Here is a 69,964-nt window from a genome sequence, read left to right as displayed (position 1 = left end):
TATCAGGAAGGGTTGGTCTAGCGGGTCTCAGCTTCCTCCAGTGGACGATTCTTCTGTTACAGCAGAAGACACATTTCCTTCTTCGGCTGTATGTTTCCTAAGCTTTTATCTTTTATTCTCTTGACTATGTACTTCTGAATGAGTTGTGATACTGCACTATACCTCTATTAAGATGCCGTTGATGCTTATGGATCTAATAATAATTTTTCTGCTGATGAGGATTTTGATAGCTTTGTCTGGGAGGCAATATCAAATGTCTTGCATTGATTCATACTTGTCTGACAATTGGTCTCTAATTTTTAGTTCACGGTTATTCACTAATGCCATATTTTGCACAAGAAACTGCTGCTGTGTTTAATTTAGGCATATATTGGACAAAACAAGTGGCTTTTGTATAACTATTATGATGTTTTCCTTTTTTACTTGAATTTAGTTCACATCTTTGATGATCAATCTGAATTTCTGTTTTTTTACTAGTATAATTTGAAAGGGAATAGGACTTGTCAGTATCTCGCTAAATGGAATTAAAACTCTATTTATTCTTTCTGCAGCATGGCCATGTCTTTGTGGGTCAGATATCTGGTTTCCAAAATCAAATAAATCAGAGTCTGGGGTCCTGTCAACCTCGTGAAGCTTGGAAGATTTCTCATCATCCATCTAATTCTTCACAATACTTATTTAATATTAGAGGACAACCAAGGAGTCTTTTGATGCCCCCTACTGATAACGTTCCCAGTACAAATGAAATCCCATTTGGGATTCGACCTGCAGTGTCAAGGATTTCTGGTCTTGCCTCCAATATGGAGATTCGTCCACCAGTTTTACCGGCATCTTTTGACATAAGGCCTTCAGTAAATCTGCATGCCACTCGTCCTCCCACCTTAAATCCAATATTTCCATTGCCAAGCCATTTTAGGAGTCAATTTGAAGCTATGAATACAAGTAACCCCATTGTGAATCATGGTCCAAGTAAATCTCCAAATATGACTGAACAGTTTCTGGACAGTGCTGAGAACAAGGATACAGGTAAAGCAAATATACATCAGTTGCCTAATCATTTTGCTGGACTAATTTCACCCAACCAGCAAAACCATGGACAAGTATCACAACTGCAGTTTTTTCCACCTCGGGATCCATCTGTCCCACCATATAGTCATGGAAGCTCTTTCAGAGGACGTGGTGCTCCTCTAAGTACAGCCATGTCAAATCCAATGTCTGTTTTACAATTCCCTTTACCAGCCCAAGGTGTTGCAAATAACTCCTTACATTTTCAACCGGGATCCCATCCTCCTCTACCTCCAGGTCGTCCTTGTGCTCCATCACAAATGATGCTTCATCCAAATGCTAGTCCATTTATGCCAAATCAACAGCCAACTGCTGCATATTCTAATTTAATTAATTCACTAATGTCTCAAGGCATGATCTCATTGGGTAACCAGCTCCCTCCACAGGTATCTAATATCTAATACCAGTTCATTTATTTATTCCTTTTACCTTGTTTGCTGATTTGATTATGCAACTCAAAATTGTAACTAACATTATTTCGTTTTAGGATTCTGTTGGAACTGAGTTTAATCCAGATATTCTGAAGCTTCGTCACGAATCTGCTATCAATGCTTTATATGGTGATCTCCCTAGACAATGCACCACTTGTGGGCTACGATTCAAATGCCAAGAGGAGCACAGTAGTCATATGGACTGGCATGTGACCAAGAACCGGATGTCTAAAAACCGTAAGCAGAAGCCATCTCGTAAGTGGTTTGTGAGTGACAGGATGTGGCTTAGTGGTGCGGAGGCTTTGGGAGCAGAATCAGTTCCCGGTTTTTTGCCAACTGAGGTAGTAGATGAAAAGAAAGATGATGATGAGTTGGCAGTACCAGCTGAAGAGGACCAAAATACATGTGCATTATGTGGAGAGCCTTTCGATGAGTTTTACAGTGATGAAATGGAGGAATGGATGTATAGAGGAGCTGTATACCTCAATGCACCCACAGGAACAACACCTGGCATGGACAGGTCACAGTTAGGGCCCATTATTCATGCTAAATGCAGATCAGAATCTACTGTGTCCCCCTCTGAAGATTTTGCACTGGATGCAGGGGTATGTGTTTCTCAATATATTATATGCAGTTCATTTGCTTAAATTTTATTATCAGGAGATTGTTCTATTCCATTTTAGTTTCTTTGTTCCATTTTAATACTTCTATCAGCAACATTTTTCCATGGTGATTATGCATATGCTTAAGCCATCTTCAGTAATTAATGTTCCTTTCTATGTAGGGTGCCAATGAAGAGGGTAGTCAAAGAAAACGCATGCGGAGTTGACTAAACTTGATCAGTTTTGTGTACTGTAACGTATAATTTTCCAGTAGCGTACTCTTACATATTTTTTATAGAGTTGAATTTGCAATACCATGGCCTTGTGCCAAAATCTTATACATGTATAGTTGGACCGGTTACATGCATATTTCTCGCAGCCAATGGTTACATTTTAACCTGCCATTACTGTCCCAAAATCAAAAACTATTTACAAGTACTGTATTATTTCTGGGATGAGGTGCAGGGTTTTCTATTTTAAAACAATTCAGCGAGATGCTATCTGTTGGATCAGTAAATTGACACAGTTGCTGTTATATAGCAGGTTATTCACTTAGCGTAGTATCCATAAGCACTTATACTAGTATTTATCAAATTCATGCATAGATGAGACAGACTGAAAAGATATGATATCAATTTCTTGCTTTAAATAAATTAGTTGTGCTGGTTATTTCTGTGCATGCCCATATTGTGTTTTGTAATTGCTTTTTTTGTCTAGCCACAAGCATACTCTAGGAAAGGCTGGGGAAAATCCACAGTATAGTGGGACTCATTCTCCCAATGGGATTTTTTTGAATGAAAAGGACGACCACGAAGAGATGGATAATTGAATGCACAAAACTCATGCACTAACTGATTCATTTATGAAAATTTACTTCTACACCCACCTTATGTCCTTATCTCTAAAATTTCAATCCCACTCCTTCCGATTAAACTCGATCATATTCGGGCCTAATCATTATTGGGTCAAACCAGGTGAGCGGATAAGGTTAGGTCCTACTCAACCCTATTACCTCCCTACCCAACCTCTTTCCATTGTTGCTGCAAAACAACTGCACCCTACCTCCACCACCATGATATCTCCCACCTCTGATCACATTCTCAGCCCAATTAACTTAGCAATACATGTTTTATTCCTTCCACCAATCTTTTAATTAAACAAGTTTTATTTTGGTGGACATTTTATACCACTAAAATAAAAAGAAATAACAATGTGTGAGAATGAGAATCTATGTTGTCCAAGATAAATAATGAAAATTAGTTTTCTGTAAGATAATCATGGAGAATCACGTTATAATTTTGCATCATTGATTTGACATATTGTGCTGCCAAAATTAGATTAAGAGTTCAATTTAGTTTTCTTTATTATAACATTTCCTTGTTTTCTTAGAAAGTAAGTTCAAAATTATAAATTTTAATAATGATATAGTTCATAATACTATTTTTTTAAGATTTATCTTAGCGTGATTTTTTGTTTTAGATTAAACACGAAATACAGTAAATTATATTCTCTCCAAAATACCTACATTATTAGTTGATTTTCATGATTTTGTTAAAAACAAATCAAGAATTGTTAAAACAGTATTACACAACTTAGTAAATACAAGATTTGTAAAACAGTATGATACGCGTGAAACCGTGAACTGTGGGATCTCAAAGTGAGTTATTAATTTTTTTACTAATCACTACGGTTAGAAAGGGCTGTGTATTAATTTCAATCCCCATAAAAAAACACAAGTATATAGTATATAGTATATACTATATAGTACTGTGTTTAACCAACTACCCAGTTGAAATGCAGTGTGGTCCTATATTACTTTGTACAATCCAATTCTGCAGTAAAAAACGAAAGGTGTAAATGTCATTAAGGAGAAAAGCAGAAATATGATTGATGCATGAATCAGTAACATTAATTTGCAGCAAATATCTAATACCCTTTCCTTCATAATAAATACTTACCTATTTCCTCTCTATATGATATAACCAAACCATGCACTCAAAAACAAACAAAAAAACCCAGCTCTACAACATTAACCAACCCAATCAGTCTCATGTCCCTTTCAGTTATAAATTCAAGGAACAGACCAGACCCATGGCATTGTACCCAAACAACAACCAACCACACATTTGGTTAATTTCCTCTACATTTATTCCTTGTATCATTGTGGGCATCATGCATTGTGTAATCGTAGTTTTTTATTTTGTATGTTTTTTGGATAGACGCAATTTTATGTTCAAGCAATATATATACCATAATAGATAACTCAATGGCCGATTCACTATCCGGATGGAAGTTGTATTGAGTGGTACAAAATGTACTATAATTAGAATATGAGGAATAATATGGATATAGTTTTGAGAATAAAGTATTTTTTCATATCAGGAGATAATTTATTTCCTCCAGTCAGTACTATTTTGCTTAGTTTTAAAAATATTTTTGTAGAAATAATTAAATAGGACACATGTCATGATTTTATTGGTTGAAGGAGATAATTTATCTATTTATAGCATGAGATATATTATTCTCTATAATTTTATATAAGTAAGAGTGCAAAAAAAAATATTGATCATACGGGTAACATATACATGTTGAGATTACTAGTTTGTAATTTGAGGCTAATTATAACAACAGCAAACAACAAATTTGTAGAATTTCATTTTGATTTTTTTTGGGAAAAGAAATAATTAGCACAATTTTCCTTCTTGTTTTTTGATTTCATATTTCTCTCTTTACTTGTTGTCAAAACGAAAATATTCAGTGGTTGTTTACATATTATTTGGGTGTTTATTTTTCCATTTGATATAATTATTCTTGGTCTATTCGATAATTTATTTATGCTTTCAGAAACAATCTGAATTATTTTCTAAACAACTTATTCTTCATAAAATAAATTACTGTTCATTAAAAAGGTAAAAAACTAAAATTGACAAGAAGCTGTTAATTTTTTTATCATAATAACAATTATGAACTGGTACTTTTTTGTCGGTGCTTGTACAAATAGGAGTTAACTAGTTTTAAGTTTAATTATATATTTTTATTATACATTTGTGTAATAATAAATATATAAATAATTATTATATGAATAATAGTACATGTATATAATAAATTTTTATTATAATTCAACTACTAAAATTTCTTATAAAATAATAATAGAATAAATTATTTAAAATATTAAATTAATAAAAAAAATGTAACATATATAAAATATTTAGTTAAAAATAAGTTTATGAAGATATCAAAACATGTATATGGTGGTTATCATGATCTCTACGTAAGTTATAGTTGACGTAACCCTGTATTTTTAAACTGATGCAACTACTTTTGTCGAACATTATATTATTTTTTATTAGATATTAACGGCACCACACACGTAAATAGCTTTATTGTTTTTGTTGATCTCTTACAAAAAAATTATATTGAAGTATCCAAAATTATGTTTATATATACAACATGTTTTCACGTAAAAGAACAATGATCTAATTCATAAGAACAATACTTGTTGGAAGAATAATCACACATTTTAAAATAATTTATTTTCTTACACATAAGGTAAATGAATATCCTTAACTATAAAAAAAACACATATTTTTACAATATTACTTTGAATAGTTTGAACTCGAAATACTAGATTTAACATTTTAAAGAATTTAGATAATTAACACACATCTTACGTGAGTGTATCTTTTAAATTTAACCCAATCATTTCTATTCAAAAATATTCAAAATAATTATTAGTTCATTTACAAACATAGTATTGATTATAAATATTATAAAATTATTTACAATAACGATATTGTTGTTCGTACGGTGAGATTTAGGTAGGCGACGATTGACGGATAAAGAGTCTTCTAAATGTTATATGGGAGCGCCTAAGGTTGTACCTGAAAAGGTTGTCCAACTCTCAAATCAATATATAAAATATGCATGAGAATTGAGAGAATATAATCTAAAAGTAAATGAGAGAGTTAAGATTTTATTAGTTATGCGGACCTATTTACAGTGAAGTCCATGAACTATTTTATAGCAGATGTTGTTGGCACGATCGAATATCTTGCCATGTCAGGCCTATCCCAGTCATGTATGGTTTGCTTTACCCATGTTGGACAACTAGTGACATGTTCAGGTGGCATGGAAGTCATGTGCAGACGACATGACATACTAATGGCATAAACAATTCCTTTATTGTCATTTGGATCTTGTCGAGTCAATGACGTACTTCTCTGGATTATTCGATTGCCCGGTCATGATCCAAAGGTGTTTGAAATGATTTCAGCTTGTCCAGTACCTGACTGACACTTGATAGTTTAGCCCAACCGTGACATATCTTCTAGACCGGGATGGAACATATCCACATAATTAAATTGTATTATATATATATAGAGAGATAGAGATCTTGGGTGGAACTATAATGTAGCCTTCATTTGATAAAGTAGAAATTAGATGGAGAGAAAAAGTGAGATAAAAATGAAAGAGAAACAAATGTTTTCTCTTTGGCTGTCAAAAGAGAAAGAGATGAGAGAATAAAAAATGCATGAGATCCACAATAAATTCTTTTCAATAATTTGATAAGAAAGTAGAGAGAAAGAGTTCAACTCCTCTCCAGTACTGGAATATGAGGTTGAGAATTTTTTAAAAAGTTTTTATTTATTTTTAATAAAAAATAACATATAATCGTAGTCGTTAAAAAAAAATTTGGCCACATGTCATCATCCTATCCAGTACAGGAGAGGATCCATTTCCAGAGAGAAAATGATGATTTTACATTAAATATTAAAAATATTAATTATAGTCAACTGAAATTATAATAAAATTTAAAATTGTGACATTTATTTTTAATTAATATTAAAACAAAAAATTTCATATCTCTTCTTATTTAAGGATATTCATATTCTTCTCTTTTTAAGTATAATATAATCTTTCTCTTGTCACTTTCTATCAAATCAAATAAAAGATTAAGAGATAAAAATAATTATTTATCTTTCTATTATGATGATTTGGTATGAAATGTTAAAAATATTAATTAGAGTCGATTGAAATTATAATAAAATTTATAATTTAAAATTGTGATATTTATTTTTAATTAATATTAAAACAAAAAATTTCATACTCTTCTTATTTAAGGATATTCATATTCTTCTCTTTTTAAGTATAATATAATCTTTCTCTTGTCACTTTCTATCAAATCAAATAAAATGTTAAGAGATGAAAATAATTATTTATCTTTCCTTTATTTCTTTATTCTTTTCTGTCAAATATTATAAAAAATTATTATATTTCTTCTCTTTCTCTATGTTGATTTTCCCATCCATTTCTTTCTTCCTATTTTCTGCGGTGCATCCAAACAAAACAGGAAAAATTAAACATCAAAGATTCAATATCTAAGAACGATATTTTTTGGGATAACTACACTCACCATAAAATGTATCAGTTCATTAGGAAAAAACGTGAAGAATATGCTTGGGACCAAACAAATAAAGCAGTAAAGAGGGTGAGAGGGTCATTAATATTCCAAAGTCTCTGTCTTATCTGTATGCAGAAACATTTATTATTATTTTCAGAAGTGTTGTCAGTTCTTCCAATTTAATTTTGTTACCTTTTACGGTGTTGTAATTCAACTATTCAAATATAATTAGAAGCTTCTAAAATAGTATTGGTCTCTTTTATTGTCGGTTCTGAAGCATTGGTCCTTTTTACTGTCTTTGTTTTTAGAATAGTAAGCAGTGTATTGTTCCGTATACTAACGAAATTCTAAAACTTACCCCTCCTCTTATTTCTCGTGTCACACGTATAATGAAAGTAGTTAAAAGAAAGATAAAATAATATGGGTAAGTTTATTGCATGTTAATTTTTATTACTTTTATTTAAAAATTAATAATAATGGGATGAATAACTAACAATAAACACATATGTATTTTATTATTTACCTCGTTTGAGTTATCTTTTCTAAAAAGTCAACATAATTAAAAACTCAATAATAATGATAATGTATAAAATTCATATATTTTTTTCTCTAATACCACCACCTATGTGCTATGAGTATACAACAATTTAAAGAGGCATATTTACCCTTGATATTGAATCTTATGTGATGAATTTAATAATAAGCCAGCAACAACGGTCTCTGCTCTGCCATGAGCAGCAAGCAGCACTAGTAGCAGCACATTCATATTTCTGCGCCTCCGTAGTCCTATTGCAGCACAAGTATCAATAAAAAGGTGAAGAAGAAGAAGAATAGTTGCAAAAAACAAGAACCCACTCCCGAGAAGATGCTAGCTAGTGAAAACAGCAGCCATATTGATTTCTCCCTATACGATTTTTCTTACCCTTTCTTGCTAAACAATACTACTACTACTCAAAATCTTCATAGACTTTTCTTACCCTTTCTTGTTACCTACTACCTCTGCCTTATATTATTGTCATTGTTCATCACTGCATACAGAAGCAGGTACTATTTACCACGTTGTTGTTTTTTTACTTTTATTTCTCTTTTCCATTCTGGAACCAGCGCAGTAGTGCACGTTCGCCTCCAAATTAAGTTTCTTACACAAATTAATTATAACAGCTAACTTATAACTACCACGTCCCGTCACCAATTCAAGAAAAATTATTGATTTTGAGTTTAAAGGCTGTGCTACGTAGTACACTAATCTGTGCCTGATGATAGAGGAAACATCGATGCAGGGTACGGATTGCAGGCCATCATCAAATATAATATTAGAAAGTAAAACTCTATTGCTTTTAGTTATACACAGTACAGCTACTAAACTCAAGATCCAGGTATATCTATACTTATACATGTATTGTTCATTTATCTACTTTAACTCTTAAATAGAGTATAAAATACCTCATTATCTTATTTATAAAATATATTCATGTGGGTTTAAGATGTCTACTGTTCTAAATAGTGTTTCATTTTGTATCATTATCCTTCTAATATAATATAAGTAAGAAGGTTGATTATTCTAGAGAAACTTCTGTCGTTTGTCATTATCTATTTGGCCTCTAATTTGAATTAATTTCAATTTGTTGCTTAATTTAGCAAGTTTATGTTGTTTTACTCATGGGCAAAGTTTAACAACATATGGTGCATCTTCGTTAGTGCTTAATTATTTCCCATGCAATAATAAATTATTGTTTACTCCTCTACTTTGCATCCATCTGTATGCAGTGCAAGTTACATAGATATACAGTGCTCATCATACTTTTCAAGGTTGGACTGTATTCATCTCATGTAATTTTCTTGGGATACAACGATTGGTTTAACAGCTTTATCAGTCTCTAGACTTCAACTATAAATACGTGCATGTGTTATCTTAATAGTTTGGCATCTTCTAGTGTTCATCTTTTAATTCTTTGATACATACATCTTATCCCTACAACTGAGTGTATCACAATCTTTGGTCACGATGGTGGGGTGCACGTACAAGTTCTGAACAGCGGTGGTCAGGTTTGCCATGCCAACCTTGGATTACGGCGTTTAACGGCAGAGTGGCTTTCAGATCCGGCGATGTTGGGTACTAGCTAGTGACGACAGCATGACCTGGTAGTGATTGGGAAGATGGAGATTATAAGGATAAAAATGGAGTTGTTGGGACAAGTACTAATGATTCATTGAGACAAAAAACTACTTTTTCAAATCTATAGAAAATCTGTCTTTAATTACCAATTTATGTTATTTTATGTATTAAACTTGCTGACTAAATAATCAATCCTACATTGGTCTAGTTATTTAAGTTCTACTAAATTTTCATTTGTTGTGTTAAGCAAAAGATCAAATATTTTATTTCTAAGAGTATAGACTATGCTATGTTGGATTGAGGGTGTGTACACCCTCAATTTTTTTGGAAAAAAAATATGTATATTATTTATAAAGAAAAAATATGCATTAATATCGTATAAAGTTCTATATATTGTCACTCTATCGTACATCATTTGTATTTAATCATTATTTACTCTTTAAAAAGGTAATCCTAGTAAATATGAATGATGCAGTGACGTGTATAAATTTTTGCATTGAGAGTGCATAGATATTACAGTATCGGTTATAACTCTACAAACCCAAAATTTAATTTTTGTAAATGATATGTTTCCTAAGAAAAAATTATCATTGATGTGTTGAATTAGTTTATAATATTATGGATATGTCACTTAAGGAAATTCATGATTGTTTATCCGATTTATCTCATTTGTTTTTTTATATGTTTTGTTCGAGTTTAGTTGATTTCTTCTCTAATTTTGATATGATAAAACTGATTGAGTTTGCAATATTTTATTCAAGTGATTTTCATTCAACTGATTTGGTGATTTTAATAATCAACTTGAGATGATAATAGTGTTGAATTTGCTTCTTCGAAAAGAATAAATAATCATTAAGATAAGTTGATTAAAAATGGAAGACACATTACATTGTTTACCCATTAGTTTATCTTCTTTTAAAGTTAGTAATGTAACTTAGAAAGTTTTTTCAATTATGAAAATTGCAAAAAATTGGTTGCGTAATCGAATGAAAAATGCATGGACGAATGACTACCTAGTGACTTATTTTTAGCGAAAAGTCTTCAATAATATTGATAACAAATCAATAATTTCAAAATGAGAAATCACATAGAAATTAATTATGGAATATGTAATTTATTTGATTAAATATATTTAAATTTTGTAATTTTGACATTAATATTTTCATCTTTTTATTATTTTAATATTTTACATATATTGCACACCCTACCTCTAGTCCTAGATCCGTCACTGTTTAAGAGTGATGTTTGTTTGGAGGGACAGTCATGTATTATTAAAATGATTATTTTTTTACCTATAGAAAGAATAACTTATAAAACAAGAAATGGCTAAATAATTAAATCTGTTTGTGTTCTAAATATGGGCAAAGTTGGAATTATATTTTAAAATGCACATTCCTATCATGCAATAATAAGGGAGAACCAAGCTATCAGGCATGAATCCTTTTTTCCGATGAATTATTTAATGTTTTTACTTGAATTGTTGATATTTCATTTGATTTATTGGATGTTTGAAGAATTGCGGTTTCAATAAGATGCATGAAATGTAATTGTTGTGCATTTTTTTAAGATGTGCTAGTGGTTTGTTTACCGGAATACATTAAAATTATAATATCTATATGCCGATGTAAAGTTTATTTTATACAAATTAATATATTATTTATCATTTTAACTAATCAATATTAGTAATTGTTTGAATGATGAATGACGTGGTCACGATATTGAAACATGTTCATGTATTTATGGATGTGTTATTAACTCTTCAATCATAATGCTAGTACGTTGAAAGTGAGCTTTGGTTTCTCAAGCATCTTTTACGTCCATTCCAATAATGAGATAAACGATTCTGAGCCATGGGCGATGAGGTTGTGTCCTATCATTTTTTTTGCTCTCAGAAATCGAACTCTTAACATTGTGAATTCAGTGGGATCTAATCAATGCCTTGTTAATAAATTGTGTACTATATGGAATATATAAATTATTATAAATTTTTTGGTATAATCAAATGTATATTTACTTTGTGGGTAAAGAATTAATCTTTTTCAGAGTGTATGAATATTTCTTCTAATAATTGTCGCTCTTAGGAATTAATTTAATGTTTTACTCATTCTGGATATAATAACGTCTTATATCACTACATTAATGCCTTAGTGGTAAATTATTTTTAGAATGAATTTTAAGGAAAATTCAGTCCCTAATAGGAATTAATTTTGCTGATATTTAAAACTTTTCGGGGAATTGTGATATTTTGTTTTTTGGGATCAGATGTTTCTCTGTATATTTATCATTGAATCCTTTCTCTAAATATAAAGGATGGTATAGAGGACTTTTAAAAAATTAAGCATGATCCTTTGTTTGAGTCACTGATGATATTTATGTATTGGATGATACTGGAGTTGTTTTTTCCAATATAAGCTAGGGAGCCTTTTCAAGAGTTTTTCAACATTCTAATGGAGATAATTTGTTCTATTTTTGTGTTTCAATAATGTTTGAATCTAGCTAAAAAAATATTATATGATTAAAAAATTATAAAAATAGAAAAAAAATTATACTATTTAGTATAATATGATTGTCTAATTGACTTGAGATATGTGACTGAAATTTTTTGGGACTCCTTATGAAAGGGTTAGGATCTTCTCTAGTACTGGACAGTCCAATATTGGAATGTGAAGCCCAGAATAATTTATAACTTAAAAAAACTTTAATTTAAAATTATTTAAAATCTATATCATTGAATATTTTTAAAAGTCACATGTCACATTATCTTTCAGTACAGGAGAGGATTAGCTGATTCCTTTCTTTAATGTCCGCTAAGTTAAATTTATTGTTTTTGGAAAATAAATCTTGATAATACCAATTACCAAGGGTTACATAAGTAAGTGCGAGAGTAGAGAATAAGTGACGTTCTAAATTTGTAGTCTGCGTTTTATATACTTCAACTATACATTATAGCTATAATAAGTAGTTGTGTGCCTCAAGATGGGATTCAAAAATTAAATTAATCAAAGTAAATAAATAATTTGTGTCACTATGTGCTTAGTAATGATACTACCCTATCTTATAAAGGTAGGAAAAAAAACTAAAAAAAGTAATTTATATATTTATAGAAAAAATGTATGTACTTACATTGTATCAACTTTATAATTATCATTGTATCAACTTTATAATTATCATTGTATCATTTATATTTAATTATTGTTATCTTTTTAAAAAAGTAAACAAAAAAATGATGAACATAATAATTGTATATAAATTTTTATCATGACGGTACATAAATATTACACTCATATATACATTTTTTAGTTCTCAATTTATAACTCTCTGATTATGTTGAGAGAACGATGTATGATACATTTACATTTAATACATTTTTACATTATTATTTATCATTTATATTTTTAATTTTATTTTATAATTATTGATTTTTAATTATAAGTAATGTAAATAAATGACAATGATATAGTCAATGTATATAAATCATATAAATCTTTATACAAATTATAGATGAGTATTATCGTTTATAATCGTGTAAGTTTTCTCACAATCAGTAGCTAACCACACTTGAAATATGATAATGCTAAGTTTATGTGTTTTTTTCTTTCTCAATATTCAATCATATTTACGGTGTGTAATTTTCAGTTCTTATTAATATTATTCTAAATTTGATTTTGCCCAGCTTTTAAACAAAAAGTTTTCTTATGTTTGTTGTACTAAGGTAGAGTTCACAATGGATCAAGATAGGTTTAGAACTCAAATTTGTCTTATTTAAAGGTGGCAAAATTATTTATAATCTATAATAAATTCAAGAAAAATAAATTTGTATAAATTTATTCATAAAACGTAATGAATTTAAATGAATATTTTTATAATAGATGTATTTGAATTCATCCATCATATCAAATAGATATATGTGAATATATTTATTTGGATGGATATCCAATTTATCCAAACAAACATATTCATAATTTATTTATTTTTCAATCTCATTCATTATATTAACTCCCACGCTCTTTTGTTGTGCTTATTATTCTCACATTGATTTTTTATAAATTAAATTATGACATTGGCCTATATCTTTAACATCATTTGCTCAGGTGGTTAATATTAAAAATTTGTTCTTAAACATATATAAATATTTGTAAAAAATGTTACACATAGAACATTAAGTGATGCATCTTTATAGCATGTTGCAAGAAGTGGTTTTTCTAAAAAAATTAAAAAAACACTTTTTTTTAAAAAGTGTCTCTTAAAAAAATTAGAAAACTCAATTTTTTTTTTCAAAAATGAACTTTAAAGTATTCTAATTTTTTGTTTGTTAAAGTAACTATTTCCATAAAAAATAATTTTGGTTCGAATTCAAAAAAAATCTAACATATTGAATATTCATCCGTCCATTCCATTAAAATTAGTTCGTAGATGGATTGAATTTCCTTTTTTAAGTTTGGATAAGGATTGAATAATTTAAAATATCATTTAATAAATTTATATAGATTGGTAAATAATTTTCCATCTATTACGATCCAAATCCATCAATCCATAGTCTCGTTCATCTGTTTTTTGACCTGAACTTGCCTCTAACCCATATGGATACCCACGAGTCATCCTTGAGTAACTAAAATTTTAAAAATAATTGTGACCAACTTTTACAATTTGATGTCTATTTCCTATAATCATATATGTTGTTTAAGTAATCAGAATCATAAATGATATATAAATAATTTAAATACAATTTAAATTGGATAATTCCTTTTACTCAAACAAATATCAAAAAAGTTTATTACTTCAACATTATGTTATGGAAAATTTATTTAGTAAACATATTTAATTTGCATAACATTATATCAAATTTATGAATTAACAACATAATGTCACATTTATGAATTAAAATGATATCATAGTGATGTTATTATATGTGTATATATATATAAGATAATAAAGTATGACATGTTATAAGGAGATAAATTATCTCATCCGGTTTCTAAAATTTTGACATGTGTCATATTTAATCATTTTTTATAAAAATGTTTCTAAAACTAAACAAAAAGTACATATATCATACTTTTATTGGTTGAAGGAAATAAATTATCTTCTAGTATAAGAAGATACTTTATTTTCTATATATCAATGAATTTAGGAAGGAATTGCATGTCTTAATATCCTATCACCCACATGTAAACCTGTATTTTAAAATTTTCGGTCCAAATATTTACAAGTCATAAATATAAACCCATATCTCTCCAATTATGAATATTGCATGTCGATCCTAATACCCATTATCATCCCCACACAGAGGGGATTTACCTATTTAATGCTTACGAGGAAGTATTGATAATAAATTGTATACAGCTTGAAATTTTAGAGAAATAGTGGACATTATGGTCCTTGACTTTTTTTCGGGGGGATTCAAGATCATTTATTTTGGTATGTTGTACAACACAAACTTGTATCTTTTCATGTGGGTTTCAGTTTTTGACTTAGTCAACATATACTAAGCTACTATAGCCCTTCAAGAAAGGAAAAGTGATTAGAACTTGTAGCTTTTGATTAGAAGGATGGTAGCTAGGGATGGCAACAGAGGGGTGTTAGTGCAGGTAGTGTTCTCATTATCAATTCTCAAACTCATAATATTTGTGGATACCTATATGCATAACAGATATTTGAAGGTACCAAACGGATTTTTAATTTTAATTATATATTTATATATATTATAATAATTAATATATAAAAATAATAATTTCATGAATAATATATAAATTTATGATCATGGTAAAAGAAGTATAATTTATTATGAAATAATATTAAAATATATGATATATAATCTTAAAATAATTATAAAAAAACTATAATATATATATAAAATTTTAATTAAAAAGTAAACTTATAAATTTGGTGATACACATGGGGCATGTATCATAAAACTCATTCTCACCCATAAGTTAGTGTTACAGGTACCCATTGTGAGTATTTCCATTAGTACAGGTTGGTTTTTTTTTTTGCTACTGCTATTATAGCGTTTAAATGTATATTTTTTAAAATTATTTCAAGTAGATTTCTAAAAAGATAAAAACCTTTAATAATTCATTTGTAAGTTTTAGCTTTCTAAAATATCAAATTATATTAATTAGACCACACTACCATACATAATAATAATTATAAATAACTAAAGAAATAAATAATTATAAATAAATAATTATTGGAAATGATTATTATTAAATTTACCAATTATACAAGTAATTAAAAATAATTATAAAATTACTAATATTCTTATCAAATTAATATTGAATATTTATTTATTTAATTACTCCAATTAAGAATCACAATCAACTAACAAATGACTAACCAAGTAAATATTATAATCATTTCTTGTCATTTAACATATTTCATCTAGTTTTAGATATTGCATCCAAACGATTCTAATTTAATAAATTATATACACAAGAGTTAATTATACTCACACCTTGAGTTTTAGTGAAATTATACATATCATCCTTCATTTTTTTATACCTACAAAACCTCTCATAGTTTTTATATTTTCATTTCACTGACCACCTCCGCATGATAAATAAGTGTAATATTTTAAACAAAAAATGTGATAAAAGCAATTATGTTAAACAAAACATGGTATATAGCGAGGAAAATCTAAATAATATACAAATCAATTCTAAATAGATATTGTTTAAATTGCTCTTATACTATATCGTAACGAACCAAAAATAATAAAGATGTATCGACTCATATATTATTTGGCTTTGTCTCCACAATATATCATGTTTTGTTTAACTTAATTGCATTTATCACATTTTTTGTTTGAAAAATTACACTTATTTCTCATGCAGTGGTGGTTGGTATAATGAAAGTATAAAAATTAGGGGGTCTGTATAGGTGTAGAAAAATCATGGGTGATTTATATAATTTCGTTAAAACTCAGGGGGTGTCGATGTAATTTACTCTATATACAATTATAAGATCATAACTACAAATTAGTTTTATCAAATAGATCATTTAATGAACTTAAATGTCATGTGTTTAATTAGACTAATAATTACAAGTTTCAAGGAATGAAAATCGGGCTTATGTTTGCAAAATTATCCCACAGTAAATTATACCCTAATAAAGTGGGATTGTAATTGTTGTATTATTTCACACCTAGAGGCTAGATATGATAAAAATATGGTACCTTTGGTATTCTTATACATATATATTTATAATGAGTATCCTATATAGCTTATAACTGAGATGAATGTTATGATATTTGTCACGCTGAGGATACAAATATATTCATAAATTTATTTTCTATTAAATAATTTATATATAATTTCCATTACTTCCGTATTATATATAATTCATTTTATAATAAATTTTAGTAATTGAATTATATCCAAAAAATTATGTATATGTTAATATTAGAAAATAATTAATTGCATATATTATATTAATTATCATAAAACATATAAAATATAATTAGACTTGAAAAATTATGGGTACTTAGATATGTGTGATCCGAATGGATACTCATAAAATTATTGGTCAAGAAAAACAAAATTTAAATTACTTATTTTTAATTTCCAATAAGTTACTACTTATTTCTTCATTAAAAGTGCTAGTGACATAAGAAATGCAATGAAAGAGAAAATAGACCATGAGTTAATAATATAAAAGTTTGTTTACATTATTAATATATCATCTATTACTTATATTTTTAATATTATTATTTTTTATTAAAATTTTACACCTAAATAATAAATATTATATTTGTTTCTTTACAAGTATACTTTTCGAGAAAAAAATTGTTCATATTTAATGGTTATTTTTAAAGTTTAAGATAATATTAATTACTTATTTATCAATTATATTCCTTCCCACTTACTGTGGAGAGTGAAAAAATAATATAGTATAATAAGGTGAAAAGATAGATTGAAAATGATATCACAAGAAAAAACAATAATAATTTTATCAAAAAAAATATTGATTACCTTGTGTAAGTCAAACTAGAAACATATTTTATATTACGTTTACGAATTGAATTTTGAAGGATGAGGATTGAGAAAGGAAGACTTCAGAACCATGACTCTAAAGTTTTTTTTCTCATTCATCCCCTTTAAAAATTAACTAGTAGGATACTCGTACATTCATACAAATGGTAATATATTTTGCATAGATGTAATTAAAAATAACAACATAATTTGTTAATAAAAATATTATGAATGGTTACCTCATAAAAAATGTTATGAAATGTTACCTTAGTAATTAATTTTGTTAGTAAATAAGAAGTATTTATTTCTAGTAAAGTTAGGAATATAATTCATAGTGCAAGTTAACTGTGCATTTTGAAACTTTTAGTCTCGCAATAAAATTATAGTAAAACTTTGTTTTTTATTCTTCCATCACTTTTCCTTCTAGAATAGCATCATACATAGCCATTCATATTTAATGGTTATTTTTAAAGTTTAAGACAAAATTAATTACTTATTTATCAATTATATTCCAACCCATATTATTGTGGAGGATGAAAAAAATAATATATCTATACTTCTATACTATATATAAAGTCAAAACTTGAAATAACTTTTCTCATTGTGTAATTTTCATTTCCTATATTGCCCTTAATATTATTTAATTTTTACAAAAAAACTATATAATCCTAAAGAACTACCACCAATACATTAATTAACCACATATCTCACCTTAAATTAAACACTATCATAATCACAAAAAATATAATATAAAGTACACCAAACACAACAAATACATTTTAATTCAAAAAAATGAAATATATAAAAATTGAATATGTAGTATCATACAATATTCGCCGGCAGACACGAAGTGCCTGTACACACTAGTTATAATAAAGTGAAAAAATAAATTGAAAATAATATCATACCGAAAAACAATAACAATTTTATCAAAAAAATTATTGATTATTTTGTGTAAATCAAGCTAAAAATATACTTTATAATTTATTTACGAATTAAATTTTGAAAGATGAGAATTGATAAAACAAAACTTCAAAACCATGACTCTAAAGCTTTATTTTCTCATCATCCCCTTTAAAAACTAATTCAGAAATAAACTATTATAGAAATGGAATAAGTAATATACTCTTATTGGTTAAAGGATATTTTTAATTGGCTTTGATTTTTTTTTCTTCTGATCAGGGTGGTTGGTATCTTTTAAATACTGTGCAGGGATGACCCACTAGGTCAGCAGCATCCTAGTGTAAAAAAGAAAGTTAGAACAAGTCATTAATTCAACAAAAAGCATACGCTCTTCTAAAATAAAACAAAAAAACATACGCGGAGCATTAAGTAGTTTCGGTTCAAAATATGAAAACAAAGGATTATAATAAGGTTGTAATACATAGTCGTGTAAATATATTTACACATAGTCAATATATAGTCTATCACTTATGTATATTATTATATTTAAGATTAAATAATGATTAAATATAAATAGTAAATAATTTATTTCAGTGTAAAAAACATTTTTTATCTAATAATAAACTTTCTAACCACATTTTATTCTAGATCATAAGTACTTTTCTTAACTAAAATATTAAAGATTATACTTTTCAATCAAAACAAGGATAAAAGAACTATTTGGATTATTGGACAATATTCTTAGTTCTTACCATTAATTAATTGAATGTTATTATTTGTATTTGTGTGCACTCATTAGAGATTTACTGATTTAAGCAGTAACAAACCAAAAAAGGTCCACTAAATGAATTGCACAGCTAACCTTAAAAGCAATTTGCAATGCAAAGGCAGAAAAGTGAAGTTAAGAAGCTAAGATTCATTTCATTACAATACATGTCATAATTTCTCTTTTCTTTTCTCTCTATTCATCATTTATGCCAATTGGAGTCCCCATAAATGCCCTTACACCCGTTCAATACGCTCTGCAATAACTCCACACTGCAATATCTCACTCACTTACATTTATTCTCGCTCATGTCACTAATATTTTTAACAAAAAACAAATGATATATTTATTTAGATTTACTTACTCTAGAAGTAACTTAAAAATCTTACTTTACATCTTAGTCATCTATTCATTTAATTCAGATTTACCAACTCTTTTATTTTAAAACTTATCTTTATTCATTTAATTCAGAATTTCTATTTGTATGATATATTTTCCTAAAAATGGTGTTAATTACTTTGTCTATTTACCTCTGAAATGAGACGATACCATTTATCAGATGTTTGACTAATCACTTTGATGACTCAAAATGTGGTGGATATATTGTTCCCATTAATTGGTTCTTATCCTTCATGGAAGGCTCAGTAAAACACTGCCCCAGAAGAACTCCTCTAGTTCCCTAATTCCCGCTCAAAACTTTGCCCCACACAAACGGTTCCTCCATCAAAATTATTTAATTCATTTCCAATTACATGAAGTCAGCTTTACACGTTAGCTCTCATCTGAGTTGTGCAACTTTTATTTAATTTCCCATTTTCTTTCAAACACCTCGTCAACTCCCTATTTGTCTTTTCTCAACTTTTTTCTTATACAATCAAATTTAAATAAATACTTCTTAATATATTAAAATTTTTGTGTATATTAATTTAGTTTATAAAAAATATAAAGACTAAAAATAAGTTACAAAAATATTAAACGTAAATCAAATGGACTATTTATATGATTTTTATGATCTATACAAATTATTTTGACTTATATTCATAGTTTAAATTTAGATATTAAATTGGGTACAACTGAAATTATAACAATCACATAAATTGCTCGTAAAGGGTATTAAATATTAAGGTTAAGTCTGCGAAATGTCATTTATGCCCTTTCGCAACTCTCACACCCTTATAAATTTTGCTCACTGGAATGAGGTATGACACAGAAAATTTTCCATATCAACTTTTTCTGCTAACAACGTCTAAAACTGGAGGCATGGCTGATTTGGTAATTGGTAACAGAGTTGAAGGCAACGAGATGATAATGGAAGAAGCTCCTAATAATTCTTCTGATGATGATCAAGCTCAACAACAACAGCAGCAACAAGAAGAAGAAGAAGCAGACCCAAACCAACCAGCCAAGAGAGCAAAGAGATACAACCGTCATAGCGAAGAACAAATCCAACAAATGGAAGAGTAAGGGGTCACTGTTCCAATGTCTACCTTCTTTTTTCGTTATATAATGAAATATTTGCTTAGTTTATTCATTGGGTACTTATATTTGAAATCTGCTATGATCAGGTTCTTCAAGGAATGCCCTCACCCAAATGATAATCAAAGGAAAGAGTTAAGCAAACACCTCAAGTTAGACCCTTCTCAAGTAAAGTTTTGGTTCCAGAACAAGCGGACACAGGTTAAGGTAAAGATTAGAAAAGCCTCTATAACGTTGTTCCCACGTTAAATAGTTATGTTAGATTGCATAAGTAATTATTATTTGTGGTGGTATTGTATGTATATACAGGCTCAAGTTGAACGCTTAAACAATCAACGTTTGAATGGAGAGATTGAGAACCTTCGTGCTGAGCTCGAAAGGTGTCAAGAGGCACTAAAGAAAGCAACATGCCCTAACTGTGGAGGGCCCTCTAGTTATGGTGAAATGTCATTTGATGAGCACCATTTGAGGATGGAGAATACTCGGTTAAAAGAAGAGGTACACTCCATTACCTCAATAATAATGTTTTTTTGTACTAGTTGGGTGAAGAGAAAAAGACATTGTGGAGCCCATTTCTTCACTAAAATACGAACTTGTGCAAGTTTTGTACAATGCTTTGTACGAATAAAACTGTTCTACCTTAAGATGTTTAATCACTATCAAATAGAAAAATTAAAATTGATACATTAATCCTAAAAACTCAAATGGTAGTTACATTATTTCTTTTCAGGACAAATAGTTTAGCAGTACTTTAGTCCTTATCAAACACTAGTTTAATCTTCATTCATTTCAGAAATTCCTTGACCAATTTGAGATGTTTTCCTTTATTTGAGAAATACTTGTGTAGAATTTGTGATTAAAGGTCTTTTCCTGTTGAAAATTTTGAGTTTTTGTTTCACTTTATACTTTAGGTTCAAAGATTGTCAGGAATGACGGGCAATCATGTTGGAAATGTTGCGAGTTCCTCCTACACAAACGTGTCATCATTTCAAAATCGCATGCCCTCACATGATGTAGGAATTGGGAGCTATGGAGTAATACCAAACATGGTTGGGGAAATGTATGGTACAAATGGAAGTGGTAGTTACCTTCCTACCCCACTCCAAGTTGCTCCTGATCCTAAAAGAATGATGATTGTGGAGCTTGTTGATGCAGCAATGGAGGAACTCACAAAGTTGGCCATTGTTGGAAACCCCTTATGGTTCCCTCAGAACAACCAACTTGGTACTGAGATTTTAAATGAAGATGAATACTTTAGGACTTTCCATAGTGGATTTGGTCCAAAACTCTTGGGGTTCAAGTCTGAAGCTTCAAGGGATTCTGTGGTGATTATCAAAAATAATATCAACCTCATGGAAATCCTTATGGATGTGGTGAGTATTATTGTTTCCCAATATAATACTACATAGTATTTAAATATAAATGGTTATAAAATCCACGACATTAGTACGCGGAGTAGTATTTATTAAAACGAATGTGACCTTGAGGTATATAACATGATAATGCACGTTTTAATTGTGACAACTTTCAGAAACAATGGTCAAAAGTGTTTTGTGATATTGTTTCAAGATCCATGACACATGAAGTCCTATCACAAGGAGTAACAGGAAACTATAACGGAGTCTTGCAAGTGGTACGCAAAGTTTTCTCTCTCTCTCTCTGTATCTTTTTTCCTTAAAGTCAAATTTATCATAGAAGAACAACATATGTTGTTGTGTGTCACAACCAGTTGAAGCTATTAAATATTTGACAAATCATAATTCATGACACTATTCTAATACACTTTATAAGATAACATGTCTCATCATAGATTGATTCAACAATAGAAATTAAGTGCATTAAATGATTTCATCTGTAAAATTTGTTGTTTCAGATGTCAGCTGAGTTTCAGGTTCCATCACCAATGGTTCCTACTCGTAGAGCTTATTTTGCTAGGTACTGTAAGCAACACCAAGATGGGTCATGGGTTCTGGTTGATGTTTCCTTAGATGATATTCGACCTAATGCAATCTCAACTTGCCGAAGAAGGCCCTCTGGTTGTTTGATTCAAGACTTGTCAAGTGGTTACTCAAAGGTATATGTTTTCATCGTAAACTTCTCACTATTGTAATGGTCCATGCACATTTTTTATAATCTTTAAGTTCTTCTTTAACCCTTTGAAAAATTAATTCATGGTTCTAAATCCCATAGAGTAAAAATTAAACTAAACTAATTAATTGTTTTGTCCAGGTTACTTGGATAGAACATGTTGAAGTGGACGAGAGAACTAGTTATAATCTTTATGAAAACTTTGTTAATTCTGGCTTTGGCTTTGGAGCTAAAAGGTGGCTCGCGTCATTGCATAGACACTGCCAACGCCTTGCTATTACAAAGCCCATAACAATGCTGCACCATGGTGGTATATATATGACTTCTCATCCCTTTCCTTTTTCTCTTTAATTTCATTCACACATACACAATTTATGATTTTGTTAAAAGACAATAGCTTGCTCTGAAACTACATTGCAATCATATTTTATCATAAATGTTTGTATCTGCTATAAATACAACATAATCACAATTTAAAATCTTGGGTCATAATGTCCACATACATGACATAAAGTGTCAATTTTAATGTACTCATATACATAGTTATAACTGGTCCAGAGGAAAAGCAATTTATAGTGAAGTTGGCAGAAAGAATGAAATGGAGCTTTCTCACCGGTGTGGGCTCTTCTACAGCAGATATTTGGACAACAATATCACCACCTTGTGATAGTGTAAGGATCATGCGCAGAACAAGTATGAATGATCCTGGGAGACCTAGTGGCCTAGTTCTCAATATTGCAACCTCTTTCCGCCTTCAAATTCCTCCTATAAGGGTTTTTACTTTTCTTCGAGATGTAAAATTCAGAAGCCAGGTATCTTTATACAAAAAAAGTTGCTGCAAAATAGTGTACTTTATTTTATGTTAAGATCTAATAATATTGAGATAAGTACATAATGATATTAATTAAGAATTTGTTATTACAACTTATATATAGTACTTTTTTTTCTTGTAATAATGCATGGTTGATTCATGGCTTGGATGGAAGCTTTGTATAGCTATAATTCTTGAAACTTACTCACATTTGTTGAATTTACAGTGGGATGTTCTCTGCACATCAGCTCTAGTTCAAGAAAAGGAGCACATAGCAACTGGTAGAGATTCAGGAAATTGTATCTCTCTTATTCAAGTCAATGTAAGTTGTTCATGTCATAAAGTACAAGTTGACAAATCTTATATTTCTACAAGCTTAGATTATGTCATTATTACATGATAACTTAACACATCTTTTGGTAAATGCAGCAACTGCAAAATGAAAATCAGAATATGTTTATACTTCAAGAAAGTTTCACTGATGCTACAGGCTCATATGCAATCTACGCACCCATTGATGTTGGTCCTATGAATGAAGCTTTATGTGGGGGTGACCCAGATTTTATTAGCATGTTGCCCTCAGGTTTTGCTATAGTTCCTGATGAGCCAATATTTTCATCACCACCTCAAGGAGGATCCATAGTTAAAGTTGGACCTAGAGGTTCCCTAATAACTGTGGCATTTCAAATACTAGTTCATAATAAACCCACAGGGAGTCTCTCTCCTAACTCGGTGGCCAGCGTGAACAATTTTCTTGACTTCACAATGAAAAAGATAAAAGATTCAGTCGCTGATGACAGCAACAAGCACTTACTCGGCCCTCAAATTGTAAGCAAATCAGCCACTCGGTGCTGACTTAGATTATGTTACATGGAAGTTTAGGATTAATGTTTATTTGCTTTATTTAAGTTTTACATGTTTTTATGATGAAAAAAAATGTTAAAGGCAATCCATAGAATCATATTTAAAAAGATGGTAGAATATGCTATTTTTAGTGTCCAGTTTCATCCAAAAAACATGTTATTAGTAGGGAGAATCTTGTAATTGAAACAAAACAGAAAAACAAAATTGGTAAAAGTAATTTTGAACTAAAATATGGCAACTTAATATCACTGATCATAGTATATCATATTTGGCAAAAGAAAAAACTGAAAGGTACTATTTTTTCCTATGATGCAGTCACAACAATGATGGGGAAGAATGACAAGGGAAGGTGGTGGTGGTGGTGTATACTCAACTGTTGAGAAGAGGAGAATAAGTCAATGAATGCACCTTGGAGTACTATCCTTTTTGTATTAGAACTTCATAAGTAACTGAAGCATCATCCATAACTTTCCTTTGATGGTTAGAGTAATTACACAAGACCTTGGTATATATAACTTAACTCCAAATTTACCATGGGTCTTGACATTAGAAATTAGAATACTTTTAGTATTGTGTTCTAGTACTTTAGAAAATTTTCTTCAAGTATTTTCTAGTGTACTTTTCCTGCTATATCTTAGACTTGGGCATAATTTTCCTGTTATGTAATATTGTTGATTTGAGCAAAAAAGAATCTCCCCTTGTTTCATTATTTGTGTGATTTTGTCCAAGACTTCACTAATGAAATAGTTTATAATTGAACAATACTCTTTCCAATTATATTGGATGGTGAACATGTGGTGAGTCAAATTAATGATTCAAATTTAATGAAACATGCGAAAAGGAAGTGGTATGTCATTATAAGCAAGACCTTTTTACCTAAGATCTTCCCTAGATGCACCTTAATTATAATATATGAAGTAGAAGTTAGCTCAAGATTGTGTGTGTCCCACTGTGTGAGTAATTAAATTAAATTTTAAAGTATATACTATTGTATTATTAGAATGATTAAAATCCCTTTAGTAATGGTAAATATAAATAATGAAGGTAAAGTATATACCTTAAAAAAAATCTTTCTATTATTTTACTTATTAACCATCAAAAGCATAGCACATTATTTGAAAATACCTGAAGTTAGAAGATGAAGTAAATGCACTCCAAATTCCGAAGTTGACTTCTAGCTTATGTTATCATCACAACTATAATTGTAAGGAAAAGGCAATAATTTATTTGGGAAACAAGATTATTATAATCAGAAGTTTCTTGTCAAATATAACTTCAACATAATTCAACTACCTGGTGAAACTAATAAATGCAGTAACATATAACAAGTAGAGAGGGGACTTAAATTGGGTGGTGTTTATTTAATAAGTGTGGCCTACGTACCAAGCAAGAAAGAGATTCAACACATAAAGTTATGGTATAAGTTAATGTAACTTCTGCTACTTGCCCCAATAATTTTTTACCCATTTATCAAATATTATACCACAGTATCCAATGTGGTTTGAATAAGGGATTGGTAAAGAAAAAAATTGAATCTTCACATAGAGTAAATTTAAACAGATAGAGTTATAGGACATAAATGTGAGCATGGGAATGTTTATATTAGCTTTGGATGTATTTACTAAGGATATCCAAAAAAAAAAAAGCATATCAATGTTTTTTCTAATGAACTTGTCCTAGTTGGAAAATTGGGACAAAAATCAAATATGAAATTAGAAATGTAAAAATAAACTTTAAATTGTAAAACTTTTAAATCACATAGCTTTCATATATGGTGAAGTAAAACAAAATATGAGGATTATAAGTTTAAAAAGAGACAAACAAATTCTACCCATAAAAGTAAAGATTTAATATCATAACATATCATGTGTCACTAAATTTAATAAGGAATATATAAACCATAATATTCAAGCGAAATGAATGAAATAATGGAATGTTTAGATGTTATATGTGATAGAAAGATATCACTCCAACTTAATCAATTTTTTTACGAAACAACTAAAAAACTCTAATGTTATATGAAACTGAATGCAAAATGTTGAATGTCAACCAAATAAAAAAATCTATATAGCATATATGAGAATATTGCAATTTGGCATCTAGCATTTTAATTTGCAAAAGAATATAAAAAAGTGTTGATAAATAGCATTTTACATTTCTACCTCAAGAATCACAATTACTAGCATAGAGCTCTTGTTAAATGATAATCTATTAGTATATCCTTTCATCAGGTGTATTTTTATCTGAAAAACTGAAAATGCAACTTGTGAATTTAAAGTCTGCACATGGTTCAGGGAATAACCAAACACTCAAACATGTTCCAACCATGAAATAACCACCTTTTGTTTTTCACTCCCTCATTCTCAGTCTGTTGACAATTTGGTGTTTCTACCAAGCACTGGGAAACCTTTCACAACAATTTCTATTTTCTTTCTTCTGCAATGACTATCCATACTATCCATATAAGTGCATGGTCTTTGCTATTCACACTTTTTCTCTCACTAACTTCACATTTTGAACCTTGCTTGTGCAATTGGTGTTGCTTCTATCTCACTATAGCTTCCCTTTGACTTTGCTGTCCTTGATGATTGTCTTGATGACGCAGAAAGCGACTCAGTAGAGGAAGTTGACTTAACCTTTTTCCGGGTCGACTTCTTCGGAACAAGAGGAACCCCTACAGGTGGAGTGACCTTGTAAGTATTTGGTGTAGGTTGGCTTCCTGTGCACTCTTCAAAATCTTTTCCAAGGGTTCAAACAAAGAATGATTATTGTTATGAAGAATAAGAAGTAATAAGGAACAAACTAATAGCACCACGAAACAAAGCAATATCTTATTTACATTCAGATAATTATTACATGCAGCAAAGAGTTTTGATTGAGCATATGGAATGTAGTCTCTCAAATCACAAACAATGGAAATAAATTAAATTATTTCATATCACCCATAATTGTGTTTTTAGCTTCAAACAGAGAATATCACTAGCTTCAGTATCATATTTATAGTTTACTTTTTTTTAACTGAGAAGTGAGATACTCCAAACTTGGAACCAGACTCATCCTTGAACATATTGGTTTCACAATAACACAGTACATCATATGGTACCTTGGGATGTCTAGGTTGAGAATACTTTCCCCTTCAACAGAGTCATACTAAGTCATGTTACAGCTAATATGTAGAACAGGAAAGCTAAACCCCAAAAAGGTTCATAGTTAATTTCTCTTTGGTTAGACTAACAAGTGATCCAACAATAACCTAAGACTTCAAGAACTACTTGTCATTTAAGTAATACAGTCATAAACATAGTTGGCAAGTGATTATTGGATCATTTCCCCCTAGAGTTTTAAATTGTAAGATCAAGTACAAAAGTATGCCTGTAAATGTAATGAGGCTACAAAATTATGCTGGATAGGTCTCTATTAAGAATTTGATAAAAGTTATGACATTTACTCTTCATCACTACATTATATGATTTTACTTTAGGTTGTACAAATACGATTTCTAGAAACTTGTTGTCATAAATGTATATATGGATTTGATATAAATTATGAAATTTATTTTTTATGATTACATTAAGACTTGGCAGAAAAGTCTTATAATGTAACCATGAAGAACAAATTTCATAATCCCTATCAAATTCTTAATATATATATATATGGTAACAAATTTATGGAAATTATATTAGGATATCACAAAGTAAAGTCTTATAATATAATCATGCAGAACAAATTTCTTAATCTCTATCAAATTACTCTTAATAGATCTCTTCAGAATAGCTTTGGAGCCTTATATCAATTTCTCTAAAATCAATGCACATTGGGTTGCATTTTTTTCCTTTGTTGAATTTCTTTGTTCTTTCTAAGGTTTAATTTTGTCACATTTAGGAAACCCATCACATAGAAAACCTCTAAACCAACAAACCATATTCTAATAAAGCATAGTAGTGCGCTAAATTTAATACAATCAAACAACTCCATTTAAGTAAACTCTGAGTGTGGCTCCTCTCTCTTACACGAGAGTCCAATACATAGTTTAGATCATTACATGTGGCAAAAGTAAATTTTTAATGGTTCAGATTTTTATTTATTTTTAAATTAAATAACTTCAAAAAATTCATCCTCTCACATTCCCAGTACAGAGAGGAATCCTATTCCTAAACTCTGGTGTGGGCCACCTTAAAATAGTGTCAAATCTAAAATCTATAGCCAATAGATTCCCCTTGTTGGGGGTGACTTTGTGCTCGTGACAGAACAGCCAAACTCTTTCTATGGAGGCAAAGAATATATATAGCTTTTGCAAGCCTCTCAATTATATCTAGAAACATCCAAGAGACACAATAATAATCAAATACAGTCAACTACACCAACAGAGATCTAATGTCTCAAACCATGTCTTCAATTCTAAAACATGTCAAGTCAATTAAAAAATTTAAACATTCATCATTATTTCTATTTTTGTTTTATTATCATTATTGTGGGACATGATTTCGGACAAGTTTTAGGACAACAGATCTTTATTCCAAATACTCATTCCCCTTCTTACTAATTGACCCGTGAAAGGCCATGTGTTTGTATTATTCAGGTTAGAAAGACTCACTGTTCCACATGAGTACATCATATCAATATTTAATAGCACCACATTCGGAAGTAAAAAACAACACTTGAGTCAAGCATACCTAGGGAGGACCAAGATGTAGACATGGCCATAGGATTTGGGTCCCTTGCTCCACCCAAGTTGCCAAATGAAGTTGAAAATTCAGAAGCTGTTTCGAAATCACTCATCTGCATAGAAAATGAAATAAAAATCCAACAAAAGAATAGACAAAATGATGAAACATGCGATCCTAGATAGTTGTAACATAAATAAAGAGATAAAATACACAGAAATAATATAAGCTCCATACCCAACTGGGTCCACTCCCTGTGGAGCCATCCCATCCAATGTGAGTCACATGCTTAACATCTGTTGGATACCCAATTTCCATCTCCTGCTCCTTAACATCTACAACAACAACACCCGCATCTCAATTACGAATGTTATTAAACTTGGACCTGTCATTGACTTGGTTATAGATACCGGCTTAATGTGTCATAACAACACCCACATCACAATTACGAATGTTATTAAACTTGGACCGATCATTGACTCGGTCAGAGATACTCGCTTAATGGGTCATAACCATTGGATCACTCAGTCAATTTGGTCTCAGATGTGCATAGCCAGTGGCCAGTGACTAAATTGACTTTTTTTATTTTCTCATACACCGAATTGATAAATAAATACATTGATTAAGGTATGTACACAGATTAAAAAAATTACCAAACATTTGGGTGATGTACTTGAAACTCTTGCAGATTCTTTTGATCTTGGTTGCCATGGTGGAGATCACAAGCACAATAATGGTGTATGAAATGATTCTGCCTGTCACGAAATGGAACTTTCTTATATACATAACATATGCTCAATTTAGAAAACATATTATAGAGTATCAGTTGAGGCTTCATTGCATGTGATTCAGGAAACTCTTTTTGGTTTCCTGTGTAGTAAGATTGGCATCTGAATATACATTGAATATAAAAAAAAACATTTTTCTATGTCTCTTGAATGTGAAGACTTCATTTTTAACTTGCTTTTCAGTTTTCAGCAATAAATAGAAAAAAACTTAGATAAGAGATTCCATAAAGGAAAAATTACCGCAAGAGGATTATGATGAATGTTTCTGAGCTGCATTTGTCATCATCTGGAACTGATGTGTGCAATCTTTGTCTAATTTGCGATTAGAACTATGAATATGAAATTAAGAAAAGATCAAAAGGGGTTTATGAAAAGCTGAGATTTTGATTAATGGGGTATAGAATGCAGGTTTAACTGAAAAATGGGAAAGAGAGGATAAAAGGGTTTATTTTCTAAGAGAAGGTGGAGAATGGAAGGTGGGTATCCATGAATGAAAATTTGAAAACTTAAGAATGAATGGTGAGAGTGACAGAGAGAAGAGGAAGCTTGGTTTAAATAATTAGGACAGAGATTTGAGAATGGAAGAATATTTAATATTGGATTTGTTTATTGAGATGAAATTTAATACTGTCCACTGTCCTCATTATGGTATGTTTACCAAAAAATACTCAGCTTTTAAACCTGTTGGCAAATATTCTATCCTCATTAATTTATCTTCCCATGATTGTAAAAAAAAGTATACAAATTTTATTATGAGATATAAAATTACAAAAAAAATTATTCTTAGCTAAAACCATGAGAGTCTTCCGCATATGGCTGATAATGAACCGAATCAACTCGGTATTCGTTCGATAAACTTGATTTATAAACTAAATGAGTCAAACTTGAGTTGGATATGGTTCGACTCGTTAGGTTAATGAGTTAGTTCGATTGCCTCAATATATATATATGTAAACTAATTTTTACGTTTATTATGACTCATGCATTATTTTATATATTTATTGTTATTATATATGTAAACATGGTTATATTTATGTGTATAAAACTTTTTGTAGTATTTTTAAAATATTAATTAACTATTTAAGTTGTCTAAATGAACAATCGAACTGAGCCGAACAGTTCGCGAACTTTAACCGAATCGAACTCGAGCTAAAAATATAACTCGTATCGAACTCGAGTCGAATTTCGAGCTGAATCAATCCTTATTGATTTGAACTCTGGTTCAACTCGGTTCGGCTCATTTTCAGCTCTACTTAAGTGAAGTAGGGCTATAAATTATTATGCACTTAAATTGTTCTATTAAGTCCTCACCATTAACAATGTATTAATGATTTAAAGTAAAATGATTTTATTTCAAATAAATAATGAATATTGATTAAGAACATGTTAAAAGTGAAAATCATTTTGCTTCCCATTCTTAATTAAATGAGTGGTGGTACTATGTAATTTTCTATTACTTCATGTTAAATTCATTTAAAGTGAAATAGTATCTTAAACTAATTAAATGATTCACTTAAAATAAAAATGAAGAACATTACTCTAATGTTTATTTCATTTTAGTTTAAAAATTGAGAATAAAGTATATAATCGTATAAGAAAATAAGTTATCTCCTCCGGTCTCTAAAATCTTGACATGTGTCATATTTAATTATTTTCTATAAAAATAATTCTAAAATAAACAAAACATTATACATATCATATTTTTATTGGTCGGATGAGATAAATTATCTTTTGGTGTAAGTACATATTTTATTCTCTTCAAAATTAATGAGATATTACTTTAATACAATTAATAGATTAAACCTAATGTTCGATATCGTTCAATTTGATATGTGACTTTGGGTTATATAACATTAGTTTTGTCATCATAGTACATGAATAATTTCTCATTAAATAAAGGCTTATAAGTTATTCCAATTTGGACTGATCTCAAGGTAAAAAATAGTTAATCCAAACACAAGAATATACACGGATTAAAGTATAGAATTCAATATGTTGCCATTCATAATTAAAAGAAGATATATAGATGATTGATACATTGTTACTATATTGATTAAGCAAAGCTTTCTCATTAAACAAATAATCTTTCTCAATTATATCATATTTTCCTTTATCGCCTCTAGTTGGTTGAATAAAATCTTTCTTAATAATTTCGATTTTTATAACTCAAATCCACAAAGTATTTTCACATGGTAAATTTTGATTTACCTACCATCATAGTTAGAAATAGTTGTTTTGTACTTTTTGATGGTAGGTATTGGTTATTGGAATTAAGATATCATGGACAGAAAATATAATAACTTGAAATCCAATTCTACAAAATTCTCTCATACACAAGTTGACTTAATTTTTTTCATTATTCTATACACTTTAATTTTATTTTTTATGAGTAAATTGTGCTTTGCTACATTCTAGTATTACAAGTTCTTAACATTGTTCGACCACTCGGAATCAAGTCGATAATCAGACAGGCAAAACTCATTCATACAATCATTAATCATATTCAAAAGACCGACTTTTATCTAAATACAACAGATAAATTTAGATTCCGATCAACCTCATCCAAGAACCCATTTGTTATTAACTTTGATATGATGCCATCTGCTAGTGAACAGTCAAATAGAATGTCACACAAATAATAATTTGTTGACATTTTCCATCAATTGTTATTGTTAGTATAATAATAGCTTATGTTTTCTTTTTAAATCTGAAAAAAGCAAATATCTGAAGGCGTATACGTAGCAATTTCTTATACCCCACTCAGCTTCGATTGCTTTGTTGGCATCTCACTCAGAAAGGTTGGAGGCACGTTGGTAATCCAGTTGTTTCTTGGTAGGAGCCAATACACTTTTCTTGTTACATAATGAAAACCATCTTTGAGAATGTCATACTATAATGCTATTTTCCCTTCATTACTATGTATCAAAAATGCTATAACCATAATAGAAAATCGGAGAAAGGAGGATAGTTATTATTCACGCTGAATTGTGGAAGAGAAACTCTTTAAAGCATGATTAGTCAAACCAAAAGCTACATATATCCTACTGTTACTAGAATATAAAAATGTATACATTGATAGTTTGTTAGTGCATTATTCAACGTTCAAAAATAATAATAATATAAAGTACACCGAACACAACAAATACATTTTAATTCAAAAAAATGAAATATATAAAAATTGAATATATAGTATCACACAATATTCGCCGACAAACACGAAGTGCTTGTATACATTAGTAAACATAAATTGTAATGTACTTAGCTCAGATTTGACTAGTTTCTTTAGCAATTTTTTTAACTCAAATTCGACTTGTTTTATTCATGAACTAATTTTAATTCGATTTATCAACCATACTATTAGAAGATTGATAAACCATCATCCATCTCCATTGCTAAAGGAAGAAATGCATATATTCTCAATTTGAATAGCGTCCTAAGGAGAGCTACTTGATTACTAATATTAATGTTAAATATTTTCGAAATTTGACATAAATTACCTTAATGATGAATAGTTATAATTGAACAGTTGGATTGCCAAAAAATTATGTTGTATAAAATTGTTAGTGGTGTTAGATCAGAAACCTTGTTGCACATGTGTAAAATGTAAAAATCACTCATATTACATAATCACAGTAAAGTAAACTATTATGAAAATGGTGTAAAATGTGTATCTGACAGTGTAAAGATTTATACACATGTATTTTATTATTTATCATTTATTTAAATTACATTTTCTAAAAAATCAATAATAATAATAAAAAATTAATAATAAATAATGCAATGACAGTGTATAAAATTTATAGACTAATATAATCTTTTCCTCTTATGAAAATGGTGCTACATTTTTTCCAATTGAGTCCCTTTAGCATCCCCATTTAACATCCCTTCCGCTGACATTTTATAACGATGCCCTGCTGAGTTGACATTTGACAAAAAGATTTTGCCAATTTATAACAACTTTCAGATTTGAGAGGGAGGTGAGGGTCATGCAATGCCTTGCACAGCTACTAAAAAACAAAAAATATGGTTCAATATAGAGGTTGAGCTAATGGATATAAATAGATATAATCATGTTGTTATATCTAATGGATATATCCATTTATATGAATATCTAATCCATCTAAAAAAATAAAAACAAAAATATTTTTCCCATAAAGCAACAGGATACCCAACTTTGTTAAGCAAGCTCAATGTGCAAAATATAAACCAATGTTATTAATATCGTATCGGTCATCAAACTGGTCAGAGTGATATACTAGTATGGTGGTTCAATATTAAACTACATACTCGTAAAGTTATATATTCATATATTTTATGTTAATATTGATGTTGAAAAGTCAATAAAGAAGACAATAATTATTTTTATTTATACAACTTGTTAAAAATGTATATTGTACACCTTGTTTTGGATGTATAAAAAATATAGTAGTTGTGTGTTTGATCATCTATATAAATATTTTGGTAAAAATAAATCATTTTCATTAAAAAAATAATTTTAAATGAAACCAGCTGGTATGACCAGACAATTCAATTGAAAATTGATCGACATGACTGATACAGTTCAATTTAAAACCAACCAGTATAATTGCATGGCCGTTATACTTGTTGTTTCTTAGCTGTATAAAGACCGATTCACCAGTTTATCGGTTGAACCAGCCAACACGAACCAGTTTTGATATTAGTGATATAAAACTACTTTTTTTCCTAACCAAAAGATTCCTTCAACGAAATTATCTTTTTCATCAGAGCATTCTTTCAAAATGTTTCAATCAGAGTTGATATAACATTTTGTGTCATGATTGAGCACAAAAAATGCACGATTGCACAATATAATATTTCTGACCTCACTTATATTCTTGTCTTCTAGAGCTTTCACATATAAAGTTAAATACTGAGATTTTCTAAAAAGTGTTTTTATAAAACACATTTTAAAAATATTTTTGAAATTGAATTTTAAAAATAATTTATCAAATAATAATTTTTAAAAACATTTTTATCCTTCAAAAAATGTTTTAGTCCATTCTAAAAAAATGAATTAGATATCCATCCAATTCATTAAAATGGATATACAAATGAAATTGATAGATTAGAATCCATTGAATATGGATAGACTAGAAAATTTAGAAATATGATTTTACGGATTTATATAATTAGTGATATGATCCAAATCCAACCAATTGTCACCCTTACTTGAAATTGTGTTCACAAGTATAACTTTTATGGTAATATATGCAAAAGCATGGTAACCACATTTTCCTAAAAATTTACTCAATTATAAGAAGTAACATAACATCAACTAAAATTTTTTAACCGTGTTGGGAGTGAACAAGGATTCTCTCCATTAATGGAGAGGCAAGTGATTGTTTTGCTCATATTTTTAACGGCAAAAATGTAATTTTATAGTAAACAAAATGATAAAATTATTATTACTTATTATATTTTATGTGTTAATGTGTGTCACTTAATGAAGAGGATCCTTACTCGTTGAGAGTCGAACTATATGTGACTTTGTCATAGGGCTTTCTGGGTTCCAAAGATATGACACACTACACCTGTATTGATGGGGGCTTGTGCTGCTACTAACTAAGAGGCTATGAAAGTAGACAGCTTGAAGTTTTCCATGAGAACATACATATAGTATTCTTGTGTGTACAGATATATGTGTCTCATTCATCTTTTTCACAATCAATAATGTTAGAGTGAAGGGAGGCCAAAGAGTGGAGGAAAATTACATGATGTGGGTCAGTGATATGCAACCTCTGAAAGCTAGTGCTGTCTTAAAAGAATTGCAGATTTGTTTGGGAGTAAAACCAAAAGATATCAAGAAAGAAGGTGGCAGCAGCAAATGTTTCTTTGCCCTCTTGTTCCTTTAAGTTCAAGGTATGAATTGTGAACCCTATACTTATATATCAAATAAAAGGGTGTTGAATTTAATGATACACAATCATGTACAAAACACATTGGTAATGGGTCCTACACATAGTTGTTTGACAATCTTTATGGAGAGAGACCAATCTCTGCATTAGTTTTCTCACTCACGTACACCCTACACGATCTTGGTTCATATCCATCACACACCTGCACAGCAATAGAACTCTCTCTCTCTCTCTCTCTATATATATATATATATTCAGTTTTAAGAGCATCACTGCCAGTGCCATGTACTGGTACAAAAGACGGATTATAACAATCAATTCAGCAGCACATTTATATGAATATGCAATGCAATATCTAATTGCTACATAACCATAACAAGTCTAAAACAAAATGGACATTCCTGAATATAATCAAAAGGCATGCATTCGATTTTATAACATAAATTGTCTAAGCCACATATAGGGGCAATGACAAGTTGTATATAATTCTAGTCAAATTTGTAACACAAGGCCTCACTCATTCCTAAGGTTTTTAGAATTATCCATTGAAAGATGGAAACAAAGAAAATAGTATAATGATGGCAAACCTCAATTCCAACCAGAAGGCCAAAATCCATGAATCCCATAACCGGTCTTCCAATTAGTCAAAACCACAACCTGCTTCACAATCAAGACAGAAACAGCCAACGCGATAAGCATAACCAGCGTCTTCACAATAACATTGCTAACTTTCACGAGCCCTTGAGTCAAGAACGCCAACAACAACCCGACAACAGTGTACAAGAATCCCACAATAAAACCCTCCGCACCAAGCTGCATCCCGTGGCCCTGGTAGAAGAACACAAGCTTTGAAGGGTTATTGTTATCGACCAGATACATGGGCGCTTTCTTTATGATATTGTTCATGCAACCAGAAACACTGAAGAAATAAACAAACAAAGAACCCGCCAACCATAGTTTCCGGGAATGGAACAGTGTTTGACCCGCGATAAATTTCTTAATAAAATACGGTATAAAAGCTAAGATAGCAAGGGTGATGAGGATTATATGGATTCGTGATAGAAGTGGTGGACGATGAATGGGTCCCACTGAGATATTAGTCTTGAACTCGATGAACTCGGCCATGGATTCTGCAAAGCGGGTTGTGTCACCCTTGCTCATGGGCTCGGAATCAGTGAAACCCTGTGTGGGTCCCACGAGGCGTATGTGAGGGAGGGTTCTGACGCCGAATCGGGTGTAGGTGAGGTTGGAGTATTGGAATTCGATATCGCAGAAGAAGATTTTAGCGTTGTTAGGGTTGTTTTTTATGAAGGAGGATGAGACGAGGTTGAATTGTTTCTTGTATTCGGCGAGGCGGAGCTCAGGCCTGTCGTGGAATTGGACGGCGTCGAAGAAGAGGAAAATGGAGTAGGGGCGAGGGGTTGTGGCGGAGGCGAGGAAGCGAGAGATGGAGTGATCGTCGAGGTGGATGACGCCTGAGTTGGAAGTGGATCGGAGGGAGAGGAGTTCGGCGACGAGATCGTCGTTTGAGGCGGAGGCGGTGACGGAGGAGAGAGTGATGATGAGGATTAGGATCGGGAGTTTCGGAGAGAGAGCCATGGTGGTGGTGGTGGTTGAATTGAAAGCGGGAGAGGGGAATTTGTTTATTGATTTATGAGTGATGAGTGAAGAAATAAGACTTTGACTGACACTGTCACTGTGTGGTGTAATGACCAATCCCCCTTCTCCATTTTTCCTACTCGTACAAATTAACAATTTTAACATTCTTCTATTAATTTCATATATTGTTTTCAAAGGTATTAAAAAAAATACTAAATTCATATTTAGCAAAAACATAATGATAGTTATATCTTTAATAACTAATTTTTAATTTCCTCTTTTACATTTACCATTTTTTTAATTCATATAAAAAATCATATAATACTAAATAATTATTATTAACCCAATAAATGTTTATCTCACATTAAATTAAACATTATAATAAATAAATAAAAAGTATATCTAATGTGTAAATATTCTAATTCTCTTAAGTAAAATATATAAGATTGAATCCTTAATATTATTGATTGGCTGACACAAATGTTAGCTAATAGTATGGAAATTGGAGTTTACCAATTTTTTACCATTTCACTTGGAGCTAACTTTTCAATCAGTTGTAGGACAATTAGTCGTCACTCCACAAAATTATTTTTTAAAATATTCATTGTTAAGGAGAAATGTTTTTATGGTATCAAAACATATGGTTTAATTTAGTGGTACAAGACCATATGAATCCTTACCTAAATTAAAATGCTAAATATTTGATTCTTATATTAGATATTTGTTAGAATGAGCAATCACACATTTTAAAAGAAAATTTTGGTCATATATTTATATATTATGTACTAATTAATTTATTATAGAATAATAAGATATTTGTGTTTGTCAACGTAATTCAATTATTACAAATTATTATGAGATACTAATGAAATATATTAATAAATCAAAGTAGTAAAAAAGATATATATATATATATATATATATATATTAATTAGAAAACATTATGAATCTTCATTTTTGTGGTTGAAAAGTTATTTTAAAGGGTCCCTTCGTTTGATTTTAATGATTTATAAATTATTACTTATTTTTTTCAATTTGTATTGATCTTCAATCATTTGTATTTTGTATACATGGTAATTGTACTCCAATTAGGAACAACTACAATATACTCTAACTAACTCTTGTTTTGATTGAAATTTTCTCATCCTAGACTAGGGCCCAATTTAAAAACATGTACATTTAAGCTAAGGTTGACAATAAACCGAATCAATTCGGTATTCGTTCGAAATTTGATTTGTTATTTAGCTCGATAAACTTGGTTCATAAACCAAATGAGCCGAACTTGAGCTAGAAATTGAGCTTGTTAAATAAATGAGTTGAACTTGAGTTGGATACAGTTTCACTCGTTAGGTTCATGAGTTGGCTCGATATATAAATATTTATTTATATAAAATAATTTTTATGTATTATTTATATATTTATTTTTATTATATATATAAACAATGTTATATTTATATGTGTAAAACTTTTTGTAGTATTTTTTAAAAATCAATTAACTATTTAAGTTGTCCAAATGAACCAATTCGAACTGAGCCGAATAGTTCGCGAACATTAATCGAGCCGAACTCGAGCTCAACAAATAACTCGTATCGAACTCAAGTCGAGTTTCGAGCCAAACCAATCCTTATCGAGCTGAACTCTGGTTCGACTCGGTTCGGCTCGTTTCCGACCCTACTTTAAATCAAATACTTGTTTACAAAGTTATTAATACCTAAAAAACATTGAAAATTATGATAGATGTTAACTTGGTTTCATTCTAATTCTAAGATATCATTTCTTAAATTTAAATCACCAAGTTACCCATGCATTAATACGATGCAGTATTTTTTGCCGCATACACACAAATTACATATGTATTCACATAGTTAATAACACATATGCTACTCGTGCATTTGCATGTTTAAAAACACTTATGTTACTCATGCATTTATATTGTTAAGAATACACATGTGACCCGTGCATTCACATGGTTAAAAACACATGTTATCCATACATTTGCATCGCTAAGAACACATATATTACACGTGTATTTGCATTGTTAAGAATATATGTGTTACTCGTGTATTTGTCTGTTCAAATACATAAGCAAAAATAAATGACAATTTCAAATTTGATTTTTCTAATAAAAATAGAAAACTAAAACATAATATTATGTAATTTTTTGAAAATAAACATGATACCATATGAATCTTTTTTATTAAAAATATTTAAAAGTAACGAAAAAACTTTAATTTGATTTTTTCAATTATAATAGTTGAAAATTAAAATCTAAAGAATTTGAACCGTGATATTAAAATTCAGTGAGAAAAGTATCACAAAACTTTGATGGGGTGAAAAGTATAGTAATTCTTAGAGTAATACTAAACATTAAATATAATAGATTGATTAATCCAAATATTGGATGAGCTAAAAATGTATAGTTTTTTCAATTTAAAATAAGTAATCACACAAGAGATGGTGAATGAATTATGTTAAGATTTTGTTACTAAAAGTGAGATCATAATATTTGACAATGAAAGTATTAATTGGTCGAATAATTAGTTGAATGATGATATATTATTAGTTATTTATCATTAATAAGAATATGAAGTAGTATTCATTACATGTTCTATAATTAAAACTTTAAAAGAAAAATAATAGGCTATTAATATACGATAGTAAATTATAATTAATAAGAATATGAAATAGTATTCATCACCTCTCCCATAATTATGTTAATTAAAAATTTAAAATGTTTTAGTGTTCGAGTAATTATTTTTTTCATTATTGCCAGCAACATAATACTTTACATACTCTATATACGTTTTTACTATTAATTATGAAAAAATGCATTGTAGAAAAGTGATTATATAGTGCAATCCATACTTAAGCACAAGACTGATATTATGCAATCCCTGAGCTGGTTTGAAGCTACTATGAATGGAAATTTTAGCACTAAAAGGTTGTACATGGAACTTAGGGGCCCAAAACAACAGGTGAGTTGGAAGAAGATTTTCTACGGCAACACCGCAAGACGACAGGCTCACTTCACATTATGGATTGGGTGCCATGACAGGTTACCCACCAAAGATAGACTACACAAATTTGGGATTTGGACAAATGGTAAATATGCTTTTTGTGACCTCATGGAATCAACTGAACACCTATTATTTCTATGTGCCCACACATCAAGAATATGGACATATGTGCTAAGATGGATGGAAAATAACCACACACTGGGATGATGGAAGGCTGAATTTCAGTGGATTGAACACAACAAACAAAACGGAAGAGCATGAAATGCAAACTGATGAAGATCTCCATTGTTGAAACCATGTATGCAATCCGGAATCTCAGGAATGTTTGTCTCTTCCATAAACATAATAACAATTTAGACAATGGGCCTAATGTTATTAGAATAATTTGTGATAGGGTTACGATGCATAATGGGCTAAAATTGCAATGTGATAAACTTAACTCTAGTTGGTTATAGGGACATTCTAGTCATTTGGTGTAATAGCCTAGATTGATTGATCGGCTTGTACTTAACCGTTTGGTAATAGATTTTTCTTCTTGTTCCAAAAAAGTGATTATATAGTGTAAGTAGATACATAGTAGTACCATGAAATGATATTCATTACATCTCTCATATTTAATACTTTAAAAGGAAAATAATAAGCTATTATTATATGATATAATTTTTCTTCTAAATTTTAGCAGATTATCATTAATAAGAAAATAAAATATTATTCATCACCTCTCCCATGCTTATGTTAATTAAAACTTTATAGTATTTGAGTGTTCTAGTAATTGTTTTTCATTATTGCACATAACACATTACATACGCTATATATATTTTTATTATTAATTATGAAAAATACATTGTACAAAAATGATTACATTTTAATAATATAGTAAATAGATTTAATGTGATGTGTAGCCATAGCCATCACAAATAAAGTTTCATGCCATGTTTTTTGTTTTGAAATTATTAAGAAATAAAATAATGAATTTAATATTATTATAATAAGGAAATGAAATATATAGTATAGTCATCACATATAAAGATCAAATATCATATTTTTTGTTTTGAAATTATTAAGAAATGCAATAATAATTTTAATATTATTATAACAATGAAGGGAAATATAGTGTGAGAATATACACACAAATGAGGTGAAATCATTTTGGAGGAAAAAATAAATGAGAATTTGACATATGACAATTAATAATGTTGGATGACATTTTTTTATTATATAGTTAATAAATGATCAAAAGTATTTATTATTATATATAGAAAATGATTCTAAACATTTCATAATGCAAATTCAGTATTTTAATATAGTATTCTAATTTAATATTTTAAAAATAAAACCTTACACATAATAACCAGTATAATAAAATATATTAAAAATATAATTTATTAATAAAATAGATACGATAAAAATAAATATTTATCTCCTCCTTAATTGTAAAAGTTATATTAATATTTTTTTAAAATTCTCCCATTTCTCCATGCAAAAAAAAAAAAAACTATTTTAATCTTTAATAATAATAATAACGATTTTATGAAATTGTCGGTCCATACAGAAAGGGTAATTATGTCAATCGAGAGCTTAAATACTCGGAGCCTGTCGTTTCGAGCCATACAAAGGAAGATTGATAGGTCATACGAGTTTGTGAGATTAACGTCGCGACGATTAAACTGAAAGGGGCTTAGGGTTTTCTATTCTGATTAGGGATCCCAATTTGATTTTGCTTCAGAAATTTCAGAATCAAATAGGATTCAAGGTTAATTGCAATGGTCTGCGAGAAGTGTGGGTTTCTATTCCTTCCTTGCAATTCATAGTTCTCACACCGAATTTCCCAATCAAAATTTCAATTTTTAATTTATCTAATAATTACGGTATTTTGATTTTGGGTTTCAGGCGAGAAGAAATTAGGGAAGGTGATAGTACCAGACAAGTGGAAAGAAGGAGCCAGTAATACTACAGAAGGTGGTGGCCGCAAGATCAACGAGAACAAGCTCCTCTCCAAAAAGAACAGGTCCCTTTTAACGTTAAAACTGTTTGTACTTTAATTATTTAGTTTTTGCATAATATTATTCATTTTAAAATTGGGTTTAAGAGCATAATTTGGCCCTATGCTCGTCTATTTTTATTTTGCTTGTAATATTCTAGCTAAAGTAGGTACTTTTAGTTTCCCAGTGCAAACTTTTGAATGCAAACTATGTTATACTGCACTTGTCTGATTTGACAAAATATGGGGTGGGAATTTTGGAATAAAAACACTTCACACCATTGGAAGTCATGTTTAAGATCTCTGTTTTCACCATAGAATCTCAAATTATAAATGCATTTGTGCTACTATATTTTGTTTGTACTTAAATAGTTAAATAGTACTTCCTAGAGGAGGAACGATTTTGTAAGGTGTTGGTGGAGTTGAACATTTTAAGATGAATGCTTGTCTACTGTGCATATCTTTTATTTTTTTCGAGATATTGGTTCCTTCCTTCCCTGTACACTTGTGTTGTCATTACTTTCATCAGTTAATGGTTTGAATATAATCTTCTTTATTTATTTTCTTAAGGAGCAATTTGTTTTTACATGATACATGTATGGGTTTATGTTGCTGTATGGCACAAGTTGGGAAGGAAATACACCATAATGTTTTCATTTGACAGATAGTGGTTTCAGAACTTATTTAACAAGTAAGCTGATTGTTGACACTCACTTGGACTAAAATTCTAGAAAGTAAATTTTTTGTATGTTAAAAGCTTTCAATTTTGAACAAAAGTATATCTGTATTTCTCTCAGTTTAAACTTTTCCACTTCCCAGTTTTCCCCTATATGATGTTTTGTTTCAAACTTTGTGGTTTTAATAATTGCTATTTATCCTTAAAAAAACATTATTGGTATTTATACATTTAAAAGTGGACATCTAAGTTGTGGTTATCAATTGTTTTGATTGATGTGGCACTTGGAAAAGATTTAGCTAACGCTTGAAGCTTCAAAGCTGCAAGACATGTAAACTGATCTCTTTAAGCTTCCTATATTCCTTATCCCGCTGTATAAAATTAAAAAAAATTAGTTTACTAGTTATATCAACCACTGATAACTATAAAGATAGTTCTTGCTTTTTCTTGTCTAATACATTTGTCAAAAACTATCAAGATTTTCGATTTATAACGAGTGACATTCTGGAATAGTGCTAGTTCCTTGTAAATTACATTAGCAAGTACACTTGAATGAGGGCCTTTTCATTACCTTTTGTACATGTGTTTGCATTTAATCTTACTTATACCACGATTCTCAATGCTATCAACATGTTGTTATCGAATAATCTATTGCACCTGCACTGTTTGTGTTACAGTTACGGTGCCTTTTTCTCTGTTTATAATTTTGTTATTTGTTCCACCTGCTTTGATGTTCGGTTCTGGTCATGACTATTCTGTGAATTTATTGGTTGCTTGCAGATGGACCCCATATGGAAACACTAAATGCATCATCTGCAAACAGCAAGTGCACCAGAATGGCAAGTACTGCCACACCTGTGCTTACAGTAAAGGTAGTGTTCCATCTTTCTGAAATGTTTTACAATTGCAGCCATAATAATTTTCATGTTAGTAGTACATGAGTTGTTTATGATGAAATATTATGGTGTCGTTCGATCTATGTAGCTCACTCCACCTAATAGGAGTAAGGCTTGGTTGTTGTTGTAGTGGTACATGAGTTGTAATGTTTTTTATCATTCAAGTACATTACTTAAATCCTGATGTTTGTTGTGTTGCAGGAGTTTGTGCAATGTGTGGTAAGCAAGTTCTGGACACCAAGTTTTACAAGCAAAGCAATGTGTAGTGAATACTGCATGCTGCATCTTCTTCTCTTGGGGTCCAATTAGGAATTGGATTTTGATGGGGAAGAAAAGGAAAATGAAGGCGTTGAGAGCCTTGAAGCTGTAAAGAACAGATGCAGTGAATGGTTTTTTTATTATCTGCCTTTTGTATCTTACTTATAGATATTGCTCATTTCTGATGTTGAATATATACCTTCACTATTTTAAATCCTTCTCTATTGAGCTTTTATGATATTAGTTCGATTATCCAGCTGCATTTCTGATTTCTGAAGTCCGTTAAAACTTTTACTTTTAATAAATGTTTTCTAAAGGGGATTTGGTAATGTTCTCCATGTATTAATGTACATGATAAACGTGGGCAAGGAGATGAGCCCAAAATTGGGTTTGCACTTGTTTACTCGTGCACAGGATAGTTGGGTGCAAATCTAGAAGAAACGGGTTCATAATATTGGAGAATGTCTTCAAGATTCTGCATGTTAGTACTTGGTACACCTTGAAAAACATTTGCGTTGCATCAATATTCCTATTGATATTGTGTGAAGATTATACATTCCGGAGAGATAAAATGCGAAAAACTTCTCTTTCAAGCACCGTTGAAGACTGTAAATTATCATTTTTTAATTGAAGTTGCACACAAATATAAATCAAAAAAATTATATTGAGTTGCTCAAAAAAAGTTATTGGTATTAATTCTTACATTAATATTATAAGATTTATAAACCAATCTTTGAGATAGACTAACCAATCTAAATTCTTAACACCTAATCCTCATTCTTCTTGTACAAGCCATATCTGACATCCCATTTAACGGAAGCAATCTTTCCTCTTCTCATTGCAACCACCCTACAAGAAGTTACTTTGCAAATAAGTCAAAAATACTAAGAACCTTCTTAGAGATTTTAGAGAAAGATGAGCAATAAATATGAAGACTTCATAAAAGCTAATTTACCACTATAATTCACACACACACACCCCATATGTGCATACATTTCCATTGAAGAGGGACCTGAATATTTTTTGTGTACACAATTAACACATGATAAATATATTATTATTATTTTAATCAATAATTTGTTAGTCGTAATAATCATTGTTTTATATAAAAAATTTAATTTACAAAGTGCCCAACGTCAATAATTGGCTGTCAACAACACATTTTCCTTGGATTGTCACCAAGGTTGTATGTTGAACAGATTAACTATGTACTCATAAAACTATTTTCCTAGGATTCTTTATCGGTCATGGATGCAGATTCCGCCTGAAAACAAGAAGAGGTCACAGATGCAGATTCTGCCTGAAAAAAACTTCTGGTATCTAATCTACAACTCTCATCTACTTCAGTATCTCTAAAATTGGTTTTGTTCATGTAGAACTATCTGAAGTTGATTGGAATTCATAGACCATCTCAGCATGCTTTTTTAATGTGTATCGTGTAATGCTGAAAGATTATGCCAACCAGTCAGCCACCCAATGATCGTGGTATAATGGTATAATTGTATAATCTATGATGGTGTTTACAACGTGTAAATGGGATAGAAAACAAATCAATGGTCTATCAAGGATCTAATTTTCGAAAGAAAGCAACGATACACAAATACGGTGGATAGACAAATTAGATGACATACCAAATCCAGTTTTAGATTCGATCAATTCCGATTATAGGTAGAATAACATAATATAAGAGCACCGAATTATTCACAACTTATTTGAAAGGGTCAACACAGACCCGACCCAACACACATTACATTGAGAAATTCGAAAACACCCAGCAAGAAAGACATGACATAGCTTAAAACCCCCCACGCAGACGAAGAACAAGGTGAAGAGTAGACTCCTTCTGAATATTATAATCAGCCAAAGTCCTTCCATCTTCTAATTGCTTCCCTGCAAAAATCAACCTCTGCTGATCCGGTGGAATACCTTCCTTATCCTGAATCTTAGCTTTCACATTATCAATTGTATCAGAACTTTCCACCTCCAAAGTAATGGTTTTCCCAGTCAAAGTCTTCACAAAAATCTGCATCCCTCCCCTAAGCCTCAACACAAGGTGAAGTGTTGATTCCTTCTGGATATTATAATCAGCTAGGGTTCTTCCATCTTCAAGTTGTTTTCCAGCGAAAATCAATCTCTGCTGATCTGGTGGAATTCCTTCCTTATCTTGAATCTTCGCCTTTACGTTGTCGATGGTGTCGGAACTCTCCACTTCTAGGGTTATGGTTTTGCCGGTGAGGGTTTTTACGAAGATTTGCATTCCTCCACGGAGACGGAGGACGAGGTGGAGGGTTGATTCTTTCTGGATATTGTAGTCGGCGAGGGTGCGACCGTCCTCTAGCTGTTTTCCGGCGAAGATCAGACGCTGCTGGTCAGGTGGAATTCCTTCCTTGTCCTGAATCTTAGCTTTTACGTTATCGATTGTGTCGGAGCTCTCCACCTCTAGGGTGATGGTCTTTCCGGTTAGGGTTTTCACGAAGATTTGCATCTATAAACATCATAAAAACAATGTAAAAATCAAATTTCATATAATCAATCAATTCGCGGTTAAAAAACAGATACGCAATTTGAAAATAAGCTTCACTGATGCTGATCGAAATAAAAATCACGTATTAACGTAACAAAGTAACAAAGAGCGCAAAACAGATCCAATGAAAACGTAAGAAAATAAGAAATATATGAGACCTAACAAACAACAAGTAAAGTAAAACGAATGAGAAGAGAAAATGGAATATACCTTGAAGGAGATTGATATGAGAGAAGAAAGAAATGATTAAAATTGAATTGTGAAGATAAGGGTTGGAATTGGGGCTTTTTATACTGAATGCAGTGGCCAGTTAGCCAATAATGTTGTCACACGTGTCCGGTTACGTGTCATATGGAGCTTCTAGTAATTACGTTTGGTATCGAATTATCTTTCGGGGGAGTTCTTTTCGGGAATTGAGCATTGCAAATTGGGAGAGTAGTTGGCCGTTTGTTGACGGAGTCAAAGGAACCTAGACGTGATTTGGTGAACCCTCCAAGACGCCGTTAGCTTTCTTTTTTCTTTAATTGGGACATTAAAATTTGAGCCTGCACCGGTGCAATTGCACTTTTCTATGGGCTCCGCTGTCCATTTTCAGAAACGGCATCTTCCATAAATTATTATATGATATAATAATGTAATATATATGTATGGTGAGTTTAAAAAAGATTCATATAATATTAATATATTATTTACCACTTATTTATATTATATTTATAAAAAGACAATAATAATTAAAAATGAATAATAAATACTATACTAATAATATATAAAAACATTTTTCCTCCTAATATAATTAATGCTTTTACTTGTATATATATTATCATTTAATCAGTAATAATCTGATTTATTTAATTTTAAATTGAATCCTTTTGCCTGCAGCACATAGTTTGATATATATTATTATTCTTAAATTATATTTTTTTAGTATAGATGATCTGTACAATGATAAGGTCGCTGATTCAATTTACTCTACCATTTTTATTTTAGAAAGAATATATCTTTTTAGATTATGGCATCATGATTGCGGGATTTTCTGCTATTACTTTGAATCATGTCTTTTTATTGTTATATATTTTAAATTTATTTCACATTCTAGCTATCAATTTTTTAAATATTTAATAATTTAGATCTACTTAAAATGATAACATTACTGGATCGGATATGGTGAACAAATTAATGAAACTGATGGCCTAAGAATTTAATATTCATGGTAAGAGACAATTTTAGCGAGCACACCAGCAATACTTAAGAATTGTGATTCTGAAACGTCATATTCTCAATCATCAATCACTGCTTGTGAAAAAGAACACGTACATATAACATAGATTTCTGAGTTTTGCTCCAATTATGGTATTCTAACTTAGATTTTACTTCAAATTACACGTCTCGTTATCTCACTATTTCCCTTATAAGTTTGCAGCACAGGTCAATCACCCCAATATACTCCCACATTTTGTTTTCTGATAGTAAGTGAAATATATTAGCAACATTGTTCCCATGCTTGACCTGTTTCAAATCTCAGTATTAAGGCACATATAATAGTGTGAGAGCTGAATCCAAGTAATGATGGAGCTATGTGAGAGGTGAATCTTACAAGCTGGCAAAGAAAAAAGGACCCTTTTAGGACCGAAGTGATTTGCCTTTAATTGACATTGGATGATGACATGATCACAAATTAGGTTACTTTTTTTACCCTAACTAATCTTCAACTACGACCAGGCTAATAATAACCAAATTATTCCACAGCACTCATAATTTTCAATTTAAATAATCTCAATCTGATTACGATAGTGTTTGAATGTCCTTTCAAAACCTATATATGCATTGAACCTCATGATGAGAATGACAATTGTATTATTATAATTAAAACATGCATCATTATTCAGCAATGTTAGGCCTAATAATCATGGGACGCCTACCTCGGTCTGACATAAGGGAAGGTTGGTGATGAAATATTTTATGAGACATCGATTTTGTCCAATGTCCATATACATTGATATACATATTATATATTATAAATAAACCAAAGTTTGATGTTTTTTATAATATGAACATATATTGATAGGTGGATATGATGTTGATGCTTTACACAACAAAACATATTTTATTATTAGTTTAGAACTCACCCCAAAAAAGTTTGTATATTATTTTATAAACGGTAACTTTTGATGAGTGGAACACCTGTCCTAAACTTATATGAATTCTTATCGTAAATTAAAATTTGACACATAAATAAATAGAATTTTTAATATAAATACTATATTTTTATATTACTTTGCTTAAAGCTTAAAGTTAATTGAAGCAGGGTATGGTTTGGACTAAAGGGAATACATCTATTGTCCCACAAAATGTGTCATTCTATGTGGTGGCAATGTTTGTGATTGGCTGAAAAAACATATTTAAATTAAAATTTTAATAATTAATTATTTTTCTGATAAATTACAAACAATAACATGTGAAATTGTACACTATTTTGAGATAGCAGATGTCCACCCGGAACTGGAAAGGCTCCTTTGCAGCTAGACATTCCACACACAAAAAGTAAATTGAAAAAAGAAGATAAATTCAAATGGAAACAATAATATTATTAAGTATAGTAGCAAAAGGAACAAATATTCCAACATGGCAAATGGGAGAAATTAAGAGATACCAACTAGATTGTGTAAAAGTGATAAATAAATATATGTAGGGCCTCACAAACTTTGAGAGGGTGCATCACTTAAAATGTTAACTTTTTATTCCTTACCCGTGTGGATAAATTCCTATCTCGCAATTTTGTCACACAAAAAGATAACAATGTTTATGGTCAAACTAAATGACTTCCTCTATTTTCAACGGTTAAATTGATCTTCAATTGAATTTAAAGGTGAAAGAAGTGGTAGGCACCTAGGTAGTAGGTGCAACATATGAAGTTTTTTTCTTCTTCCTCTCCAATAGGGGTTCTTTTATTATATTTTGTGTGTGTTGCAACGTAGAACAGGGGAAACACCAGTAACGTTAGTTGTTAGTTTGTAGTGAAAATAGTAATGATAGAAATGGAAGATATGAAGTAACTTGTAAGTTGTAACTACTCATTCTTTTGTCTTTTCTGAATGATTTTTATTGGAAGGGAAAGAAAAGAGAAAATGATGATGGAATGAATGGAAAAAGTGCAAGAGAAAGAGACAGAGCTTAGAGGTGGAGCAGAAAGGTCATCATCATCATGTAGATTTGTTTGCTCAATTAACAAAGATACATATTCCAGAATTCCCAACTCACTTGCTTCTATAGTTTATACTGAGTAAGGCTCCTCTCTATTAATGGAGAGGCAAGTGACACACATTAACATACAAAATATAACATGTAATAACAATTTTAACCTTTTGTGTACCATAAAATTATCTTTTTGTCATTAAAAATGTGAGCAAAACAATCACTTGCCTCTCCATTAATGGAGAGGATTCTTGTTCGTTTATACTATATACCATGTATATATTTAGTGAAAAGTTATTTACGCCAAATTTTCACACTTTTACTCACAAATATTAATCTGGAAAAACAAAAGTGTAGCAGAAAATGTATTGCTATTCTTTTTAAGCGTTTTAAGTTCTAACCACAATTCAATACCCTTTTCATGAATTGAACAATACCGAAGCAGAATGCCATGTAGGGGAGCATGTATAAAATCAAAGTAACGCATTCAAAGAAACACTTTTACTAAGAAAGAGTTAGGGAGAAAATTGGACAGCTCTTGTAATTTAAAAATGATTAAAATCCCACTTTAGATGTTTTGAATATGAGTGGAGGAAACCACCACAAACTCCCTAAGAATAATAAATCAAATTGAGAGAAAATTCCAAATTTTTATCAATCAATACTTTATTAACAAAATGATAATGTATATGGCATTCAATTCATCTATTTAACCCACCACGCATAGAAAGATTACTACTATCTATAACCTTTTGCACTATACATTATTTACTTGTAGCGGATAAAATAAAATTTTAGTTGGATAGAATAGTGAAACTATATTATCATATATTTAGTAAAGATTTTGAAATATTTATAAGACTATGTGTAATTTTGTAGGAAGTCATGGATGATATACATGATTTTGTTGATGTCGTGAACTAGCAATGCAAGATTAATTGGAACTCATATGCTATCCAAAACTTTATATGTTGTCTCTCCATGAGCCTCTAACTGGTGATACTGATGTACGAGTACCAGAGTTATTAAAAAAAGTGTTTTCTTTCTAAAGCTTCCCATCTTGTCTGGCATTTCCTTCAACCATTCCCGCTGAACAAATTGCACCCATTTTTTCTTCACACTTATGCTATAATATGAACACAAGAAAAATACAATGCTATTCAAAATTCAGCTTCTTTATTTCACACACTTTGGAGAACTCTCAGCTTTAAACTGTAACTAGCATCCAAAAAATAAGTTAGGTGAGAATTCAAAAGTCCAAAACCCAAATCTAGCAATTTAATATTGGTTTGATTCAAAAATGGGTGATAGCCCTGGAACTTTGAAAATTACAGCATACCTATTTACAAGAAGGATTTGTTTTTGTTTTGAAGTTAGAGAAGGAAACCCAGAATGATGAAATAGAAAAAGAAGAGAATGTGAAATATAATTAAGGAAGTGGGAAAAGAAGAGTCGCATGGATTTACGACTTTGTCTGGGTTTGACTAAGAATTGAAAGATAGAGATGACATATGGATGAGCATTTGATTGAAGAGGAAAACGCGGAAATGGATGATAGGAAAGATTGGAAATTTCGTGGAAAGAGAAACGTGGCTAGCCAACAGTGAATGCAAACTCATACATCAGTATATTATGAGTTCCTAATAAAAATGAAATAGAAGTAGTACATCAGTATCACGCGTTCATTGAGAGAGAGAGAAAAAAAATTCAACGCTTGTTATGAGAGTTACAAGTTCCTATGCAGAAAAAGAAAAAATATAAAATGGTAGATGATAGATATGAGTTCCAATTGATTTTGCATTGCTGGTTCATGATATCAGCAAAATTGTCATCTATGACTTTCTAAAAAATTACATTAGTCACATAAATATTTCATCTACACTAAATATGTGATAGTATAGTTTGATATCTTCCGTCCATAAACACTACCGTCAACTATGCAATTGAGATAATATTAGTGGATATTTTCCAATGAACCTCTTTTTGTCGCCTTCCTAATAAAACTGGGTTCCATCTCATGTTCTTGGTGAGAATCTTACACAAAAGCAGTCAATATTGTATTTATAATTGCACTGAGTAAAGTGGGTTGTTTCTTGAATTTTAATTGCTATGATATTTCTCATATGCCTTTTTGAAGACAGTGGTGAATATAAAATGACTCAGTGGACACATAAAATGTAAATACTAGGTTAGGAGGAATGAGTGAAGGGGGAGTGAATACTAGGTTAGGTGGCCAAGCATTACAATAACTATATCTCAAAAAATCAAATAGCACCTCAAGCCCCTTTTCAAATTCTAGCTTTAAAGATTTAAAGGAATCTATGTAGATCTCTCAAATACTATTCCTAAAAAAAAAGTAATCTTTACCTCACATTTGAGGTACTAAAGCAGACCCATTATAAAGATAGCAGTTTATCTGCCATAGTCCAGCATTGTCAATATGTAATGCTTTCTTTGCAAATTATCTGAACTCCTTGTTCCCTAGCTTAGCATGAGTTCCTTCCATTTGTTCCTTCTACCTCTAACTTTCTTTTATCTCTATAGCCATTGTTCTTCTTCTCCCGTCATCGAAGCTGCTTTACATCAAGATCCCCAAGCTTTCTATAACTGCACAAGGAACACAACTTTTGCTCTCAATGACAATTACCATTCCAACATCCAAACACTCCTTCACAGTCTCTCCTCTAATGGCACTGGCAATCCCATAACCTACAACACTACAGTTCATAGTAAAAACACTGCAGACACTGTCTATGGCTTTGCCTTTTGTATGAGAGATGTCACCCCAAAAGAGTGCCAAGAGTGTGTGATAGAAGCAGCCAAACTCATATCATCTTCGTGTACCACAGCAAAAGAAGCCATAATTTGGTACCATGTATGCATGGTGCGATATTCTGACCGTTATTTCTTCTCCATGGTGGAAGAAAGTCCCAAACTTACCTTCATGAATGATCAAGATTATGTAGGCCAGGCTAGCCACTTCAACAATATACTGTGGGATATGATGAATGAGTTGAGAGCTATGACAGCAAGTGCTTCAAATAAATATGCTTACAAGTCAGAGAACATAAGTGAGAATGAAAAGCTATATGGTTCTGGTTGGTGTGCCCAATACCTATCCACAGAGAACTGCAGCTGGTGTCTCAGTGATGCCATTGCAGAAATTACAAAAGTTTGTTGCAGAGGAAAATCAGGAGGAAGAGTGGCATACCCAAGTTGCGGTGTTAGATTTGAATTATATGCATTCCTCAACAGCGACTTTGATTGGCTGCAGAAACCACTGCTGCCCAGTAGTACTCGCTCTTCGGCTCAACAAGGTTTAGTAGCTGTGTTTATCCCCCATTAACGTTTTCTATGTTTCAGTACCATTTCTTGCAGAACATGAAACACTACAGGGTTTGAAAGATCATTAGTATCAGATCATGAGATAATTTCAACCATGTTATTCCCATGTCACTAGAACACACAACTATTATGTGGCAGAAGACTTACCTTTTACTGATATTGATGCAGGAAAACAAAAACAGAAGATATTAACAATAATTGTGATCGTGGTTCCAATTGTTGTTTCACTGGTGCTTTTATCTTTAGGTTGCAACTGTCTTCTACATAGAAGAGAAAGAAAGAAGGAAGATGATATTCTCAAAGAAAGCTGTAATGTGGACGAAAACAAACTCTAATTTCTTTAGCAACTTCAAAGAAGCATTTAAGCAACATAACTTAAAATTTTCAAATTTGTTTGGTGTAGTTGGGATTGATATTACCACTTTGGAGTCTTTGCGATACGACTTGGCCACAATTGAAGCTGCAACAAACAGATTTGCTACAGAAAACATGATAGGCAAAGGGGGATTTGGAGAAGTCTATAAAGTAAAACATTTAATTAGTACTATATTAACAGAGAATATCAAAATGCAGTCAACTTATTGAGTATAATTAACTACATCAATATGATTTTCAGGGTATTCTTTCAGATGGACAAGAAATAGCTGTGAAGAGGCTTACAAGAAGCTCTGGGCAAGGTGCAGTAGAGTTTAAAAATGAAGTCCTTGTTATAGCCAAGCTTCAACACAGGAATCTAGTGAGGTTACTAGGATTTTGTTTGGAAGCTGAAGAAAAAATACTCATCTATGAGTATGTACCAAACAAGAGCCTTGATTACTTTTTATTTGGTAAGAAACTTCTAAACTATATCAAACATTAAAATAAACATGTATGTCTTGAAAAAATATGTGACTATTTTTATAAATCTGTTCTGATTTGAGCTGAATAATTGACCATGCATAATAATCTGACGTATCTTGTAGATCCCGAGAAGCGGAGATTGTTAACTTGGTCTAAACGTCACATGATCATAACAGGAGTTGCTCGAGGAATTGTGTATCTACACGAGGATTCTCGCCTAAAAATAATACACCGTGATCTGAAACCCAGTAATGTTTTGTTAGATAGCAATATGAATCCCAAAATCTCAGATTTTGGTATAGCCAGAATTGTGGCCGCGGATCAAATTGAGGAAAGTACGTGCCGAATTATTGGAACTTTGTAAGTTTTACATTCAAACTTTTCTTCATTCTTTCTCTAAGTATGTCCTGTTTTATCTAGCACTCTCTCACTTAACTAACAACCACAAGTTTTATATACAAGTGGCTACATGTCTCCAGAATATGCAATGCATGGACAGTTTTCTGTGAAATCAGATGTGTTTAGCTTTGGAGTCATGGTTCTAGAGATTATCAGTGGGAAGAGGAAAGGTTCTTCATCTGAATCAGAATGTGTAGAGGACATTCGAAAACATGTGAGGACAATTATCTTAAATATCTCTTTTCCAAAGTACAAAAGATATAGTAAAGATAATAACTTCATTCATTGACAAATGAACATTGTAGGCATGGACAAAATGGACTGAGCAAACACCACTGGAACTACTGGATCCTAATATGGTTGGATCTTATTCCGAAGAAGAAGTCATCAAATGCATTCAGATTGGTTTGTTATGTGTTCAAGATGACCCAGATGAAAGACCTACAATGGCAACTATTGTTTTCTACCTAAATAGTCCTTCTACAAACTTGCCATCCCCACATGGACCCACACATTTCAAGGGCAGTAGAAAAGATGATAACTTGACCAAAAAGAAGTTTGATAATAGTGTTTCTATCAATGGGATTACTCTTACAAAATTCTTACCTCGTTAAGACAAGACAAAGGTGCAGTTTTTGTGGTATTATAGTATTATTATCTGTTGTTCTAATATAATTTTGGAACATAGAGTTTGGCTTTCTGATAAATCTGATCTGCCACAATTTGGAAATAAATGATATCAAATTGTAATTTATCCTTTCCCTAGAAGAAATCTTATTTCACAAGTACTATTAATAAGTAAAAAATGAATACTAAAATCAGAAGTAAGAATCTCTAATCAAAATTGTCTAAACCCTTTATATCCTCAGAAGTAAGATGCTCCAATACACGTAGGAGCGAGGATAACCTCATTAGGTGAAAGTGTGAAACAATAAACACAACAAGAGTAAAACCAAAATATTTTTTAAGGCTAAGGTAAAGCATCTCCAAGCAGATAGAAGATGTAGTGGATGCTATCACCAAATGAAAGTCTCCAAACAAATGAACCTTTTTCCATTCTTTTGTTTGACATTTTCAACGTTGAATAATAAATAGATATAGATTGAAAATAATTTCAAAGAGAATTAGACTGCCATGACCCATGAGAGAATAGCAAGTTGTAGTGATAGGAAGCATCACTTACAATTGCTCTATTGACTTATGTTCATTTGACCCCTCTGTTACGCTAAGATACAACTATGCCCCAATTTAATAGCCATTACAATAGACAGATAAAATTGCATAAATTATAAAGTGCAACACAACATCCATGGCACAATAATTCTATTAAAACTAATACATCTATGGATTCCTTCAAGCTTGCCTTCCTCTTTATCATTGTCAATTTTGCAAATAACAAAGCACATGCGTCTATTTTCATTGGCTCCAGTTGCATAGGAAACACAATAACTCCTAACAGCGCCTTATGGTTAAACCGCAAGACTCTCCTCTCTTATTTATCTTCCAACGCAACCAACAACAAAGACTACTACAACGCCACAGTTGTGGGCATAAACCACACCAATGACACACTCTATGGAAGTTTCATGTGCAGAGGTGATGTTCCTTTTCAGGTATGTGGACAATGCATTTTAAACGCAACCAACAAACTATCCTCAGATTCAGACTCATCATATTGCCCCTTGGCCAGGGAAGTGTCCATTTGGTACGATGAGTGTATGATTCGATATTCCAACCACTCTTTCTTCTCCATTGTCGACTTAAATCCACCTATATCCACATGGGAAAATGATGCCAATGCAACTGATGAGAAAAGTTTCATGCATTTATTGTATGATACCCTTAACCAAACTGCAAATGAGGCAGCCAATAATCATTCTATTGGTGTCAAGAAGTATGCGACAAAGCAAGCAAGGATATCTGGATTTCAAACCCTTTTCAGTCTTGCTCAATGCACACCGGATCTGTCACCCAAAGACTGCAGAACATGTCTGAATCTTATGATATCAAATATTAAAGAGGGTGGTATAGGTAATTCATTGTTAGCAATGATTGAGAATCTAAGTTGTAAAATTAGATATGATGTGTACCCTTTCTATCGCCCCATTATTTCTCCACCACCAAAACCAAATAGACCTCATGTTCCTGAAACCAATTCTTCCATTACAAATTCAGATCATTCACAAGGTCCTAGTTATCTTTCCCACAGTTGTTCAAGCAATCAAACCATCACCAAAAATAGTGATTTTCTATCAAATCTCAGAACTCTCCTTGCTTCATTGTCTTCCAACGCCACTATTAGGACCGGTTTCTACAAGACTACCATCTACAATAAAAAAACCTCAGACACAGTCAATGGCCTCTTCATGTGCCGTGGTGATGTTTCCCCTAGCCTTTGTCAACTATGTGTTCTAAAAGCAACCCAAAGAATATCTATAGAGTGCAGCTTCTCCAAAGAAGCTATTATTTGGTACAACCATTGCTTGCTTCGCTATTCATATCGCTCTTTCTTCTCCACTGTAGACACAAGTCCTACGTTTCAGGAGTTCAGTGTCGATAATACTTCTAACCTCAACCAACAGCAAAGCTTCTTTACTTGGTCACTAGCGAATACTTTATCACAAGTGCAGATCGATAAATGGGGGAGTAGTATAAAGAATTATGGAACAAGATCATTAAAAGTAGATGATTTACATACCCTTTATATTCTTGCACAATGTACACCTGATCTATCTATTTGGGATTGCAGTACATGTCTGCATAATATTTTCAGGTATAGCATACCATGGTGTTGTTTGGCAAGTCCAAAGGGAAAAGTTCTACATCCTAGCTGCTATTTGATGTTTGGGTTGTCACAGTTTTACGAGGTTGGTGATGAAGCTTGGGCTCTCGAACCAGTTACAACTTCTCCAGGAACCAAAGGTAATGTTCTGATTCAAGCAATATTACCAAATAAACTCTGACTTTAAACTTGATCTTACTTTTTTAATTGAACAACAAGGTGAGGTGTTATTAGAGTTGAATGACTTGATCACTTGAAGGACATCCTAGAAGTGGTCATTCATGGCATGTTCATGAAATTAGTTTTGTGGATGTTCATAGGGACACTCAAGACCAACAAAAACACCCTTAGTTGCTACTTTTATGATTATTATATATCTTTCTTTGTTTAAAACATAATTAAATGAGAGATAGTACAATCACAAATGAGTCAAATAAGACTTATCTCTTATACAACCCTAAATGTTTATCGGATTATTTTTCTAAATGTGAGCTCGACCCTTAGATCTGAAGCCTAACTCGATATCAAATGTTAATCAAGTTAGGTTTTGAATCTGAACCTTAACCCGATTAAATATAATATATATTTCTCTTAGATAAAGTCTTCTCAAATTATCAGTATCACAAACATAATTTTTCATATCAAATGATGTATATCTAGATATTTTATTAATAATTATATATATAATAAAAATTAGAGAATTAATAATAATTTATCTCAAAAAAATATTATTATTTTATATATAATTGAAAAGATACATATAATAAAAACGGTCACGATAAGATGAATTGGGAGATACTTATCTCATGTAAAATATTGATTAAATTTAATTTTTAAACTCACCTTGCACACAATAAAACACCACCATATTGAAACTCAAAGTCAATGGATATATATGGTGAGTCATTTTCATCCTAAGCTCACCTATGAACATTACCATATATTTTATTTTTATCGGATGATCCTTCCTATATTTTGTTTATTATATAGCGGGGCACTACCAGTTACAGCTGGCCACCACTGACAATGATCCCAACTTGCATTTCTTCATTCAAACTTAGATGTTGTGTAGTTTACCTACTTCAGTATTTTCCATTCTAGCCCTCAACTAGTAATATAAAATATTTATTAGAATACAAAAATGTCTTCCTATGTTGTATATTCAAAATCATTCATCTCCTTTAGATGAACATGTCATGTTGATCATCAAACTCATACTCCATATCTTCTTTCTAACTTTCCTCAACTTTTCCATAGCCAATGATCACATGTACTTGAAGCACTCATGTTCAAGTAACAACACCTTCACTCTCAATAGCACTTACCAATCCAACCTTCACACCATCCTCACAACCCTATCTTCCCATGCAGCCACCATCCAATTCTACAACACCACCGTCTCCGCCACCAGCGAAACCGTTTATGGACTCTTCATGTGCCGTGGTGACGTCACAAGTGAGATGTGTCAAGAATGCATAGCAATTGCAACCAAGCACATAGCCTCACGGTGTGTTTACTCTAAAGAGGCCGTGATTTGGTATCACATGTGCATGGTTCGTTATTCCAACCGTTATTTCTTCTCCACTGTGGAGGAGTGGCCTAGGCTTAACTTTGTGGCTTATAACGTGACGAGGAATGTAATCAAGAAAGGAAGTTATGGGTTTTTGTTAGCTAACACTTTGAATGATGCTGTGGCTGAGGCTGCAAATGCTGATCCTTTAGGAAACAAGAAATTTGCAACAAGAAATGTTACTTTGCCTGGGTCTCTGAAACAGAAAGTGTATGTTCTTGTTCAGTGTACTCCAGATCTGTCAAGACAAGATTGTAATAGGTGTTTGAGTGATATAATGAGTAGTATTCCTTTTTGTTGTCTTGGAAGGGATGGTGGAATGGTTCTGTATCCTAGCTGCAATTTCATGTATGCGTTAGATCTGTTCTACAGGGACGCTTCTATTGCTGTTGCAGTCACACCTACTCCTCTTGCTTTGGAAGAATCAGCACTTCCAAGTAAAGTACCCTAGTCTCTCACTCTCATGTCTCTCATTTAGGAGAGGTGTTTTAAATTGCGGTAGCAATTGTGATACTACGATTGTGGTCATTGCCGCTGTTGCCATGCAGATTGCGGCTTTTGCACTGTGAATGTTTTTGTGATTAAAACAATATTTTTGAATTTGATACGACCCAAATGCACTCAAATGCAATTTCGATATAGTTGCGTTGCAGCCTGATACGACCGTATCATTCTGATTTGGTTGCGCCAGTAGCCACAACTGTAATATTGTGGCTACATTACATGATGCAGTCCACAATTTTAAACAAGGTTTAGGAGGTATGTGCTTTGGTGTATCTGTGAGGTTGTTGCTTAATGAACAAAAGCTCACATGTTTAAATCATAGAAATGGTCTCTCAACTTATGGGGTGTGGCTGTCTACATATGCCCTCGACATACCGCACCAGTATGCTTGGAACAATGTACTATATAGTGTCCGAAATATAAAATCACATTCTTTAGCCCCGTCTGCATTTTTTTGAGCAATGGAGCATATAATATAACCCCATTCTAAATCTGATTGAATACTTCCAAGTGCCAACCTCTTCTTGGAAATGAAGAATTGTTCTGGTTGACTCCACCTCAATATCTTGACAGGTTATTTCTATCTGTTGGACACAGGACAATGAGATGGCCATTCAACTCAACACATACAGTATAAGTAGGATAGGATCATAGAATATTAATATTTTGTTCAATTCACAGTTATAAGTTCTAAGTTCTAAGTTCTAAGTCATGTTAGTAAGAGACTTAATTACAACCTATTAAGTATAGGATCCCATGACATAATTTTAAACTACAGGAATATGTTTACATCCACAAAAAAAGTAGGGAGCTGAAGAGTAATTAAATCTATAATTGAAGTGATAACAACTAACATAACTAACATAATATACCTTATATAGTTTAATACAAGACAATTTTCTTGATCTGCTGGATGACAATTAAGAACCTTCTATGGGATTTATTCCTTTTCCCTGGTCATGCTAAACTTGTGACAAAAAATAGATCAATGACAGTTATGAAATAAGAAATCATAAAATAAATTATAGGCAAAAGTTCTATCATTACCATCATGTAAAAGCAAATGTTTGGAGGAACACTTATTCTGAAGTATTGAACACTTGATTTAATCAGTTCTGCTTATCAGCATAACAATTAAAAAAATGGGATACACATGCATGAGACTGAGATGATGAAGTGATGAACCACTGGGCAACAATGACAAGCAAGGAACTCATGGCACACATTGATTATGCAGGAAAAGCCAGATTACGACTGATCAGCATAGCGATGGTTCCAATTCTATTTTTGTTGATACTTTTCTTTGCAAAACGTATCAGACGGCTTAATGAGCTAAGGCGTTATAAGGCTATTCTTAAAGAAAACTGTAAGTACTGTGGCAAAAAAATAATCAGTTGATGCACTTTCACTTTCTAAGCTTTTAGAGAATAAATTACTCCTGCATGTTATTTAAAATTCATATATTTGTCTAGTTGGAAATGAAAGTACTACTTTGGAGTCACTGCAATTTGACTTCGCTGCAATTGAAGCGGCTACAAATAAGTTTTCAAATGATAACCTGATAGGCCAAGGAGGATTTGGAAAAGTTTACAAGGTGAGAGAAATAAAGTGTATGTAAATGCTTATGATGCCTTTTCATAGTTAACTTATAACGAGTTATGTACTTAGGGTACTCTTCTTGATGGTCGAGAAGTAGCTGTAAAGAGACTCTCAAAAAGTTCCGGGCAAGGTGCAGCAGAATTCAAGAATGAGGTTTTACTAATAGCCAAGCTTCAACACAGAAATTTAGTGGCACTATTAGGATTTTGCTTACAAGAGGATGAGAAAATACTTGTTTATGAGTTTGTTCCAAACAAGAGCCTCGACTATTTTTTATTCAGTTTGTCTTTTAACCTTTTGTTGTACTTTTATCTTTATAATAAAATGCATGTTATATTTTCTTATTTGTCTCACTTTTGTGTGTAATGAATTTTGCAGATCCTCAAAAGCAAAGGTTGTTAAGTTGGCGTGAGAGATATAAAATTATAGGAGGGATTGCTCAAGCAATTCAATATTTACATGAATATTCTCGTCTTAAAATCATACATCGAGACATCAAACCTAGTAATGTTTTACTAGATGACAAAATGATTCCAAAAATTTCAGATTTTGGAATGGCAAGAATGGTTGCTATAGACCAAGAACAAGGAAGAACAAATAGAGTTGTAGGAACATAGTAAGTTTCAAATTCTTTCTTTTAATTAGAACTATACATGTTGATCCATTTTCATTTGAGTGTTTCTGCTTAAACATAGTTATTAATATTGTTATGTAGTAATGAATCTAATACTTTTGTAATTGTTAACTAGCTATGAATACCTATGGAAACCATATTTACTTCCAGTTTAAAGTCCAAAATGTTAATAGTTTCTTAACTTCCTTGTGTCTTTTGTTTGTAGCCTTAATATTGGTTGTTCTCTTTACAGTGGTTATATGTCTCCAGAATATGCCATGCTTGGAAGGTTTTCTGAGAAATCAGATATCTTCAGCTTCGGAGTTATGGTTTTGGAGATCATCAGTGGTGAAAAACATTCTACTTCTTATCAACCATACCATGTCGATGGCCTATTGAGTCATGTAAGTACTGAGTACAAAACATGTAGTGCCTTTCTATTACCTAAACAAAGTATATGTCGGCCATAATCTGACTATTTAATTTGACAAATCACAAATTTCTTCAGGTTTGGAAACAATGGAGGGATGGGGCACCATTTGAAATATTGGATCCAAGTCTGCATGGATCATGTTCTCAAACTGAAGTAATGAAATGCATTCAAATTGGTCTATTATGTGTTCAAGAAATTCCTGATGATAGGCCACTAATGGCTGAAGTCGTTTCATATCTAAGTAGCCCTTCAGTTGAGTTGCCATTTCCGTGTGAGCCAGCATTTTTTATACATGGTGGAATGGAAATAAACATGGTTGAAATGGAATTAGAATTAGATGGTCTAGCTAAGAATATCACTCCATTCTCTATCAATGAAATGTCTATTAGTGAATCTCTTCCTCGATAGTATGACGTTCCCATTAGCGATGAAAAGATAATATTTTGTTCAATTTTGAACACGTTATGTTATCTTGAGGTCCTTGTGTATATATTTTTTTGTGTATCTTTCACCCGGAATCTCCACAAGTGTAGTTGTAAACCCCTGATCTCCCTTGTGAATTTTTCCTGAGGTGCCATCCATTTCCACCTCAACCAACTACTGCACTAGATGACAAAATGATTCCAAAAATTTCAGATTTTGGAATGGCAAGAATGGTTGCTATAGACCAAGAACAAGGAAGAACAAATAGAGTTGTAGGAACATAGTAAGTTTCAAATTCTTTCTTTTAATTAGAACTATACATGTTGATCCATTTTCATTTGAGTGTTTCTGCTTAAACATAGTTATTAATATTGTTATGTAGTAATGAATCTAATACTTTTGTAATTGTTAACTAGCTATGAATACCTATGGAAACCATATTTACTTCCAGTTTAAAGTCCAAAATGTTAATAGTTTCTTAACTTCCTTGTGTCTTTTGTTTGTAGCCTTAATATTGGTTGTTCTCTTTACAGTGGTTATATGTCTCCAGAATATGCCATGCTTGGAAGGTTTTCTGAGAAATCAGATATCTTCAGCTTCGGAGTTATGGTTTTGGAGATCATCAGTGGTGAAAAACATTCTACTTCTTATCAACCATACCATGTCGATGGCCTATTGAGTCATGTAAGTACTGAGTACAAAACATGTAGTGCCTTTCTATTACCTAAACAAAGTATATGTCGGCCATAATCTGACTATTTAATTTGACAAATCACAAATTTCTTCAGGTTTGGAAACAATGGAGGGATGGGGCACCATTTGAAATATTGGATCCAAGTCTGCATGGATCATGTTCTCAAACTGAAGTAATGAAATGCATTCAAATTGGTCTATTATGTGTTCAAGAAATTCCTGATGATAGGCCACTAATGGCTGAAGTCGTTTCATATCTAAGTAGCCCTTCAGTTGAGTTGCCATTTCCGTGTGAGCCAGCATTTTTTATACATGGTGGAATGGAAATAAACATGGTTGAAATGGAATTAGAATTAGATGGTCTAGCTAAGAATATCACTCCATTCTCTATCAATGAAATGTCTATTAGTGAATCTCTTCCTCGATAGTATGACGTTCCCATTAGCGATGAAAAGATAATATTTTGTTCAATTTTGAACACGTTATGTTATCTTGAGGTCCTTGTGTATATATTTTTTTGTGTATCTTTCACCCGGAATCTCCACAAGTGTAGTTGTAAACCCCTGATCTCCCTTGTGAATTTTTCCTGAGGTGCCATCCATTTCCACCTCAACCAACTACTGCAAATGCTTCTACTGTTAGAGGAATTTATAAGAGCAGTGTAGCTGCTCTGTTTTGTTCTTGTTGCAGAAGATTACTTGCTGCACAAGGCATGGATTTTACAATGATTAGATTAATGATTTGTTGATAGGTTGGATCATGAGTTAGTTAGTTAGTTATTTTATTGGTTGGGTTATTGCTTTAGTTTGTATATAAGGACACACTTCGGTTGTATGATAATTTGATAATTTCTAATAATAGTTTCATTCAATTCTTCTTCTCTCTTCCTTCTCTTTTATCTGGCTTCTCTTGTTTGGCTTGCTATGCCTTGCTTCCTTTCTTTCTCTTTCAAATTCTAAGAAATACTACAAATGCATAGCCAATGTAATGGAAGAAAATGTGAAACTCTTCCAAAAGCAAATTATTTTGAAGGAGTTCACTCAAATTTCATTCCCTCAATGAACTGAGTTGTCTAGAGACTCACACTTCATATCCCAAAATGCAATATTCTAATTTTAGCTACAATTACAGCAATTTGGATATTGATTGGTGAAAATTGACAAAGTTAATGTACACAGCTCCAGAGCAAGAATCCTTCAAAAGTTCAAGTCTTTGACTCTTAGAGTAAAAATTATATATTCATCAACCTCAAGTGATTTATCTCCTTTAACCCTTTTCTACTTTATACCTTTAGTGGATATGCATGGCAATGGACTAAGGCGCTTAGCGATTAAAAGAATGTTATTTTACATTAAATTAAAGAGATTTTTCTGCTTTACAATATAGGGGATCCACTGAGGGAGAGTTCCATTTTCATGTCCTAGGAGGAAATCTCAAACAAAAGCAGTGTCCATAATTGCAATGTGAAAAGAACGTGGGTTGCTACTTGTTATTATTATGGTTTCCATTATTGCGGTAACATGATTCATACGGGTATTTGAAGGCAATGGTGAATATAAAACGAATAATAAAAAAGGAGTGATATAACTTATAAGTACTACTATGTCCTGGGCCTAATATTATCATAACTATATTTATGAAAGAATAAAGAAATAGCACAATGACTAAACGACATTTTAATCATCATTCAAGTTGAACTTTAAACATTATAAAGAAAGCAGATAATAAAAATGCATAATATTACTATCACATACATAATATAATTATCAAGGAATCAAAATGGGATAGAAAACAAGCGTCAGTTTTCTTTTTCACATTTTTAAATTTATTTTAATTCAACTAAGATATTTTAATGTTAATTGTTAATACTATAACATGACAGAAAAATCTAAGATGACAAAACATGAATATAGATATATAAAAATAAGTCAAATTTGTCTTCTATAATCACGTGGGTTGATACCGCCAGCTATAATGTTTGACAAGGTGATTGGAATGGACCAAGTCACCAAACAAATACGGAGGAATTCCCAGCATTGGACAAGATGCATTCTCATGTTTCCTAATCTATACTTGAATCAAAATAGATATACTCTCTGCTACGGGAGAGTCTAATTATTTTTAACCATTTAGATTCATATGGTGCATAATTTGAAATATATAAGTTTAACATTAATTTGAAATAGACTTGTTGGAACTTGGAAGTAAATTCCACATACACTCACTTCACAAGTAACAAAGAATTACCTGTTTATATATAGGCCATACTTTATCTCCTTAAACTCTATTGTCATTTTTTTACACTTCCTTAAATATATAATAGTTCCTAATTTTCATACTTTACTAGGAGCTAGATTTTTCTATATTTTCATTTATTACTATATCAGGATTTTTCTATAGCCCATTGCTTCCCTCAATCATTGTACAATAGAAGCTACCTTCCGTATAATACTACTCCACCCCTTCCATCCATAGATTCATATGGTGCATAAAATTTTCAGCATAACACAATCATGATTTCTGATATCACCAAAACAAGACTAGTAACTATCATAATCAGCACCCTTATGCTCACAACCTCAGCTTCTATATTCAACAACGTAACCTGCATAAGCAACAAAACTTTCACTCCAAACAGCACCTTCCATCTCAACCTCAACACCCTTCTCTCTACCCTTTCCTCAAAACTCCTAAGTGGCAACAACATTAGATTCTTCAAAACATTCTCAGGTGAAAATGATCATTCAAACACTGTCTATGGCCTCTTCATGTGCCGTGGAGACGTGCCATTCCCATTATGCAAAGAATGTGTTGGTTTCGCAACACAAACCATAGCATCAACTTGTATAGCTTCAAAAGAAGCTATTATTTGGTACAATGAATGTTTATTGCGATATTCTTATAGATTTTTCTTTTCAATTATGGAAGAATGGCCTAGGCACCAGATAAAGATACCACTAGGGGACCCTTTGTTATTGCAGAGTAATGAATTCTACACTGCTTTAGGATCTATTTTCAGTGAACTTGCAAATGAAGCAGCACTTTCTCTTCAAGGATCTTCTTCTGAACAATTTGCTGTGAAGCAAGCCAATGCCTCTGCTACCACAACCCTATATGGTCTTGCTCAGTGCACACCAGACTTGTCTATCACCAACTGCAGGCGGTGTGTAACGGATGCTGCCGCGGAATTTTCGAAGTCTTGTTGCGGAGGTAGCATAGGGGAAAGTGTTTTGTTTCCTAGTTGCATTGTTAGGTATGAAACATATCCATTCTATCAGCATTCAGGAACATCACTGCCAACAATTATCAATGGTCAGTTCTATTTTTTTGGTGCAGATGATAAAATTGATGCAAATTCTTATATTAGTCTACATGTGCATAGTTAGAGCAGGTGCAAAGGAAAATAACAGAACTAGCAAACTAAAAAATATCATTGAAGCCTTTTAACTTTAAAGCATAAAAATTAGGACCTTTTTTTTTCTAAATATCTAGAAAGGGTGAAACATATATAGGGAGTTTAAGGAGATGGGACCTAGATAGGGGTGGATTATATGTATGAAACCTAAGTGTACTGAAATTTACCCCCAATCCATCTAAAATTGTTCAATATTATTGATAAAGTTAGTCTCACTTATCTAATCATGTCATTCACAGCTTAAAGTTCAATACTCAATCTCTAAGAGAAATACTTACATATTAGTAACTAGATATGTTAACTACATGTGTCAACTACATGTGTTTCGTCTCATATGTGCTATGTGATTATGATTTAAGAGCTCATTTTCTCAATCTCATGTTAATATGACAATGATTTGGCAGGAGGAAGAAATAAAACAAAAGTGATTGAGATCATTGTTATCTTGGGTGCCTTTTTGGTGATTCTTTTTGGCATTGGCCACTATTTCTTGCGGATAAAAGCGAGAAAGAGGCATAAGCGCAAGGCCATTCCCAGAGAAAACTGTAATGCCAATGAACCCCATTCTTTTAGTCTTTATTTGTTCGAATTTGATAAAAAAAATACTTAAGTTTTTTCCTTGTTCTCTTGAACTGTGATCATGTAGCTGGGCCTGAGATTGAAATTTGTAGTGTGGAGTCCTTGGAATTTGATTTAGCTACAATTGAAGTAGCAACAAACAAGTTTTCTGATGAGAGGAGGATAGGCAAAGGAGGATACGGACAAGTCTACAAGGTGATACTGATAAGTAATGTATCACTCATTCTAGTTTTCTTGTGCTTCTTCTATAATGGCTATTAATCTTAGGGAATTCTTCGGGACGGCGAAGAGATAGCAGTGAAGAGACTCTCAAAAAAATCAGGACAAGGAGGGGAGGAATACAAAAATGAAGTGTTGTTAATAGCTAAACTTCAACACAGAAATTTGGTGAGATTAATAGGATTTTGCCATGAACAACATGAGAAAATACTTATCTACGAATATGTTCCCAACAAGAGTCTTGATCACTTCCTATTTGGTAAGGAAATTGGATGTCTATTTGTCCATAAGTCCATTCATATATAGTTTTGAAGTTTTACATTATTTGAAAAATTCTCAATTTTTTCTGTATCTACTGATATATTTCTTGCTTGCAAATTTATAGATTCCTTGAAGGAAAGACAATTAACTTGGCCTGAGAGATATAAAATCATAAAGGGAATTGCTCGAGGAATCCTTTATTTGCATGAAGATTCTCGCCTCATGATTATACACCGCGATCTCAAACCAAGCAATGTGTTGATAGATAGTGACATGAATCCGAAAATCTCTGATTTTGGCATGGCCAGGATGGTAGCAATCGACCAAATCCAAGGAGCTACCAATAGAGTTGTTGGCACATTGTGAGTTTTAAGCACTTATTCTTAATACTATAATTTCTCTCCCAAATTATTAAATACTATATGTGAACACTGCTTATGCCTCTGCTTCAATTTTTGGATTGAACTGTCTCATATCTCTCCTTCATAGTGGATATATGTCTCCAGAATATGCAATGCATGGACAATTTTCAGTGAAGTCTGATGTTTTCAGTTTTGGAGTCATGGTTCTTGAGATAATAAGTGGAAAGAAGAATTCTTGTTCTTTTGATTCACGTCGTGTTGATGACCTCTTAAGTTATGTGAGTATAAAAATCCATTTTACGAGACATTCTTTATGACGAACCGATATAATGCCTAGGGTAAGAATTCCGTAACTATGAACCATACATATATGGAACGAGGGGACAATATGTCTAATTTATTATTTCAGGCTTGGAACAAATGGAAGGATGAATTGCTATTAGACTTGTTGGACCCAATTTTGCAAGAATCTTACACTCAAAATGAAGTAGAAAGGTGTGTCCAGATTGGTTTATTGTGTGTTCAAGAGCATCCAGATGATAGGCCAACAATGGGAATGGTTGCTTCATATCTAAACAATGTTTCAGTTGAAATGCCAAATCCTGTTGAACCAGCATTTTTCATGTATGGTAGAAGAAGAAGAAGAGATGGAGTTGAACATGAATCATCTTCAGGTCAAATTACCAATTATTATTTATCCTACTCTGTAAATGAGATATCTACCACTTATGTCTTCCCACGTTAGTCTTGTTTTGTGATATATCAAAAGTCATTTTATATTTCAACCAACCTTTACTAAAGTTTCTATATACCCAAATTAACATCTACTTAAGGCTGGTAGTTTTTGGTAGAAAGGTTAAAGACTGCTTAATTGTTTATAAGAGTGGTGTAGTACTTGAATTGCATGTATATGCATTTGTATATATTTATCTTCGTAGTAGCTTAAATTATGCATATTCTATTAAACTTACTAATCATCTTGGTCATCAATTCTATAAACATCTAATGGTTTAGACATACCCACTAATTGATAGCTAAGATGAGGATTAAATTTAAAAAACTTATTCTTGGAATAACACTCTAAAAAAAATAGATTTTTAAGTTTTCACTATGATATTTTAAAGCTTCTCAATTCGTCTGCAGATTTTAATTATTTTTCAAAATTTCATTCTGTTTAATTTGAATCAATTAATCCACTAATAATAAGTTTACTTATAAAAAAGTCACTAATAATAACAATATCTAAATGTGTTAACATTACTTTTACCTTTTAAAAAACATTACTTTTGGATTGTTCCTTCATTTATTTATTAAAACTTGGTTTAAATATATTTTAATCTTGAAAAGTAAAAAAAAAATTGAACCTATGTCTGTTTTTAATTTTTTTCAATAACAACACATTTTATCCAAAATTAATGTTAACAGATAAAAGTTTTTTTATGTAATATCGTTGTTATTATTAGTAAACTTAATTGTGGTATAACTGAGTGTAAAAAAGTTTATACACCACCAATAAACATGTGTGACGATGCATCATGCATATGACAATGTATTGCAATCAATGTTCAGAAAATACAAGGGATGTGATATGACAGTGACAAGGCATGATAAGTCAAACTTTTGTAAAAAAAATATTGGTTTTTCACATCAGTTATAATTTAAAAGTCATTATCACTCCTCAAAAGTCAGAGAAATCGATTAATGAAAGGAGCCGACATTATCACTCCTGAAAAATATACATGTTGGCATATCTCATTAACCAAGCATCATTATAAAATTAAAAGTGTGATTAATTAATAAGAGTTTTAAGCATACAATGTGAAGTATATATAACAATATCCTCACATTAAGTAAGTTGTACATTTTTTCCCTATAAACAATATCAGTATTCATAATAGAAGTTAATCATTTATTTATATTACTTAGAAACATGTTTCGTTTTTTCACATTAGATACATACTAG

The 69,964-nt window shown here is 31.3% G+C and overlaps 11 protein-coding genes and 2 long non-coding RNA genes across 25 annotated transcripts in view; 8 read left to right on the top strand and 5 right to left on the bottom strand.

Annotated features, from left to right (window-relative positions):
- Window positions 1-2,771, top strand: part of LOC109346450 (polyadenylation and cleavage factor homolog 4-like) — a 6,368-nt gene extending 3,597 nt beyond the window's left edge. For 3 of the 5 annotated variants that reach the window (XM_019586015.1, XM_019586013.1, XM_019586016.1), the window contains 4 exons: window positions 1-88; window positions 552-1,451; window positions 1,553-2,101; window positions 2,281-2,771. The exon at window positions 1-88 is cut by the window's left edge. In XM_019586015.1, coding sequence (XP_019441560.1) covers window positions 1-88; window positions 552-1,451; window positions 1,553-2,101; window positions 2,281-2,325 — 1,582 coding nt within the window. In that variant the 3' untranslated portion in view covers window positions 2,326-2,771. The remainder of the gene's footprint in view (window positions 89-551; window positions 1,452-1,552; window positions 2,102-2,280) is intronic. The other 2 variants (XR_002107521.1, XM_019586014.1) reach the window with 2 other exon arrangements.
- On the top strand, window positions 20,477-25,015 carry LOC109346436 (homeobox-leucine zipper protein MERISTEM L1-like). 3 transcript variants are annotated; one of them, XM_019585991.1, is made up of 11 exons: window positions 20,477-20,714; window positions 20,820-20,937; window positions 21,040-21,228; window positions 21,642-22,103; window positions 22,262-22,363; window positions 22,604-22,804; window positions 22,960-23,128; window positions 23,362-23,630; window positions 23,856-23,951; window positions 24,059-24,457; window positions 24,809-25,015. In XM_019585991.1, exons 1-11 carry the CDS (start codon window positions 20,515-20,517, stop codon window positions 24,818-24,820), a joined length of 2,217 nt encoding a protein of 738 aa, XP_019441536.1. In that variant the 5' UTR covers window positions 20,477-20,514; the 3' UTR covers window positions 24,821-25,015. The 3 variants fall into 3 exon arrangements, with proteins under 3 accessions (XP_019441536.1, XP_019441535.1, XP_019441537.1); XM_019585990.1 differs by lacking the exon at window positions 24,809-25,015 and having other exon boundaries at window positions 24,059-24,594; XM_019585992.1 differs by lacking the exon at window positions 24,809-25,015 and having other exon boundaries at window positions 23,377-23,630; window positions 24,059-24,593.
- On the bottom strand, window positions 26,948-30,486 carry LOC109346445 (CRIB domain-containing protein RIC10-like). Its single transcript, XM_019586008.1, has 5 exons — window positions 30,186-30,486; window positions 29,811-29,912; window positions 29,395-29,492; window positions 29,167-29,272; window positions 26,948-27,230 (listed from the first exon to the last, which is right to left on the bottom strand). The coding sequence occupies exons 2-5, from the start codon at window positions 29,866-29,868 to the stop codon at window positions 27,001-27,003; spliced, it is 492 nt and encodes a 163-aa protein (XP_019441553.1). The 5' UTR covers window positions 29,869-29,912; window positions 30,186-30,486; the 3' UTR covers window positions 26,948-27,000.
- LOC109346438 (probable dolichyl-diphosphooligosaccharide--protein glycosyltransferase subunit 3B) lies at window positions 36,275-37,483 on the bottom strand. Its single transcript, XM_019585997.1, has one exon. It carries the CDS (start codon window positions 37,418-37,420, stop codon window positions 36,410-36,412), a length of 1,011 nt encoding a protein of 336 aa, XP_019441542.1. The 5' UTR covers window positions 37,421-37,483; the 3' UTR covers window positions 36,275-36,409.
- Window positions 42,026-44,523, top strand: LOC109346447 (cysteine-rich PDZ-binding protein-like). 3 transcript variants are annotated; one of them, XM_019586012.1, is made up of 5 exons: window positions 42,026-42,216; window positions 42,328-42,445; window positions 43,875-43,966; window positions 44,192-44,270; window positions 44,325-44,523. In XM_019586012.1, the coding sequence occupies exons 1-4, from the start codon at window positions 42,201-42,203 to the stop codon at window positions 44,254-44,256; spliced, it is 291 nt and encodes a 96-aa protein (XP_019441557.1). In that variant the 5' UTR covers window positions 42,026-42,200; the 3' UTR covers window positions 44,257-44,270; window positions 44,325-44,523. The 3 variants fall into 3 exon arrangements, with proteins under 3 accessions (XP_019441557.1, XP_019441556.1, XP_019441555.1); XM_019586011.1 differs by having other exon boundaries at window positions 44,192-44,274; window positions 44,327-44,523; XM_019586010.1 differs by having other exon boundaries at window positions 44,192-44,523.
- LOC109346441 (polyubiquitin 11) lies at window positions 45,918-47,073 on the bottom strand. Its single transcript, XM_019586003.1, has 2 exons — window positions 46,983-47,073; window positions 45,918-46,733 (listed from the first exon to the last, which is right to left on the bottom strand). Exon 2 carries the CDS (start codon window positions 46,731-46,733, stop codon window positions 46,044-46,046), a length of 690 nt encoding a protein of 229 aa, XP_019441548.1. The 5' UTR covers window positions 46,983-47,073; the 3' UTR covers window positions 45,918-46,043.
- LOC109346434 (putative cysteine-rich receptor-like protein kinase 23) lies at window positions 52,141-62,651 on the top strand. 2 transcript variants are annotated; one of them, XM_019585988.1, is made up of 13 exons: window positions 52,141-53,281; window positions 53,478-53,618; window positions 53,713-53,834; window positions 53,926-54,136; window positions 54,272-54,487; window positions 55,911-57,470; window positions 60,642-60,770; window positions 60,877-60,998; window positions 61,073-61,283; window positions 61,382-61,619; window positions 61,870-62,020; window positions 62,125-62,500; window positions 62,545-62,651. In XM_019585988.1, the coding sequence occupies exons 1-12, from the start codon at window positions 52,456-52,458 to the stop codon at window positions 62,455-62,457; spliced, it is 4,260 nt and encodes a 1,419-aa protein (XP_019441533.1). In that variant the 5' UTR covers window positions 52,141-52,455; the 3' UTR covers window positions 62,458-62,500; window positions 62,545-62,651. The 2 variants fall into 2 exon arrangements, with proteins under 2 accessions (XP_019441533.1, XP_019441532.1); XM_019585987.1 differs by having other exon boundaries at window positions 62,125-62,651.
- Window positions 54,271-54,605, bottom strand: LOC109346448. Its single transcript, XR_002107519.1, has 2 exons — window positions 54,489-54,605; window positions 54,271-54,387 (listed from the first exon to the last, which is right to left on the bottom strand). It is a non-coding gene; the product is annotated as an uncharacterized LOC109346448 (long non-coding RNA).
- On the top strand, window positions 54,523-55,933 carry LOC109346446 (cysteine-rich receptor-like protein kinase 10). The gene is made up of 2 exons (XM_019586009.1): window positions 54,523-54,762; window positions 54,854-55,933. Exons 1-2 carry the CDS (start codon window positions 54,619-54,621, stop codon window positions 55,160-55,162), a joined length of 453 nt encoding a protein of 150 aa, XP_019441554.1. The 5' UTR covers window positions 54,523-54,618; the 3' UTR covers window positions 55,163-55,933.
- LOC109346440 (cysteine-rich receptor-like protein kinase 25) lies at window positions 58,467-60,684 on the top strand. The gene is made up of 2 exons (XM_019586002.1): window positions 58,467-59,337; window positions 60,518-60,684. The coding sequence occupies exons 1-2, from the start codon at window positions 58,482-58,484 to the stop codon at window positions 60,574-60,576; spliced, it is 915 nt and encodes a 304-aa protein (XP_019441547.1). The 5' UTR covers window positions 58,467-58,481; the 3' UTR covers window positions 60,577-60,684.
- Window positions 62,550-63,809, bottom strand: LOC109346449. The gene is made up of 2 exons (XR_002107520.1): window positions 63,774-63,809; window positions 62,550-62,637 (listed from the first exon to the last, which is right to left on the bottom strand). It is a non-coding gene; the product is annotated as an uncharacterized LOC109346449 (long non-coding RNA).
- On the top strand, window positions 62,662-63,787 carry LOC109346444 (cysteine-rich receptor-like protein kinase 10). Of its 2 annotated transcripts, XM_019586006.1 has the most exons (4): window positions 62,662-62,755; window positions 63,006-63,156; window positions 63,261-63,636; window positions 63,681-63,787. In XM_019586006.1, exons 1-3 carry the CDS (start codon window positions 62,667-62,669, stop codon window positions 63,591-63,593), a joined length of 573 nt encoding a protein of 190 aa, XP_019441551.1. In that variant the 5' UTR covers window positions 62,662-62,666; the 3' UTR covers window positions 63,594-63,636; window positions 63,681-63,787. The 2 variants fall into 2 exon arrangements, with proteins under 2 accessions (XP_019441551.1, XP_019441550.1); XM_019586005.1 differs by having other exon boundaries at window positions 63,261-63,787.
- LOC109346437 (putative receptor-like protein kinase At4g00960) overlaps window positions 65,579-69,964 on the top strand; it is a 4,598-nt gene continuing 212 nt past the window's right edge. Inside the window, exons 1-7 of one of the 3 annotated variants that reach the window (XM_019585995.1) lie at window positions 65,579-66,477; window positions 66,988-67,125; window positions 67,227-67,354; window positions 67,427-67,637; window positions 67,764-68,001; window positions 68,129-68,279; window positions 68,411-68,813. In XM_019585995.1, the coding sequence (XP_019441540.1) occupies window positions 65,679-66,477; window positions 66,988-67,125; window positions 67,227-67,354; window positions 67,427-67,637; window positions 67,764-68,001; window positions 68,129-68,279; window positions 68,411-68,746 (2,001 nt within the window). In that variant the 5' untranslated portion in view covers window positions 65,579-65,678 and the 3' untranslated portion in view covers window positions 68,747-68,813. Of the gene's footprint in view, window positions 66,478-66,984; window positions 67,126-67,226; window positions 67,355-67,426; window positions 67,638-67,763; window positions 68,002-68,128; window positions 68,280-68,410; window positions 68,814-69,964 lie in introns of those variants that run through there. The other 2 variants (XM_019585996.1, XM_019585993.1) reach the window with 2 other exon arrangements.

This window comes from Lupinus angustifolius, chromosome LG04, assembly GCF_001865875.1.
Source record: "Lupinus angustifolius cultivar Tanjil chromosome LG04, LupAngTanjil_v1.0, whole genome shotgun sequence".
Classification (NCBI taxonomy): Eukaryota; Viridiplantae; Streptophyta; class Magnoliopsida; order Fabales; family Fabaceae; genus Lupinus; species Lupinus angustifolius.
Note: the sequence above shows the minus strand (reverse complement) of the source record. Positions and strands in the feature narration are given on the sequence as shown.

What these genes read in the sequence shown, in the direction of transcription:
- LOC109346436 (XM_019585990.1), top strand. Translation starts at nt 20,515, where the DNA reads ATGGCTGATTTGGTAATTGGTAACAGAGTTGAAGGCAACGAGATGATA. An exon ending in ACAAGCGGACACAGGTTAAG is followed by an intron (nt 20,938 to 21,039) that starts GTAAAGATTAGA and finishes ATGTATATACAG; the next exon opens with GCTCAAGTTGAACGCTTAAA. An exon ending in ATAACGGAGTCTTGCAAGTG is followed by an intron (nt 22,364 to 22,603) that starts GTACGCAAAGTT and finishes TTGTTGTTTCAG; the next exon opens with ATGTCAGCTGAGTTTCAGGT.
- LOC109346445 (XM_019586008.1), bottom strand. Translation starts at nt 29,868, where the DNA reads ATGGCAACCAAGATCAAAAGAATCTGCAAGAGTTTCAAGTACATCACC. An exon ending in GTACATCACCCAAATGTTTG is followed by an intron (nt 29,493 to 29,810) that starts GTAATTTTTTTA and finishes TTGTTGTTGTAG; the next exon opens with ATGTTAAGGAGCAGGAGATG. An exon ending in CAGGGAGTGGACCCAGTTGG is followed by an intron (nt 29,273 to 29,394) that starts GTATGGAGCTTA and finishes TTTTCTATGCAG; the next exon opens with ATGAGTGATTTCGAAACAGC.
- LOC109346438 (XM_019585997.1), bottom strand. Translation starts at nt 37,420, where the DNA reads ATGGCTCTCTCTCCGAAACTCCCGATCCTAATCCTCATCATCACTCTC.
- LOC109346447 (XM_019586012.1), top strand. An exon ending in CTCCTCTCCAAAAAGAACAG is followed by an intron (nt 42,446 to 43,874) that starts GTCCCTTTTAAC and finishes GGTTGCTTGCAG; the next exon opens with ATGGACCCCATATGGAAACA. An exon ending in CACCTGTGCTTACAGTAAAG is followed by an intron (nt 43,967 to 44,191) that starts GTAGTGTTCCAT and finishes GTTGTGTTGCAG; the next exon opens with GAGTTTGTGCAATGTGTGGT.
- LOC109346441 (XM_019586003.1), bottom strand. Translation starts at nt 46,733, where the DNA reads ATGCAAATCTTCGTGAAAACCCTAACCGGAAAGACCATCACCCTAGAG.
- LOC109346434 (XM_019585988.1), top strand. Translation starts at nt 52,456, where the DNA reads ATGAGTTCCTTCCATTTGTTCCTTCTACCTCTAACTTTCTTTTATCTC. An exon ending in CCTTGATTACTTTTTATTTG is followed by an intron (nt 54,137 to 54,271) that starts GTAAGAAACTTC and finishes CGTATCTTGTAG; the next exon opens with ATCCCGAGAAGCGGAGATTG. An exon ending in CCTCGACTATTTTTTATTCA is followed by an intron (nt 61,284 to 61,381) that starts GTTTGTCTTTTA and finishes TGAATTTTGCAG; the next exon opens with ATCCTCAAAAGCAAAGGTTG.
- LOC109346446 (XM_019586009.1), top strand. Translation starts at nt 54,619, where the DNA reads ATGTCTCCAGAATATGCAATGCATGGACAGTTTTCTGTGAAATCAGAT. An exon ending in TAGAGGACATTCGAAAACAT is followed by an intron (nt 54,763 to 54,853) that starts GTGAGGACAATT and finishes TGAACATTGTAG; the next exon opens with GCATGGACAAAATGGACTGA.
- LOC109346440 (XM_019586002.1), top strand. Translation starts at nt 58,482, where the DNA reads ATGTTGTATATTCAAAATCATTCATCTCCTTTAGATGAACATGTCATG. An exon ending in GGAAGAATCAGCACTTCCAA is followed by an intron (nt 59,338 to 60,517) that starts GTAAAGTACCCT and finishes TGATTTAATCAG; the next exon opens with TTCTGCTTATCAGCATAACA.
- LOC109346444 (XM_019586006.1), top strand. Translation starts at nt 62,667, where the DNA reads ATGATTCCAAAAATTTCAGATTTTGGAATGGCAAGAATGGTTGCTATA. An exon ending in AATAGAGTTGTAGGAACATA is followed by an intron (nt 62,756 to 63,005) that starts GTAAGTTTCAAA and finishes TTCTCTTTACAG; the next exon opens with TGGTTATATGTCTCCAGAAT. An exon ending in TCGATGGCCTATTGAGTCAT is followed by an intron (nt 63,157 to 63,260) that starts GTAAGTACTGAG and finishes AAATTTCTTCAG; the next exon opens with GTTTGGAAACAATGGAGGGA.